This window comes from Fukomys damarensis, unplaced genomic scaffold (assembly GCF_012274545.1).
Source record: "Fukomys damarensis isolate Sample0158 unplaced genomic scaffold, DMR_v1.0_HiC HiC_scaffold_38, whole genome shotgun sequence".
NCBI lineage: Eukaryota > Metazoa > Chordata > Mammalia > Rodentia > Bathyergidae > Fukomys > Fukomys damarensis.
The window spans coordinates 56,877,175-56,949,263 of record NW_022900950.1 but is presented as its reverse complement, the minus strand read 5'-3'; the positions used below and the strand labels follow the sequence as shown (position 1 = coordinate 56,949,263).

Genomic DNA, 72,089 nt, shown 5'->3' with positions numbered 1-72,089 from the left:
TGAAATAGGAAGAAAAGCGCTAAAGGAAATGGGATTTGTAGGGGAAAAGATATAAGGGAAAAGAGAAAACTATTAGAAAATGGAAATAAAACATTTGTAAATAGGGGAGGGAGGAGAGGGTGAAGGGAGGACAGGGACAAGGGGAAAAAATGAGAACCAAGACCTGTCATGTAAAAGTACAAGATCCCACTGGTACAAGAATGTCACTGTACTGTATACCTAAAAAGTACCAATAAACTCAATGAGAACAGAAAGTCTATTGAAAGCATTCACAGCAAAATGAATAAATGTGAAGACAGAATTTCAGATATAGAGTTGGAGTCAAGGACCATGGAGAGAGATCTCTTAAAAAGAGTAAGGGATCAGGAGAAATTGATCCAACAACTCCTAGATGATGTGGAAAAGAATAACATAAGACTGAGAGGAATTCATGAAGTAGCAGGAGAAATGACAAAAGACTTAAAATGTGTTCACAGAATTAATGAAAGAAAACTTCCCAAACACAGTGGAAGAATTTAATATACAGATAAGTGAGGCATATAGGACTCCAATTTGCCATGATCAAAAACAGGCTACACATAGACACATAGTAGTCAAGATCCCAGAAACTCAACAGAAAAACAAAATACTGCAAGCAGTTAGAAAAAAAATTCATATACAAAGGAAAGCCCATCAGAATCACAACAGACTGTTTAACACAAACCCTCAGGTCAAGGAGAGCCTGGAGTGAGATTTTTCAGCCCCCAAAGAAAACAAACTGCAACCTAGACTGATGTATCCTGCAAAACTCTTTTAAAATGAATGGGAAAAAAAGATCCTTCCATGACAAAAACACCTGAGAAGCTTAATGAATATCAACCCACATTACAAACAATTCTAAATAATATCCTAGAGAAAGATAATGAAGGTCACAAAACCATAATGCCCAACAGAACATATCAATTAGGCAAGGAAAAAACTAAAGGGAGAGGAGAAAAAATTACACAGAATCAACAGGACATGACATGACAATGATAAGTCAATGCATATCAGTTATAACCATCAATGAAAATTGCCTCAATTAACCAATCAAAAGAAATAAAGTGGCAAAATGGTTTGATCCAAAAATCAATAATATGTTGTATACAAGAAACACACACAGTTGAAAAATAAACTCATAGACTGAAAATATAAACTGTTCTGCATGCAACAGGAGCTCATAAAAAAGCAGGAGTAGCTATCTTATTCACAAAGTAAATTTCAAACCAAAACTAATTTAGAGAGATGAATAAGGCCACTACACCCTTGTAAAGGAAACAATTCAAGAGGAAGAGATGACAATTATAAATATATATCCACTGAATATTAATTACCCAATTATATAAAATAAATATTAAGGGACATAGAAAAAACAAATAAGCACTAATACAATTGTACTGGGGGACCTAAATACCCACTGTCACAAAGAGACAGATCATCTAGACAAAAAAAATCAACAATGAAATAATAGAATTAAAACAAACTTTTGACCAAATGGACTTAATAGACATGTATAGAGTATTAAACCAAAAAGAAAAAGACAGACTACAAATTATTTTCAGCTCCATGGGTCATTCTCCAAAATGACATGGGATATGATATACTATATAGACAACCCAAAACACTCTGAAAAGAAAAAGACATGTAGACTTAATTGACTCATTCAGCAGAGTAGCTGCATACAAATCCAACACTCAAAATCAATAGCCTTCTTGTACATGAATAACAGACTCACTGAGAGAGAAATTAGGGAAATAATTCCTTTCACAATAACATCCAAAAACAGAAGTATGTAGGTATCAATCTAATGAAGGAAACAAAAGACATCTACACTGAAAATTACAGCACTCTGAAAATATAGATCAAAGAGTACATAAGAAAATGAAAAGATATCCCGTGCTCTTGGGTAGGAAGAATCAACATAGTGAAAATGGCCATACTACCAAAACTGCTATACAGATTCAGTGCAGACGCATTTGAAAGTCCAATGGTTATATACCACAGAACTAGAAAAAAACAATCCAAAACTTAATTTTGGAATCAGAAGAGACCTAGAATAGCAAAAGCTTTTCTAGGCAACAGAGACATGGCAGCGGGTATCACAATCCCCAACTTGAAATTATATACAAAGTCAATGTGATAAAAACAGCATGGTACTGGCAAAGAAAAAGACCTGAAATCAGTGGAATAGATTGGTAGATATTAAAACAACTGCAGATGTACTCAGCTACCTCATCTTTGACAAAGGAGCCACCCATCCTCGATGGAGGCAAGATAGTTTACTTAATAAATGGTGTTGGAAAAAATGGATCTCAACCTGACTAAGATTAAAACTAGACCCTTATCTGTCACCATGCACTAAACTTAAATCCAAGTGGATTCAAGATCTAAATATTATAATAGAAATTCTAAACTTTCTGGAAGATAAATTAGGCAGAACTCTTGAAGACATTGGCATCGAAAAAGGCTTTATGAATAAATCCTCAGTACTACTGGAACTAGCAGAAATAATTGACAATTGGGATCTCATCTTATTAAAAAGCATCTGTGTTGCAAAAGAAACCACCAACAGAGCTAAGAGACAACCTACAATATAGGAAAAATTTTATCAACTGCTCCTCAGACAAAGGACTATTGTCTAAAATATATAATGAACTAAAAAAATAAGGCCTCCCCAATATAAAGACCTGATTCAAAAATGGGCATCTGAAATGAACAACATTTCTCAAAGAAGCAAAAGCAGCAAAAAATCATATGAAAAAAAATGTTCCATATCACTGGTCATTTGAGAGGTGCAGATGAAAATAACACTGAGATTCCACCTCACCCCAGAAAGAATGGCTGCTATGAAGAAATTAACCAATAACACATGATGTCAGGGTTGTGGGGAGAAAGCAACCTTTTTCCATTATTGGTGGGAGTGCAGACTGGTGTAACCACCATGGAAATCATTATGGAGATACCTCAATGAATTAGGATTAGAGGTCACATTTTACATAGCCATCACTCTGCTGTGTATCTTCCCAAAAGAATTAAATGGATCATACCACAGTGGTGTATGTGCACCCATGTTTATAGCACCATGGTTTGTAATAGCTATAACTTGGAAACAGCCTAATTGTCCATCAGTTGGAGACTGGATAAAGATGTGTTTTTTTCTAGAAAAGGAAGTACTACTCAGCCATAAAGCATGAGAAACTAGAGTCATTCATAGGAAAATGGAAGCATATTGAGGCTATACTCAAGTGAAATAAGTAATACATGCACTTGTAAATACTGAATAGTTTCTCTGGTGTTAAAATCTAAAAGTGTAAAAGTGTAAGGAAAGGAAATAAGGGAGAAGAAAAAATATGGGAAGAGGAAAAAATGGAAATAAAGTATTTTTAAATAGGGGAGGGCAGAAATGAGGGGAAAATGAGAACCAAGATCTGTCATGTAAGGATACATGATTCCAGTGATGAATGTAACTGTATTGTATAGTTAAAAAGTACCAATGAACTCAATAAGATTTTAAAAATGGGGCACTCATGCATGAAAAGTAAAATTATTATAGAAAATTGTCAACATCTGCAATCTGAATTCTTTTGTCTTTCTGGAATTATTTCTGAGTCTAACTTTCCAATCCAAACACCTACCCTCACTTCTGCTGATTTCATAAATAAAATGAAGTCTGCCCTGAAATATCTTTTGAAAGGCTGCAATCATGGTGCAGCAGTATTAAAGTAAGTCAAGAAGATTGATACCTTGGCCCTGTCTGACAGCTCTGCTCCCATTAGCAAAGGTTTTAGAGATGGCAAGATAAGGCCCTGGGCAACATGCTATAATGGTCATGGTCATGGCCTACTTCTGTTTTTTCTTTTTAAGTTATCTTGCACTGTTAGTAATTTCTTATCCATCTATGAGATGTCTCCAGGGCACTTCTAAGAGTAGGATTCATATGTAGAGGAGAAAGTGATTATATTTAACATAACAAAATAGAAGAAAACAGGGAAAAACAATTCATGAATAATATAAGCCATGGAATGCATTAAAGTGAATATTTATTGCATGTAGTTATACTGCAAAAGTTACATTTTGATTTATTTATTTCATGGTTCTGAAACATCATTCTAGCTGTTATCACCTGACCAGAGATGTCATGATTTTCTCTGTCGATTAATATAGTTAGTGAAGAAAGGCAATCATTTTTTTACCACTGTCAATTGTCTTTTCTTCCCTTCAATGTAAATTTCTTATACTGTATTTTTGAAAACAAAAAATACTGATTTTTTAAAAACTAGTTTGAATATAACATTAGTAAGATGAATGCTTAAATTTATATAATAACATGATATAAAATACATTTTGGGGTCAAACTTTACATCATAATTTCAAGGAATCTCTATGATTATAAAACATGGTGAATCATACTATAATCAGTTTTTCTGAATAACTCTAAGGTTCAGTGTTTTGCATGTGTTATTTAACTGTTCTGAAATTGTAACCACTTATTTATTCATTCTCCAGAAACTATTATTGCATACCTACTATGTGTATAGCATCTTGTAACATTATGGAAAGTGGTTCAAAATAAGTAAGTGGAATTTATGCTGTAATACCTAGACATTGATATTTAAAGAAAATTTCCATTGAAAATTGGTCATGTATCTGGGGTTGGTATGAGCTGTCACCTTTTCCAAATTGAATTGTCTTCTAATAATGATAAAGTACAGACTAACAAATATTATGACACAGGTATAAAAGTATAGGATTTATATATTCACTGACTCTGGATATAGAACATATCCCCAAATTTCTTTTAAAATATATGATGCTGCTAAAATTATCCATATAAAATTCATTTAGTTTTCTCAAATCATTGTGTTTTTTTCATCAAAAGCCACTTCCAATTTTTTCCTAAACCTTCTTATGATGCAAAAGTATCCAAACAAAACTGAGGCCACTGTATTTAATGCATTTTCCCCATTAGCACATGTGTTTTCTTATTATAATGCAATTACAGAAAAGTGGGGTTTGCTACCACAAAATAGGGTTTATAAATGGGAATAAACAAGCACTGTTTATGCCTCTACTAATCCCTGGACTCTGCTTGTGTAAACTCTGATCACTTCCTTCTACATAATTCTTAATTTTTTCATTGTATCCTTTTCATTTTTTTCCAAACCATAAGTTTATTCCTTGGAGGTCACTGATGTTACACGCTCTATTTTTAAAATATTACAAGTACATATTTTCTTTTCTAGGACAAATACTTTTCTTCTCAACAATGCCTACTGCTTAATGTGCTACATGTGATCTTCAAAATGGCTTAATTGGAGCATGACAAAACCCTACATGAGGATTGTATGAGATTAAGTTCATCCTAACACTCACTCATAAAATTTGTTTGATCAATGGTAAACATTGTAGGTAGGCTGAGAAATTATGTCTGCATTAGAACCTCTCTTAAACCCTTTTCTTACAAGCCTTCCATTTTCACTGTCATTGTCAGTGGCATATGTATGATTCTTTTGATTTACTCAACTTGTTTCAACAAATTGTAATCACTTTTTCATCACAGTTAAATCAGTGATGTTGTATTTTCCTTATTGAAAGGAGGAAAGATGAAAGAGAAAAGAGATGAATAATAAATAAAATGTGCTATATACATGTACCAATTCCCTATGATGAATGCAGTCATGTCCTGATAATGCATACTAATAACTTTTTAATAAAAGCTATTCTGGACATTTCTAAAAGAATTCTTGTAACAAGAAATTCTAGACTAATTTTTAGTAAATTCCGACAGTCACATTTCCATATGTTTTACAAAGAGGACATTATTTTGTATTTATTTTCTGGATCAATTTACAAGCCTATTTTTAATTTATTATTATTATTATTATTATTATTATTATTATTATTATTATTATTATTATTTGGTACCAGGATTGAACTCAGGTCCTTGCACTTGCAAGGCAGACCACTGAACCCCTGAGCTAAATCCCCGGCCCTACAAGCCTATTTTGCACATGGAATCATTCCACATGAATAGGAAAGTAAAGTAAGGTGACGTCAGTGTTACCCTAATGACGAAAGTTATTTTTTTCCTTTTTACCACAAAAGCCATATATTTGTTTAGCAACACTGTTTTTTTCCTCCATTTTCATTTTCATTATGATATATTGTATATAGTCATGTAAACAATGTGTCCATGAATGATACAAATTTACATTTTCCCCCCACACACATTTTTTTCTGTCATTACTTTTGTAGTACTGGAGACTGAATGAAAGGTCTTACACTGAACTAAGTCCTCATCTACTTCCATATTTTATGCATGGTTTCAATAAATTGCAAAGACTGTCTTGGACTTCTGATTTTCCTACCTCAATCTCCCAGAATGCTAAGATAATAGGTGTGCACCACCATGCCTGACTTAAATGTATACACTTTGATTCAAGATTGGTGTATGATTTTTTTTATTTATCTAACTCATTTCATCAAAATGTAATCACTATTTACATAACATTTAAACCAGTGATGTTTCATTTTCCTTTTTTTTTCCTTTTTTCTTTATTGGTACATTTTAGGTATATGATAAAGTTATAGTCATTATTGGGATCTTGAAACTTTACATGATATATCTTGGTTCTTATTTTTCCCCATTCCCCTGCCCTCCCTTCAACCCCTCTACCCTTCCCTATTTACAAAGGTTTATTTTTTTCATTTTTTTTCTTTTCTCTTTTTATTTGTTTCTTTTTCCTTTTAGGCTTTACCCTAACCCTCCCATTTCTCCTACAATTTTAAACATTTTTCCCATTACACAATATCAATTGTACATTTTGGTTCTTATTTACACTTTTAGTTTATCTCATCAGAGAAACTATTCGGTATTTACACATGTGTCTTTTTAACTTCACTTAAGAGTATGTCCTCAAAGTGCATCCACTTAGATATAAAAGTCTCTACCTTCTTAATTTTATGGCTGAGTAGTATTCCATTTTATAATAAAACACACACAAGCACATTCTTTATCCAGTTTCCAGTTGATGGGAAATTAGGCTGTTTTCAAGTTTTAGCTATTAAAAACTGTGGCTGTAAAAATGGGTGAGCATATATCACTGTGGTATGATTCTTTTAATTCTTTTAGGAAGATAACCAGCCGAGGCATAGCTGGGTCAAATAGGACTTCTAATTCTAATTGTGTGAGGTATCTCCAAGATGATTTCCACAGGGGTTGCACCAGTCTCCACTCCCACCAACAATGAAGAAGGGTGCCTTTCTCTCCACAATAGAGCCAACATTTGTTATTGGTTGATTTCTTGATATCAGCCATTATTTCTGGGGTGAGATGAAATCTCAGTGTTGTTTTCATCTGCATCTCTTAAAAGAACAATGATATTGAATATTTTTTCTTGTGTGTATTTGCTGATTTTACTTCTCTGTCTAAGATATGCCTGATCATTTCAAATGCTCAATTTTTAATTGAGTCATTGAATTTGGGAGAGTCTCATTTTTGTAAATTCTTTATATATTCTGGATATAAGATATTTGTCTGTGGAACAGATGACAAAAATTTTTCCCATATTGTAGGTTGGCTTTTAGCCCTGTTGCTGGTTTCTCTTGTAGTACAGAAGGGTTTAAAAATATGAGGTCACAATCATTGATAATTTGCGCTAGTTCCTGACTTAGGATTTTTTTGTAAAGTCTTTTCCTAGGAAAACTCTTCAAGAGTTCTACCTTACTTATCTTCCAGCAAGTTAAGTGTTTCTATTTTAATGTTTATATTTTTACTTCACTTGGATTTTAGTTTGGTGCATGGTGAAAGACAGGGGTCTAGTTTTAATCTTTAACAAATTCAAATCCAAATTTTCCAACTACATTTGTGAAAGAGGCTATTTTTCTTCCATGAACATGGTTGGCTCTTTTGTCAAAGATGAGGTACTGAGTATGTTTGCAGTTGTTTCTGCATCTTCTAATCTATTCCACTGATCCTTGGGCCTGTTTCTTTGCCAGAATCATGCTATTGTTATCACATTGGCTTTGTAGTATTGTTTCAAATTAGGGATTGTGATAAACCCTGCCATATCTTTTGCCTAGAAAGGCTTTTGCTATTCTAGGTCTCTTCTGGTTCCAAGTAATTTTTGGATTATTTTCTCTAGTTTTGTGAAATATTCTGTTGGGATTTCAACTGGGATTGCATTGAACCTGTGTAGCAGTCTTGGAAGTATGGCCATTTTCACTATATTAATTCCACTTATCCAGGATCAAGGGATATCTTTCCAGTTTCATATATTCTCTTTTATATCTTTTTACAAAGTGTTGTAGATCTCATTGTAGAGGTCTTTTTATTTTTTGTTAGATTGATTCCTAGATATTTCATTTTTTTTTGATGCCATGGTGAAAATGATAGTTCCTCTAATTTCTATCTCAGTGATTATGTTTTTTGTGTAAAAGAAGGCTATTGGTTTTTAACTGTTGACCTTGTATCCAGCTACTCTACTGAATATATCAATTAAGTCTAGAAGTCTTTTGGTGGAGACTTTTTTTGGCCTTCTATGTAGAGTATCATATTATCAGAACATAATAATTTAACTTCTACTTTTCTAAATTTATAGCTATCTTTATTATTATCTTTATTTCTTTCTCTTGTCTCATAGCTGTGGCTAATGTTTCTGAAACTATATTAAACAGGAGTGGTGACAGTTGACATGCTTTTCTTGTTCCTGATTTTAGCTTGAAGGTTTTCAGTTTTCTACCATTTAGTATGAGGTTGCCTGTTGCTTTTCCATAGATTGATTGCCTTTATCAAGTTGAGACAAAGAACATCTATACCAATTTTCTGCAGGGTTTCTTATCATGAATGGGTTTTGAATTTTGTTAAATGCTTTATCTTCATCTATTCAGATGATCATACATTTTTGTCTTTGACTTTTTTATTACAGTGTATTACATTTTTTAATTTCCATATGTTAAACCATCCTTGAATCCTTGGGATAAATCTGATTTGGTCAGGGTTTATGATCTTCTTGGTGACACTCTGTATTCTGTTTGTCAGTATCTTATTGAGTATTTTTACATCTATGCTCATTAGGGAGACTGGCCTGTAGTTCTCTTTCTTGGTTGGGTCTTTCCCTGATTTTGGAATCAAAGTAACACATGCTTTCAGGAATGAATTTGGAAGTACTGCTCCCCTTACAACTTTAATGAAAAGTTTCAAAAGCAGTTGCAGTAGTTCTTCTCTAGGTGTTTTGTGGAATTCAGCAGTGAAGCCATCAGGACCTGGCCTTTTCTTTGTTAGTAAATTTTAATTATGGTTTAATTTCACTGATTATACATGGGGTGTTCAGAATATCTATATCTTCCTCATTAAACGTTGGTGATTCATATGTTTTTAGAAATCTGTCTATGTCTTCTGTGTTTTCCATTTTATTAGAGTACATGTTCTTGAAGTATGCATTCTTGATCCTCTGGATTTCTCCTGGATCTGTTGTGACTTCACCATTTTCATTTCTGATTGCATGAATATGAGCATTTTCTTTCCTTTTTTGGTTAAGTTTGGCTAAGGGTTTATTGATTTTATTAATTCTTTCAAAAAACCAAGCCTTTCATTTGTTCATTTTTTGTATCATTATCTTAGTCTCCATTGCATTGAATTCATCTCTGATCTTTATAATTTCCTCCCTTGTGTGAGTTTTAGGTTTATTTTGCTTTTCTTTTTCTAGGATCTTAAGATTCAGCATTAAGTTGTTTATTTGAGCTCACTTTGTTTTCCTAGTATGGACATTCACTGCTATGAATTTCCCACATAGAATTGCTTTGATTGCATCCAAAGATTCCAGTATATCATATTGGCATTATCTTTAAATTGTAAAAACTGTCTAATCTCTTCTTTAATTTCCTCTATGCTTGTTCAGGAGAATATTGTTCAATTTCCATCTGTTTGTGAAGTTCTTGTGGTTTCTTTTCTATTGATCTCCAGTTTAATTGCACTATGGTCTAATAATATACATGGGATAACTTCATCTCCTTTGCATTTACTTGAACATGTTCTATGAGGTAGTTAGTGGTGTATTTTGGAGAATGACATGTGTGCAGCTGTAAAGAATGTATATTCACTTTTTGTGGGGTGGAACACTCTGTAAATGTCTATTTAGTTCATGTATTCAAAAGTTTGGTTGAATTCGAGTATTTTTGTTTTTGATTTTTTTGTCTAGATGATCTGTCTGTTTGTGACAGTGGGGTATTAAGATCCCCCACTACAATTAAGGCCATTAGCATTGATTGTTATAGCTGATATGTATTGACTTATCATTGTCATGCTATTGTCCTATTGGCTTTTTAAAAGTTTTTTCCTCTCTCTCTCTCTCTCTCTCTCTCTCTCTCTCTCTCTCTCTCCCTCGTACTGGGGTTTGAACTCAGGACCTTGTTATTCCAAGGCAGGTGGCAGAATAACTGAGTCATATCCTTGGCCCTGAAGGTTATTTTGTTTTATGTCTTGGAATACATCACTTTAGACTCTCCTTGGCTTGAGGGTTTTTGTTGAAAAATGTGCTGTGATTCTGATCAGACTTCCTTTGTATGTGGTTTGTTTCTTTTCTCTCTTTCCTCCATTTGCTTATAGCAGTTCATTCTTCCATTGAGTTTCTGGGATCTTGATTATTACACGTCTAGGTGTATATTTTTTCTGATCATGGTTAGTTGGAGTCCTATAAACTTCACTTATATGTATGTCAAAATATTTTGCTGTTTGGGATGTTTTCTGTCATTAATTCTGTGAACATTTATTTCATGTCTTTTGTAATTTGTCCTGCTTTTTCATGGACTCCTATCAGTCTTACCATACACATTTCTTTAAACCAGTCTCCAGATACAAACATTAGCTCATAATTATGTCTAACATTTTATAATTATCCTGTGAACTAACAGAAATTCACTAATTCCCTTCCTAGAAGAGAAAGCAAGTTTTCTTTGCTTGATGCTTACTCTTAACATTTCATTACTTGAACAGTATAACAGGCTTAACAATCCTGAAGAACCAGTATTAGGAGAAAAATAGTACAGTATAGTTCTCATTTCTGTACCTGATCATGGAGTCATAGCTAGTATTTAGAAGTATGTGCTCTGAATATTCATTCTATATTTCCTTGTCCTTCAGGTAACACTTCAATTGGTTTTGATTCTTTCCCTGGTTGAACTGACCCATACCTTCATTCCTGAAGTTTCTGGACCATTTGCCAATGTTCCTGGATTAGGTTGTGGTATTTTCCCATTGTTTTTAATAACAGGGAGTGTTAATACTAAGAGGCTCCTGTGTAGTACCAGCCCTGTTTACACTCAAAGCCTGAGAGAGATAAGTGCACCTGAGGACATTTAAGGACGTGACTCTGCTCTCCTGTTATGTACATAACAAGCCACAGTTGTATAGGAGTGACTTGACATATTTAACCATGCATGTGTAGCATGTCCAAGGTCACACAAGAGATGTTTTGTCTTTCCATGTCCCAGTAAGCTGAAAAGGCACTATAACTGCTATAAACTGAAGAATACTGTAGTCTTTTAGTAACTGTTTTGCTGAGGGAATAAAGAAACATGCAGCTGTTAAACTGTGAAACTCTGACTCCAACTCTCCTGCTGTGATGCTGCTCTTTTAAAAGATCTTGTTTCTGCATCTTTTCTTATTTGGGAATTGATAAACTAACACACAAGGGACTATATGAATTAAATAGACCCCTCTTCAGGTTCTCCTTGGGAAGCTCTGCCTTCACAAATGGCAGTCTGGTGGGATATCTGACAATGGCATCACAAACAGGATAGGTGAAAGGATAATGCAATAACATCCCTGACAAGATGGCAGCACAGAATAACATGAAGGCTAACAAAAGCACAGGGGTTATTGGCATGAATACCCAACCCATGGTTACCAATATCAAATTTCTCTGTAGTTTGGAAATGCCACTGAGTGCTGGGATACAGTCCAATTGACTGGAGTAATGATTGGCTGCTGAGGAACATAAAAAGTACCACATTCACCACAGTGATATATGCACACCAATGTTTATAGCGGCACAGTTTGTAATAGATAAAACTTGGAAACAGCCTATTTGCTCATCAGTTGGAGACTGAATAAAGAAGTGGTTTTTCTATAAAATGAAATACTATTCAGCCATAAAGAATGAGAAATAAGATTCATTCATAGAAAAATGGATACATATTGAGGATATGCACCTAAGTGAAATAAATAAGTCACACATGTGTAAATACTGAATAGTTTCTCTGGTGTGAAAAACTATAACAGTACACAAGGTCCTAATTATATAATTGACCATGTGAAATATAAAGAAAGGGGCTAAAGGTGTGGGTAAAATGAGAAGGGTAGGGGGAAAGGTAATAAGGGAAAAGAAAAAAATAGGAGAAATGAAGAAATGGAAATAAAGTGTTTGTAAATGGGGAGGGGAGGAAGGGGTAAAGGAAGGGCAGGGACAAGGGGAAAAATGAGAAACAAGACCTGTCATGTAAAGGTACAAGATCCCAATAATGAACATAATTGTAATGTATACCTAAAATGTACCAATAAACTCAATAAAAGAAAAAAAGCACCACATTCTTCCAATACATATGTCTCCATCCCTAGAAAAGTCTACTGTCTGGGTAAAGTGGTTGGCTTATAGCTATTGTGGCCTAAACCTCCTGAGAAATTTAAAGAAAATTGCTGGAGCTTTGAGAAGAGCAAGACATCATGACTGGGGGTGCTATAGTGGGCCAGAGCAAATGATTTCTGCACAGGGGCAACAATATCAACAAATGGGGCTGAAACAAGCTCCAAGAGCTAAGATCCCAGGAATGGGAATGAGAAACACAAAGAAAGCTAAGGAGGTGGGATGCTGTAAGTGGTGTATTTAAGTCTGGTATGAGGAGCACACTCTAAGGCCTAAAGAAGGGTTTTGGTGGAGCTAAATTTGACTGACTCATTGGGCAGGTCTTGGAACTAGGAGTTCTAGGTGATAACAGAGTCTAGCATGATGAGTAAGCCCAGGCCATGGATGATGACACATCTAGTGTGACACAGCAGCATGACAGGCCCTGAGATGCCTCAGAGTGGCTTTATGACATAGACATAAAGCATTAAGGTAAGACTAAACCAGCATTGCTGGGAAACTGGTGCCCACACAGTGGGGATGAAATCAGAGACACTGAAAACCCACAGGTAATGCCAGGACTTAGAGACAGAAAGCTCTGAACATCAGTACAAAGCCCTGCCGTGTAAGTGCGTAGCTTCTCACCAAGGGTGACCAGCCTCAGATACAGGCTTTCAGTTCACTGAAGGTAAGTTGACACCAAATGTAAACAAACTTTCTGGCTACCAACCGGAAAACCTAACAGTGTTTCTTGAACCTTCACCCTTGACTGATGCTCAGTTTGATACCACACAAAGAAAAATTCCACTTACAAATCATCATTGTTGCCTAGAGGCCATAAAGAGTTAAGACAGACCATTTTGCAGTTGAAAGAAGCTTGGATGATACACCATGCACACAGCCTTTCTAATTTGCCAGTATGGCACATGTGAAAGTGAGATGGGACTTGATAAATGACTGTGGACTACTGGGAACTGATCAAAGTGACTCCTCCATTGCACAAAGGGCAGTCAATAAACTTTGCAGTTGTTGTTACAAGGCTATATGTATAGCACAGCTCTGTGTTACGGCCTGGTGGCCCAGGAACAGGCCACCTGGACCAAGCTATACTCTGTGTCTTTGTTCACTGTATTGATGATATTATGTTAACCTCTGCTTCCCTTAAAGATGTAAAAGCCACTGTATATGGTCTAAAACAAGCCTTGCTGGCCCGGAAATGTGCCCATCAGATGACAGGGTCCAAAAAAACTGGCTTGTATGTTCAACTCATGAGTGTTGTCTGGTAGGGAAAGATAAGCATAATTCCAGATTACCCAAGAAGTAGCAACATGAGACTAAATGGATGCAGTGGAAGCTGTTTTCAGGACTCAAAAATGTGTAGTCACACAAGTGCAAGCCCTCTGAGTCATCGATCCTATCCTGTCTTGTACTCTAACTGCAAATGTGGATGAGATTAAGTTTGGTAGATGTTTGTGATAAAATAAGTGGAGAGGAACACCCTGCTATGATTTGAGTCTAGCTGCCCCCCACCAAAGCCTCATGTGTTCATAGGCTTGATCTAGAGTGTGTGAAGCTGAAATTGATTCATGATGGAATGCTAGGCTCCAAGGTACTAGGATTTAAGGGTGTAAGTGTTACCCACCCGAAGTAGTCTGAATAAGATAAAATGAGGAGGGAAACACTGTTAACTCTCTTGTTACCTTTGCTGCCTTGGGTGTGCCATGTTGTTTTTGTTCTTTGATGCTTGTTTGCCATCACAGCCAGCCAATTATGGACTGAAACCTCTATGAACTGAAAGGCCAAAAATCCCCTTCCTCTCAAACTTTTGGTGTTGGATATTTTGTCTCAGCAAAAAAAAAAAAAAAAAAAAAAAAACTAACAGAAATTTGGTAACAGAGAAGTGTGGTACGAACCCACACAGATAAAGTGGGTACTTGCTGTGATGTTGCCTAAGCTTAAAAGCCTTGGGAATCATTTTGGAAATGTTTTGATACACTGACCAAAGAGGCAGCCCTGGCATGCTCTAAATTATATGGCAGATTCCAGTAAGAGCCCAGACAATCAGTGTACTGCCACTAGAGATGAGACTTGGAAACCTCTGTTGGGGGCTTCATTGACTGATGAATACCAGGTAGTGTGCTTTTATAAGCCATAGGTCTGCATTTTGCTTGTGCTTGGAAAACATTGCTTGGTGGAAATGCTTGGGTGGCAGACAAAAATTCAATGCAGCATATCATTGGGATGGTAGCATGGTTACTTCTGAGAGCTTTTGGCCAGATCTGTGTCAGAAATTAAGAGCAGAGAAACAGCATGGTGATTTGGAGCATTTGACCAAAGGAGAGGTTCCAGTAGAGCTGTGCATTGCAAGGATGCAACAGAGGAGAATGTGGTTGTTGAGAAGAGATAGAACACTGGAAAGTGACTTGAGATATTTTACCTGAAGGGAAGAATGTATTTGGGGTACAGAAGATTCCTTGGGGTGTCTTTTAGTGTTGTCTCACCTCTTGTCAAAATTAATGGGAAACTAGAATTGTGATTTTTAATAGCTTGCTCCTATTCTGAATTTAATGTAGTGTATGTTGATGTATGTAAAACTGATTTTGTGTATATAAGTGGAAACACAAAGAGTTTTAAAATTTGAAGCCATAGTGAAAATGAGTGCAACGATAATTTGTATATGTAATTGTTATATTGATGTAAGTATGAAGAGATCAAGATATGTTAACTTTTCACAGATCTGCCACTAGAGACTATGATTTAAGGAAGTCCATTTTGTTATCCAGTTGATCAGGGGTGGATTGTAGTGGGTTGACTAATGGTCAACTTGTAAACCCAGCTGAAATGAATCAGAGTGGTCCAGGCATGGAGGATGCACCTGATGATTTTTACCAATAGCCATAAAAAGTACCAGAGGGGAAGATCTTGGCCTGTTGATTTTTTTTAGGAGAAGCTTGCTGTGGATGGTTTTCCTGATGCAAACTAAGCTGTTCTCATCAAAGGAGGAGCTTGGGACCTTACTGTCACTGGGAAAATCTGCTGCTTTCATCAGGGGAGCTCTGATCTTTGCCATGAACATTCCTTCATTGCTTCAGTGTGGATCCTTCAGCTTGGTGGCACAAATCCTTTAACTCATGAGCATAGATATTCTGGCTGTAGACCCTCAATATGGACAAGCCTGAGACATTGCTGTGGGCTCTAGGCCACTGGTTGAACCTGAGGAGGACATGACCCTGAACTCTAAACCTTTAGCTGGATTTGTGTGGGAAGCTGCTAGGATCTAGGCCCTCAGCTGAATGCTTTTGGCTTTTACTATGTGGCTAATCTCTTGCACTCCTTTGCATTTAACCCTTTGGGCAATCATCACACAATAACATAATTTATGTGTTATTCATTTAATATTTTCCCTTGCCAAATCCTGCTGAATACAACATACTCCATTGGCTTTATAGCCAAAATTTGGTATTATTATTATTTTTTTTTTGTACCAGGGATTGAACTCAGGACCTTGCACTTGCTAGGCAAGTGGAAGAGCCACTGAGCTAAATCCCTGGCCCAAGTTGGTACTATCTTAATGAGAAACAGTTAGTGGAGATGTACGCTGCTCTGTACACTGACTGGGAAACTGTTAGTGTTGATGAATGTTGCTCTGGTGCCTGTGAAACAATTGCAAGACAATAGACTGTGGAAATACTGATTAGATGCCTGATAGGAGACTAGGTCCTGGGACACATGATGCACAGCATATGATACCTAGCTACTAGACAAAGGGAAAATAGAGTCCTTTGGCTAAGGCCTGATATACTGATGACTATAGCCATGTCACAACTCCACAAATGATGACAGTTGGGCCATGTGTAGCTACTTGTCATGCAAGTTGAGGAACCTCTGTATGTTTGTGCAGACAGTGGGGTATGTGTAACTACTTGTAATGCATGAGAATGAACCTCTGTATGTTTGCACTGGTAATTGGGCCATATACCAAGGGCTGACACTCTCATTACTGGTTTGGATAACCCAAAGGTGACAGATAGAATACTAACCCCAACATAAATGTAACAGTCATTAGATCCCTCTTAAAAGTGAAGCTGATGGGTCTGCATACCTTACTCACAGAACAAGACTTTGAGATAATAAAGGAGCTTTATTTAAGGTAAGGTGACCCTGGCCACAATCCTAGCACAGGATGAGCATGTGTCTTTCATCCTCCCAGAAGGGTGCAATCTCTCCATAATGGAGTCACATGGACAGTGTTGTCTCCTGGGCACACGTATTTGCCCAAGTTGGAGGTGCATTAAACTTGCTTGTGCTGTTACAGAAAATAAACAAATGATATAGATACTAATAGAGGGATATGATTTGAATTCTCTCAACAGTGAAAGCTGTCTCCCAGATGACAATTTTGAAAAATCCAGGAGACAAAAAAACACTCTCATTGAGGTCTGCCTGCTAAAATATTTTGAAGGTTACCTTTAGAAAATGTCTTTGACAGCACTCACAGGGTATTTACATGTTACATGTTACACATTGAAAAACTATTATCACAACTGAGGCTAAGTTGTTTGCCAGGAAATGTACTTATGGATGTTGGAAAGCAAATGGATTTGATGTGCCTTTTTGTGTTTAATGGTAAAAATCCTTAAATTCCATTTGGAGGAGATGGCCACAAGCTGAGATGTGGCAACACTAATGTGATCATGTATACCACCAATATTTGCGGGTCTGGGATCTGGGGTATCACTTCTGATATACTCAAAGCCCAGCAGACACGAGTGTACCTGAGGACATGCAAGGACACAACTCCACTCTCAGGGACAGGCACCAAACAGGCCACAGTTAAATAAGAGTGACTTAGAGAAAACAATCCAAAAATTCATTTGGAGCCAGAAGAGACCTAGAATAGCAAAAGCAATGCTAGGCAACAGACACACAGCAGTGGTTATCACAATCCCCAACTTGAAACTATACTACAAAGCCAGTATGATAAAAACAGCATTCTACTGGCAAAAAATAGACTCAAGAATCAGTGGAATAGACTAGAAGATGCAGAAACAACTCCAGACATACTCAGCTACTTCATCTTTGACAAAGGAGCCAACCATTCTCATTGGAGAAAACATAGCCTCTTTAATAAATGGTGTTGCAAAAACTGGATTTCAACTTGCCAAAGATTAAAACTAGATGCCTATCTTTCACCATGCACTAAAATAAAATGTAAGTGGATTAAACATCTAAATATTAAAACAGAAACTCTAAATTTGGTGAAAGATAAGTTAGGTAGAACTCTTGAAGATCTCAGCATAGAAAAAGACTATATGAAAAAATCCTCAGTAGTTCAAGAACTACCACAAAGAACAATTAGGATCTCATCTTTTTAAAAAAGCTTCGCACTTCTAGAGAAATTATAAGCAGATCTAAGAGACAAGCCAAAATGTGGGGAAAAAATTACCATCTGTGTCTCAAATGTCTACTATCTAGAATATATAAATAACTAAAAAAAAAATCAGACCCCCCCAAATGTAAAGACCCAATTCAAAAATGGGCATCTGAAATGAACAGACATTTCTCTGACAAAGAAGTAAAAGCATCAAAAAAATCATACAAAAAAGTGTTCAACATCACTGGTCATGTGAGAGGTGCAGATTCAAACAACACTGAGATTCCATCTCACCACCTCGAGTATGGCTGCTGTCAAGAAATCAACCAATAACAAATGCCAGCAGGGTTCTGTGGAGATAGGAACCCTTCTCCATTGTTGATGGGAGTGCAGACTGGTGCAACCACTATGGAAATCAATATGGAGATACCTCAAAGAACTAGGATTACAGGTCCCATTTGACCCAGCTATTCCTCTGCTGGGTATCTTCTCAAAATAATTTAAAAGAATCATACCACAGTGATATATGCTCATCCATATTTATAGAGGCAGAATTTTTAATAGCTAAAAGTTGGAAACAACCCAATTGCCCATTGACTGAGACTGGATGAAGAAGATGTGGGTTTTTTTTTAAATAAAATGGAATACTAGTCAGCTATAAAGAACAAGAAACTAGAGAGATTTATAGCTAAGTGGATGCACATTTAGGACATATTCTTAGTGAAATGAATAAGATACTTGTGTAAAAACCAAATAGTTTCTCTGATGTGAAGAAGTAAAAGTATAAACAAGGATTAAAATGTATAATTGATATTGTGTAATAGGAAAAAAATTCTAAAAGATAGAGGAAATTGGAGAAAGGTAAAAAATGTTAGGGAAAAGCTAAAAATGGAAAAGCAAAACTATGTGAAAAGGAAAAACATGGAAACAATGTCTTTGTAAACAGGGAAGGGTGAAGGCTTTGAGGGGAGGGCTGGTGAATGGAGAAAAATAAGAACCTGATAAGTCATGTATAGGTACAAGATCTCAATGATGAATGTAACTGTATTGTATACCTAATATGTACCAATAAATTTAATAAAGATAAAAAGAGTGACATCATACTTAACTATGCATGTGAAGCTTGACCAAGATCACATTCAGGTGTTTTGTCTCTCCTTCCCAATAAATTGATAAAGCGCTATAACTGCTGTGAACTAAAGAGCACTGTAGCCTTTTAGTAGCTGTTTTGCTGAAGGAATAAAGAGACACGTAGTTCTGGTGCTCTAGGACTCTGGCTAGAACACTCCTGCTCTGACTGCTTTTGACAGATCTCATTTTAACATCATTTTCTTATTGAGAAATTAATGAACTTACAAAGGATTGTATGTGCTAAATAAACACCTTACCTTTTCATGTGTCCTTATGGCAGTTTGGCCTTTAGTGCCCTAAGGGATATCCTGAACTCCAAGTATATTATGCCTTTCCTGCATTGTGGAGTAGTAGTTCAATTTCTCCTTGATAGTCTCAGTCATTCACCCAACATTACCTATTGATGAACCTCTCCATACATTCATTTTTATTATTTTCCCTGAGAAGTACCACTATCATTTTACCCTCAACCAGGCTCAGTGCCTGGTTTATTTCACTTAACACAGTGATCTCTAGTTCCATCCAGGGTACGAATGACATGATTCCAATTGTTTCATGTTTGGTAGTATCCTATTTCCAATATGCACCATGTATTATCAATGCACTCAACTGTTGATGGGCACATCACTTGTTTCCACATTGTGAACAGTGCTGCAATAAATGGGAAACTATAACCACGTTGGACATGCTCATTTCATTTCCTTTAGGTATATGAATTTTAGTAGGGGTACCGGATCATATAGCAATTCTATTTTTAATTTCTTCAAGAACAATTTTGTTTCATATGGCTGTACTAAGTACACTCCCATCAATAGTGTGCAGTTGTTCAATGTAGTCTGTTTGTATATTTTCACCCGCATTCTGTTTTTTTGTTGTTGTTTTGTTTTTTGTCTTTCATTTGTTTTTGAACTAGGGTGTTGTTAAATTGCTGAATTTTCCAGACTGAGTTTGAACTTTCAATTCTCCTCCCTCAGTTGGGGGAGTCTGGGATTGTAGACATGACACATCAAGCTCAGATTCTTCTCTTTTTGATATTAACCACTGTTGCTCCAATAAGGCTATATCTCACAGTGGTTTTGACCTTCATTTTCTTCATGGTTAATAATGTTGAGCATTTTTCACACTTGACCAGTTGTTTATCTTTTTAAAGAAATATTTATTTAAGTCTATTGCCCAGTTTTTAGTTGGGTAATATGAGTATATTAGTTGTTTCATATATGAGTATTTCAGTTGTTTTAGTTCCTATTCTATTCTTTGTATCAATGGTTCGACAGATATCTAGTTCATAAATATTTTCTCCAATTTTGCATGTTGTTTTGTCACTGCATTGATTGCTTTCTTTGCTCTACAAAAGCTTTTAGATTATCTTTTGCTTTTGTTTCTTGTGCTTTAAGTGTGTTTCCAGACACCTCTTGAACATTTCAGTACTCTGAATTAGTTCCTCTGTTTTTTAATGATATCATACAGTCAAGTTTTATACTTTCCTTTACTGCATTTTGAGTTTATTTTTTTTTAACTTGTGACAAGTAAGCATCCAAATGTAATTTTCCTGAATGTGGGTGTCCAATTATTGCAGGATTATTTATTGAAAAGTTATTTCTTCAGTATGTGTTCTCAACATCTTGTGGGAAATTGCTTATAATCCAATGTATGGCCCTATTTGTAAAGTCTCTATTCTGTTCCTCTAGCTTATCAATATTTATACCAATACAATAAGTGTTTCAATTATCATAGTATTCTTGTACATTTTGAAATAAGATAGTGCAATTACTCAAGCTTATTTTTGAGGCACTATTATTTTAAGATTCTTTTATCTACATGAAAAGTATCATTGACATTTTGATGGATATTATTTTGAAACTATTGATCCATTTTGTAATATAGAAATAACAAACATTATTTTAGTCCATAAATATAGGCTTTCTGTGTGTGTGTGTACCTATTTCAATTTGTTCCATCAGTGTTTTATAGTTTTTAATGTAGAGATCATTCATCTCCTTGGTTAGATTTATTGTTAGGTATTATTTATTTTATAGCTATAAAAGCATGATGTTTATGTTTAAAATTAAAAATGTAATCAGTGTGATATATCAGATATTCAGAAATGCTTTTCAATGTTCCTCCCAAATAAAAACCTTCATAAAATCTGTGCAGTAACTATTATGGTTAAATGTTCATAAAAAATACTTTGCAATAGTTTAACAGAACAACGGAAATTATCTCCTCCTTTAAGTGGTGATTATCTTGTGTTTTTTCAGCAATGTAAAACCTAAATAATAAAACGAGAACAGAGAAATGGCGTCTTTGCTATGATTGTACCAGACTGTCTGTTATAGAAGCATTTGGAACTGGTTTACCCGAGAAATTTGGAAAGGTTTGAGGATGCAGTCTAGAGGAGGCTTAGAATGTAAACAGAGCCTGGTGCACGACTCTGGTCAGAGATAAGAAGACTAGAATGCGGACATGAATGGGGATAGAAAGACAAGGCTCAGGAGATATCAGTTGGAAACAAGTAGTTCATTTGCAATTGGACTAGGGCCATGTATGTTGTACTCTGACATTTTTTTCCTACATTGTGCCTATGTTATGAGGCTGTGTTGACCAACATAAAAATCAAAGGGACTAATTGATTTGGCAGTGAAATCTTCTAGGCAGTCTCAAGTTGAGGCTGTGGCATGGGTACATCTGGCCACTTTTAGCTAGGTATATAATGAGAACAAAGAGCAAAAAGCAGAACAGAAAAATTTTTACAACTTAATTTTGGCCCAAAAGGAACCATGTGTAAAGTTGAAGCCAATGGAAGGGCAATTATTGAAGAAATTAGAACCACTAAAAAGAAACCAAGTAATTTCCACAGGGACAAGAAGAAAGATGCCTTGAAAGCATCTCAGAAATCAGTAAGATCTCACCCATCACAAATTCAGGAGTGCAAAAGTATAAATCCTGTAGTGGATAAGAGAATCCCTGAGATGCCTGCTCAAGAATAGCCTCCTGTAGAATTTGTTCCCCAGGATTCACTTCACGAAGCTCAGCAAGCCAGGCTCTCTGAGGTCATTGTAGCCATGATGCACAAAGGCCTGGTTACTGTTCCTGCTGGCAGCCAAACCTTTTACTCTGGCCACGATATTTTAGATTTATGTGACTTGTTGAAAACATTTTAACAAAGGCACACATCTTAGAGTTTGCTTTGAGTCTCAGAAGAGACTTTGGCTTGGGCTTTTGAAAAATGTCAGAACTGTTCAGTTTTTGAGGAGAGAATTATTATGTTTCCAATTGTGTACATGATAGTTGTACCATGTTAGGTGAAATTATGAACTTGCTATTGTCCTTATTTGGATATTAGATATGGTTTAAGGAAATGTGTCTGGTTTTCCACTTGGCAAGGGGTGGTTTATCACCATTCATCATATTATGTCAGCTTAATTGGATTAATAAACACCCAGCAGATTATTAGAATACCATTCTTGCTGTGTCTGGGTGAGTTAAAAATGGAATGACATTGTGTGCTACATGTGATCCCTGCCCCATTTTCTCTGGCTCTGTTCTCTTGCTCTACTTTCTGGCTACTGTGAATTAAGTAGCTCTGTTACTTCATTCCAATATGATTTTTCTACCTTAGAGCTAGCCAAATGTGAACATTCTGAAAACATGCACCAAATTAAACTTCTCCTCTTTTATATTACAAGTGAGACACATTTGATTCCAGTAACAAGAAGTTTACGAATATAGTATTTCATTCAAGAATCAGTACTTGCTTCTATTTAACAGAATTAAATATTGAAAATATAGTAGTATGCATAAAAATCTCATTGAAAAAAGCAATATGGCTATACTGTAGCAAAATGAAAACTAAGCAAATATAGGTATTAGTTAAATTTTAATATTTTGTTCCAAACTCTGTTGAAGAAAAATGTTTCACATATCTGGTAAGTAATTGAAAATCAATAAAAAAGTATGTGGATCCTCAAAGATTTAAAAAAACCTGGTATCCAAAATTTTCATTTATACTTTTTTACATTGGTCTGGAATTACTAAACCTGTTGACATGTCATAGTCAACAAAAAAAAGTCTGATGTGAAAGTAAAAGCAAATTGTAGATGTTATGGCAATCTAGTAATTGTAAATTCTGAAAGTTTATATAAAGTAAGTTGTTTGCATTTTCACACTTATCCTCATAAGCATCCCTAGTTTCCTACAAAGCTAAAACTACAGCTGATTATTTGACATTTCTTGACAATTGCTACTGAAAAGACAGTAAAATTATTATTTGATTCTCTTTTAATGTAGAAAATGTAAATGTTCTAAGTAAAATTATATTTGCCCTTGTGCATTGTATTTAATATTTCTCACCTGAAATGTTCCTCTCCTTTCAACATGTTTTACCTAGGCTCTTCTCAAAACATGTGATTCTTCTATAGCTTGTATCATGCTTCCCTTTGAAATCAACTATGTTAAACTCTTATCTTATATATATGGAGTTGTACTGGCCAAATGAGTACCTAGCACATCCCAGCTAAGGTTTTGTTCTGTTTTTAAAAAGTGTTAATTTGTCTTTTTTCATCTGAGATTGTGCACTATTCTACTAACCTTGTTTCTTTAAATTGTCCATACTTGCTTTTACCATCTAGTGTTTATTTACCTGATTTCCTTTCATCTGAAATGGTCTTTTCCTCCTTTCAGCCTGGCTGCCTCCTACACTGTCTTCATTTTTCAGATGAAAGGTTACACTTCCAGGAATTAGTCTCTGATCTTTTATATTTATCTTGTCACCTGCAATATGTGTACCCTAAACTGTTTTCTTTACTATAAAATTTATTAATTTTTTTAAAAACAAAAACTTTGAAAGTGGGAAGGGTAGTAGAAAGGTAATAAGGAAAAGAAACAAAATTTGAGAAAATGAAAAAATGGAAAAGAAGTGTTTGTAAATGGGGAGGGAAGGAGGAGGTGAAGGGATAGCAGGGACAAGGGGAAAAAAATAAGAACTAAGTCCTGTCATGTAAAGGTACAAGATCCCAATAATTAATGTAACTGTACTGTATACCTAAAATGTACCAATAAACTCAATTTAAAAAATACAAACTTAATAATCTACCTTCCTCAGTTTTGTGGAGCCAGAGACTACAAGTTATCATTCAGTGTGTCAAACTTGTCACTAAGTATTATGACTGACAGAGAAATTATTCTAAAGAAATACTAGTTGAACTAATAAATTGATTTTTAATAATTGAATTTCAAAGAAACAAATATGGGGAGGTATTTTCAAATACTTCACTATAAAACCGTCAACTTGCACTATATTAGAGAAGCCATAAAGTTTTTTTGGATTTTTAGATCACACTGACTGACGTCTTCTAACATCTATATATGGATTTTTTTTCACGGCATTATGCTGCCATATGGGTAGATCCAATTTCAGAGTTAAACCGTATTATTTAGCCATGAAAAGGCTACCACAACTGTCATAAACAAATGTCATTTTACAAGTTCTTATTTATTTAGCCATCAGGAATAATGATTCATACTGAGTAAAAGCCATTTTAGAAGTTCTTGTAGAAAGTTGTTGGAGTTTGTTGCATTGCAAAATTTCTTGTGCCCTTATTTCACTAGAATAAGGAAAAAAACATTTAAAAATCTTAGTATTTTACTTTTTCTCCATATGAACACATATGTACAACTTCACACACATACACAGTTAGCAATATCCTTTAGCTTTCAGCCATGCTTAAATTCAGGCAGAAAAATTAAAACAGTAACGTTTAGAAAATTTTTTAATACATAGTAATGCTGTTATAAATGTTTGGATTCTATTAAACTATTGGGGGTAGTAAATTTATCTTTTAAGGGAACTGAAACAGATATAAAATACTTTTCATCAATCATCTAATAAAATTCTCTAAAAGAATTAGTATATATGTATATACATACATATATATATATATGTATATATATATTCAATTGAGTCCTTTAGTTTAAAAGCATGTATTATAAAAATTTTAAAGAATAAAACCACAGAAATTGATGCTTCCATATTAACTAAAATTGTAAACATCTTAAAATTTTAAAACACTGAACTTTTTTGTAGAATCATTGATCAATTTCACATAGCCCTCTGTTATTTTCTGCTTAGGAAGAGCTATAATAAAAATAATGAGAAAACAAATCTGTTTTTTAACTCTAAAAGTTGTTAACATAACTAATTCAATTTCTCATATTTCTAAAACTATAATTAGGGTCATTACCAGTAGTATCCACTTTTCTGCTTAGAAATAAACCCACCAAGCTATTCAGATTAGCATAAACATTATAAATTTACTAAACATCTTCATACAATACATGTTAATTGCAAGACTGAAGAGTTGTATGTAGATTTCTTACATTCATAGATACACAAATAACCTAGGTTTCAAGATATATTTTTTAGTTTGCACTGCAAGATGATAAAATGTAGTTTGTATAAATAATAATTTTATAAACAATATAATTTAGTCCTGCTTAGGACATAGGAGGCTAATGGATTATTTTTATACTGGATGACTCATGATAATTCAAATAAACCTTGGTAGATATCTGTATTGACATTTTGTACTGATTACATTTTCAACCATATGTCTGGGTGCAAAATTATGTCCTATTTGAGTTTGCATATTTGTGTGTTTCTATATGTTAAAGAAATAATGTCACTTTTTCCACAATTCCAAACATCTCCATCATTAATTCATTAAATAGGAGAGAGATGAGATCTCAGCAGGAAGAGGATAGAGTATATTTTTAATAAATGTGTAGTGTAGTTTTTAATCCCTTACTTTCATTTAATGAACCTGTGATATTAAGGTATGTGTAATTAGAGCTGTCAATATTGAATTCCAAATGTGCACTGCACTATGGATTTAATTTAAATCTCTCTATCCCTACTTTTCTCGTCCCATCACCACTGGGAGAAATTGAAGCACTTGACTGCTGCTGTGGTAAATTGGATCCTAATAAGTACGATGCTTTACTGCTTCTTGTTTTTGCTAAGATACAACTGCATTATTTCAGAAGAACTCACCTGGGCATTAACTCAACAAAAAATTGTGGTAGGAGAGTTATATTTTCCACCTTTTGATATTTCAGTAAAGGCCTTGCATATAAAGTGGTCCAGCAGCTGATTCTCACCATGCACTGATGCGCTTATCATTTTGACCTCAGGTGTGGCAGATTCACCTCTAGGGGCATAGAAATAATATTCTTTCCTGCATTTCAAATTATTTGAGATTATAATTTCTAAATCTGAAAATACAACATACTGAAATAGGTAATGTTTAAATATGAAAAGATCAATTTCTGAAGCTACCTAAAAATATAAATAACAATGTAGGTGATGGTAAGTCTTGTTTAAAATTAGAATCATGTTCTGAGAAATCAACATCTGTGCTGTAAGAAACTAAATCTAGTATCCAATCAATAAATCCTCCTTAAAGTTAAACAAAATCTTTCATGAAACAAAGGCTCCTTAAATGGAGACATGTGAAAGTGATATAAAATATACTAACTACTATCAAGCATTGGGACATCTATTAATCTCACGTACTGCTAATAGGCATGTGAATTAGTACAGATATGTTGAGGTGCTTGCAGTGTTTGTTAAACCTAAGTGCATCTAAGATATTGCAAAAGAAATACAAACAAATGTGTTCCTAAAGTCACATGCATGAGTATTCATTACACACTATTCACAATAGGTCAAACATGGAATAACACAAATATCGATGTGCAATGTGCAATAAAATTCTATAACAAACATAAAACAAAATACTATTACACACTATTAATCAACAAACGGACACATAGAATAATGTGAATTAATCCCAGAAACACAATTCTGAATGAAAGAAAGCAGAGGAAAAAGACTCTATGCTGCTTAATTCCATTGTAATGAGTGCAGAAAGAGTAAAATTTAGTGTGAGATATAGAAGTTATATTGATGTTTACATATGAGCAAGATTCGGAATGGAGTTCTATTTCTGGACATTACTATGTGTCATTATAGTAAAAATTTCTCTTTTCAAAGATTCCCTGAGCTGGTCACTTAAATGTCCACTGACTGTGTCACATTTCAACTTAAAATATTTACTTGAAAAGCCTTAGTATAAGTGATAACCCATGAGATATCACCATGAAAAAATAGGGGTTCATTTGTATGCTTTGCTTCTTGGTTTGTTGTTTTTGTGGTACTGGGATTTGAACCATTACCTTTTCACTGAACTTTATTCTCTAGCCTTTCTTTTTAAATTGTGAGACAGTGTCTCATTAAGTTAATAAATAAAAATAGTTTTTCAATTTCCATTTTACTATCCATAACACTTTCCATGTATTTTTTTCCATCACATTATATATTTAATTTTATTACATTATAAAATTATTGTGTTAGAGGCTTTGTATTATTATTATGGTATAAGAAGGGTCTATCAGACAATAGTATTAATGAAAATGATAATTTTGAAAGTCATTATTAGTAGAGTATTAATGTAGTATTAGTGTAGTATTATTGAGTATTAGTTGTTTCAATTTTATTGCAAATTATTTGTGTATTAACTTGGTTTATAAAATTATATGGTTTAGGGCCAGGGATATAGCTCAGTGGTTCTGCCACCTGCCTCACAAATGCAAGAACCCAGGTTTGATCCCCAGAATAAAAAATATATATATACAATTTAGTTAACATTCAGTCCATTATTCAAAACAGTAGACTGAAGCACTTGGTAGTACAATTAATTGCCTAAGACTCAGGGCTACCAAGCAATGAAAATAGGACTGAAATCCAGGCTTTTTGTGTTCATTTTGTAACTGGTATGCTCTAAAGAAGAAAAGATTAGGCATATAACAACACAGACTGGGCACACAATAAATTATGCAATTTATAACATCATGTAAAATAACTATTATTCTCCCTGCTGAATACAGAGAATGGGAACAGATGGATAGGTGCATTTATTCACAGGTAACTCTATGCCCTGGGCACTGAAAATGCAGTGAATTAAAACATAAGATGAAGTCCTAGCCATCAGAAACTACAGTTTTAGTAAAGAAGATAGTATTTAATGAAATTATCACATTGGCTGTAAGTTTTATTAAAAAAATCTGCATAAGAATAGTGGTTTATGCAAGGTGAACTCTAGAAACTAAAGGAAGATGCTGGGACATAACCATGAGGTGCTGTCATCTGCCTCTCAAGTGCAAGGTCCTCAGTTCCAGCCCCAGTCCAAAAACATAAATAAATAAAAGTACAAAAAGTCTTAGGAAATGTGATTACAAGGAATTTGAAATTTGAGGTTGATGTTATATATAAAGAATGACAATGTGATCATCTTGGGTTCAGAAACACTACACATTGAAGAAATAATAAAGTTATTTTAACAAAAAATGATTCTGCAAATAATCAAGGTCATGAAATTAGATGAAAACACAGAGTCACCAAGGTTAAACTTCTCATTCTGTATGATTTGCTTCATCATTGAAAGTTTCTCAGACATATTTGTTTCTAAAATGATAAGGACAGGTCTGGAAATTTCAGTGGCCCAGTCCCTGGCCAGCAAGTGCAAGGTCCTGATTTTGACCAAACAAAGCAAAGCAAAACAAAACAAAAACCGTGGTAATTACAGTGGAATAAATAATCTGGTAGTCTTCTCTTTATAGTGAGTGCAGGATGATAGAATCCAAGCCTTATTTTACTCTACTGTGGTCTTTCAGAAAATCACAGAAGTACAATTTTAGATGACTGTTATTTCCAGTGTCTGAGTCAAAAGTCAGTACGTAGTGCTTGAATAGTGGAAGGACTGGTGCTGTTGGATTCAGAAGGCATCTGTCTCCTTAAAGTGGAACAATGACATTGCCATTAAAACATTTTGACATTTGTCACTTTTTGTCATGTCCCTAAAATGAAATCCCTTATGCGTGGGAACCTGATACATCAACATCCTGTCATCTTTCCAGGATTCACAACAACCATAGTGAATCCAGCATGGCACTGTGTAGCTCAACACTTCTAAACTGAAATTCCTGAAGTGGGAAGCAAAGTTGCAGTGTGAGATGTTGGTTTTGTTTATATGTTGTGAATTACATGTTAATTCAAAACCTTGAGATGTAGGGTTGAATTTTATTAATATACACTGGTCAAACAATGCAAATTTATTTCAAGTTACCCTATCCTCTATCTGTTCTATAGAAGTAAAGCAAGAAGCAATCAGTACATAGGACAAGCAGGCTGACTTTATGAAAGTTTGCTGTAACTGGAGTTGGAATACAGAGCACAGGATTGTGAAGAAGAATATATTGTTGTGCTAAAGCTGATCTAGTAGAGTCGTGAGGACATATGGGAAGGAGGATACAGAGGGAAGCCTTGAAGAGAATGCCTACTTTGAGTAAGAGTCTGGTTATACACTAAAATTGAACTCTTAAGGTTTCAAGTAATGAGAATTGTCACTAATCAACAATCTATGTTGACATTGCTCTATGCAATTTGGAACACTGCCTTACTGAATCCTTTAAAAAACATGAAAGAACTGTTATTACTTCCCTTTTACAAAGAACCACATATTTAAAAGGTCTGGTGATTTTGTGTTAGCTTATCAAATACTCAGCCTCAAAAACAGTTATGTTTATAATTGTATCTAATTGGTGATTCAAAATAGAAGCATATAGACATATTATTTAATTGATTAGATGATCTGGATAATTGGCAAGACTATTCTTAAAACTTTACTCAATATATCTGGAGTGAAATAACTCTAAAACAAACTTTCCATGTTCCATTTGGTTGTGTCTTCTCCCCTCATCTGATTCATTATGTCTTCCTAGATCTTAAGGATTAATTGAAATACAGAGATTTAGTGTATAAAAATGATAGTCTTTGAAGTACCTGAAGCTAAAAAAACATTTGATTGGTAATAGCAAGGTTCAGAAAACCTGCCATTTTCTATTTTGCAAAGTCAAAAGACTACTTCAAATCTCATTTTTAAGTAATTAGCAGAGAAAAAATAACTCTTCTTAAATTAAACTTTTGTGAGGATGAACCTTTTGGTTCTGTCATAATTCATAAATAGAAAGTTATTTGCAGAAATATTGATTCCAAGTTGAGTTTTTCTAATTAACATCGTATCCTAGTATTCTGTTTATTGTTTACTTATTTTGCCTGCATAATATAATACATAAGAAACTGCACTAATTGTATATATATATATATATATATATACACACACACATACATATATTTGTGCATATATATATATGTACATGATATATATATATACACACACACATACATATATTTGTGCATATATATATATGTACATGTTATATATATATGCACACACACACACACACGTGTGTGTGTGTGTGTGTGTGTGAGACAGAGATTAAACTCCAGACCTTGAGCTTGAAAGGCAGGCAGTAGAATCACTGAACTAAATTTCTGGCCCTATACATGTATTTTTGAAAAAAACTAAGGTTTTCAAAAAACAACAATGGTTCACAAATACTAGAAATAGCTGGGCATGGTGGTGCATGCCTGTAATTCCAGCACTCAGGAGGCTGAAGTAGGAAGATTGCCATGAGACCAACCTGGGCCACATAGTGAGTTTAAGGCCAACCTAAACTATGCAATGTGTCCCTGTCTCAAACAACAAACAAAGAAAAAATACTAGTAATAACAACAAGCCTTAGAATTCCCCTCAGCTTTATCAAACTTTAGACATACTTCTGCATAGCACAAGGGTGCTGACTTCATTTTCCTTAGGCAGAATGTACTTTTAAAAATATGGAAATTATGTACTTGATCTTTGGAGTTTTATGTATTTTTTTAAAAACTTCTTGATAATTTTAAACCCTAGGAATGCCCTTCTTATCAATCTGAAGTCATATATCACAAGCAAAATTATCAAGAGAAATAGAAACTATTTCTTATTCTCTTAGAAGGGTAGGAACCTAACATTTTTGTGTCTTTACCCAAGGTATAAAATTACCATCTACCATAAGTTAAATTTCTTTTTCTCTTGGATAAAGCCAATAAGCAAATATAGATCATTTATCTTCTTCCCTATTATCTAAGCTCTTGAAAGTTTGTATTTCCTCCCTTAACTAAGTTAAATTCAATCTCTCTTACAATATCCTGAAACTCTCTGCCTCTTTAAATTTGTCTAGTGTGATCTTTGCTTTGACAATAATCAGCAGCAGCTCCAAGCAGATTTATATGGTCTTATTAACAGATTACTGTGCTTCATTAAGTAAAGTACAAAGACACTAAAGCAGACATCAGTCATATCAGATATATAGAACTGGACAAAAGATGCATAAGCGATCGTGAACAGTACTTGGGACTTTGGAGTTAGGAATCCAGAATTCTAGAATTCTAATTGGCATATGCCCCCAAAAAGGCGGGACTCTTTTGTTTGTGGCTATGAGATAATTTACCACACAAGTGCTGTGTACATTTATCAGAACCTAAGAAAGAATACAAATTATAAAAATACACAATTAAATCACTTGGTGGATTGTGTGTTACTAACAAAAAGAATATCTACAAGTAGTTGCAGAATGTGCCACAATATTTTACCTATTATATTAGATGAGCATACATTTCAGATCCCTTCTTCAGAAGCTAAGTTTCAAACTCCAAATAGTTTGAAAGGCAAGAGCAAATTACTGTTATTTGTTGGCAAATATTTTCATTGAATTATCTACTCTTTAAAGTCTTTTTGCACTCTAAAATTCAATATTATTAAATTAGATAAGTATTTTTGCATCCAGTTAGGAAATGAAAAATATAATAAATCTATTTGAATTTTAGGTACTTTGGCATTAAAATATTTATAAATTAATAAAATTAAAACAGTATACTGTATTAGCTTTGTATTGCTTTGTAACATATTGCCTCTGATTTAGCAGTTTAATACAGTATTTATTATCTGGAAGAATTTTTTGTGGGCTCAGCTCATAGTCTGTTTAAATTCTTACAAAGTACAGATCAATGTTTACTAGAAGACTTTCATTTGGATCTTTGGGGAACAATCCTCTCCCACGTTCATTCATTTTGTTGGCACAATTTATTTTCTTGATATTATAGGAATGAGATTCTTGTTGCTAGATGTCAGCATAGGTTTGCAATCTTCCCCAAGAGACCACCCATTTTCCTTCTCATGTGGATCTTCCATCTTGGAACAGTAAATGTGCACTGAGTTCTCATAATTAGAGTATTTCTCACTTCTGCTATCAGCCAGAGAAAGTTCTTTGCCTTTCAGGATTTATGTGATTATATGTCGACCACCCATATAACTTAAGAAAACCTCCTTACTTTAAAATCAAATGACTCATTTAACATAACAATAAAAAAGTAATAACTAATATATACAGAATAGGTTTTCAGGATAATGGCCACCCAAATTTCAGGAATCATTTTAGAACTTCTTCCTATCACAAATATTTCCTTTATATTTTATTTATATTGAAAAACTATTAACTTTAAATAAAAGCACATTATAACAACTATATATTTTAAATGAGGTAAAAATAATTAGTGAATTATAATTACTGAGGGATAACAGTTTGGTACTATACACATTATTTCAAGTGAGTTATATTATTTATTTCTCACAAAAAAATCTGAAGTGGTGAGCTCTCATTCTCTAATTTACAGATAATAAATTCAAAGTATAGAGATGCTAAAACCTTGTCAAAGTCTCACAATTAGAGATAGTTCAGACTTTCATCAAAATTAATAAAATGTACAACAAAATGGCAGATTTAGTTAAACTTTCTATAGCTCCCTGGTAACTCAGCAATCTCTCACTGTCTTCTATTTTTGCATCATATTATCTAAATTTAATCCAATATTGAAACTATGCATGGTCACAATATATAGAAACATTCTTTTTTTTTCTCTCATTGAGTTTATTGGTACATTTTAGATATACAACACGGTTACATTCATCATTGGGATCTTGTACCCTTACATGATAGGTCTTGGTTATCATTTTCAAATTGAGACAAATTGAGTGGAAAAGTATGTTGCATCTCTAAACATTTCCTTAAACTTAAAAAAATGTAAATTCACAAATAATACAAAGTATAATAATGTGCCTATATTCCTACATTTTCCAGGAATATACACAACTAATTATATCTTCCTCTGGCCTGCCACTTTCAGAAAAAAATAATTTTCTTAATGAAATAATAAATTTTAAAATTAACTTTATTGATAAAATTTTAATATACAAAATGATCAGATTCATCAAAGGAAGCCTGTACCTGTACATAATATAGCTTGATTCCTCTTCCTCTTCCTTTTCTCTTTCCTCCTATCAACCTCTCCTCCCCCTCATTTAAAAAAAACTTTCTTTCTATTTTTTCCACCTTTTACTGATTTTTTTATTTTTATTTTTTTAATCTGGTTGAATTTATTGGCACTTTTTTTTTTTTTTTTTTTTTTTTTTTTTTTTTTTGGTACCGGGGATTGAACTCAGATCCTTGTGCTTGCAAGGCAGGCCGCTGAACTGCTGAGCTAAATCCAAGGCCCCTTGAGTTTATTGGCACTTTTTAAGTACACAGTCCAGTTACATTCATCATTGGATCACGTACCCTTACATGACAGATCTTGATTATCATTTTTCCCCATATCCCTGCCCTTCCTTCACCCCCTCCATCTCCCCTATTTACAAAGACTTTGTTTCCATTTCTCATATTTTTCTTGTCCCTTATTTCTTTGCTCCTACTCTTCCCACTGCCCCTATACCTTTAGCCCTTTTCTTCCTATTTCACATTATCAGTTATACAATTTATATACAGTTAAACAAGTTACACTTTCAGTTTTTCACACCAGAGAAACTATTCAGCATTTACATGTGTCTCTTTTATTTCACTTAAGAAAATGGCATCACTCTGCATCCGTTTTCCTATGAATGATTCTAGTCTCCAATTCTTTATGGCTTAGTATTATTCCATTTTGTATAAAAACCACACCTTCTTTATCCATTCTCCAACTGATGGATATATGAGCTGTTTCCAAGTTTTATCTGTTACAAACTGTTCCGCTATGAACATAGGTGGGCATAAATCACTGTGGCATGATTCTTTGAATTATTTTGGAATGATACACAGCAAAGGGATAGCTGGGTCAGATGGAACCTCTCATCCTACTTCTTTGAGGTATCTCCAAATTGATTTCCATAGTGGTTGCACCAGTCTGCATTCCCAGCAACAAGTGAGAAGAGATCCTTTCTCCCCACATCCCCGCCAACATTTGTTATTGGTTGATTTCTTGATAGCAGCCATTCTTTCTGGAGTGAGTTGGAATTTCAGTGTTGTTTCATCAGCATCTCTCAGATGAGCAGTGATGTGGAACATTGTTTCATATATTTAGTTTCTGCTTTTAAGACCTTGTCTGAAAAAATTCTGTTCATTTCAGATGCCTATTTTTGAATTGGGTTTTTATATTTGGGGTCCTGATTTTTTTGGCATTCTTTATATATTCTCGATAATAGCCCTTTGTCTGAGGAGCAGCTGGTCAAAATTTTTTCCTACATTGTAGATTTTCTCTTAGCTCTATTGGTAGTTTCTTTTGCAGTGCAGAAGTTTTTAAATATGATGAGATCCCAGTTGTTAGTTCTTTGCGCTAGTTCTGTGCTACTCAGGATTTGTTCATAAAGTCTTTTCCTGTCCAAATATCTTTAAGAGTTCTGCCTAACTTAACTTCCAGTGAGTTTTGAGTATCTGTTTTAATATTTATATTTTTAATCCACTTGGACTTTAGTTTAGTGCATGGTGAAAGAAAAGTGTCTAGTTTTAATCTTTGAAAAGTTGAAATCCAATTTTTCCAACACCATTTGTTAAAGAGGCTCTCTTTCCTCCAGTGATGATGGTAGGCTCTTTTGTCAAAGATGAGGTAGCTGAGTATGTCTGGAGTTTTTCTGCATCTTCTAATCTTTTCCACTGATCCTCAGGTCTGTTTATTTGTCAGAATCATGTTGTTTTTATCACAATGGCTTTGTAGTATAGTTTCAAGTTGGGGATCGTGATACCCCCCCACCCAGCCATATCTCTGTTGCCTCAAATTGCTTGAGCCATTCTAGGTCTCTTCTGGTTCCAATGAATTTTTGGATTATTTTCACTAGATCTGTGAGATATACTGTTGGAATTTCAATCAGGATTGCACTGAATCTTTTAGCAGTTTTGATAGTATGGCCATTTTCACTATGTTGATTCTTCCTACCCAGGAGTAGGTGATATATTTACATTTTCTCATATCCTCTTTGAACTCTCTTTTCAGTTCTGCAATTTTCAGTGTAGAGGTCTTTTATTTCCTTTACTAGATTGATTCCTAGACACTTAATTTTTTGGGATGCTATTGTGAAAGGAATTATTTCCCTAATTTCTCTCTCAGTGAGTCTGTTATTTGTGTACAAGAAGGCTATTGATTTTTGAGTGTTGGCCTTGTATCCAGCTACTCTGCTCTAAGTGTCACTTAAGTCTAGAAGTCTTTTTTCAGAGATTTGGAGTCTTCAATGTGAAGTATTATATCATCATCAAATAATGACAGTTTAAATTCTTCCTTCCCTATCTCTATTGTATTAATTTCTTTGTCATGTCTAATTGCTGTGGCTAATGTTTCCAGAACTATAATGAACAGGAGTGGTGATAGTGGACACTCTTTTCTTTTTCCTAATTTTATTGTGAATATTTTCATTTTTTGGCCATTTAATATGAGGCTTTTGGTTGTTTTTTCATAGATAGCCTTTATCAAGTTGAGATAAATCCCATCTATTCAAATTTTCTGCAGGGTTTTTATCATGAATTGGTGTTGAATTTTGTCAATTGCTTTTTCTGCATCTTTTGAGATAATCATATGGTTCATGTCCTTGACTCTGTTAATATAGTGGATTACATTTATTGATTTGTGTATGTTTAACCATCCTTGCATCCCTGGGATAAACTCAACTTGGTTAGGGAGTATGATATTCTTGAGGACTCTGTATTCTGTTTGCCAGTATCTTATTAAGGATTTTTGAATCTATGTTCATTAGGGAGATTGGTCTGTGTTTTCTTTTTTGGTTGGGTCTTTCCCTGATTTTGGAATCAAAGTAACACTTGCTTTCAGGAATGAATTTGGAAGTATTGCTTCCCTTTCAATTTCATTGAAAAGTTTAAAGAGTAGTGGTAGTAGTTCTTCTCTAAATGTCTTGTAGCATTCAGCAGTGAAGCCATGAGGACCTGGCCTTTTCTTTATTGGTAAATTTTTAATTATGTTTTCAATTTCACTGGTTGTAATTGGGGTGTTTAGAATTTTTTAATCTTCTTTGTTCAACTTTGGTAATTCATAAGTATCAAGAAATCTATTTCTTCTTGTTTTCCATTTTATTTGAATACAGTTTCTTGAAGGAGTTATTGATGATCTCGATTTCACTGGATCTATTGTGACTTCACCTTTTTTTTTTTTTTTTTTTTTTGCTTGGTTTTGAGCCTTTTTTTTCTTTTTTTTTTTTTTTTTTTTTTGGTACTAGGGATTGAACTTGGGTCCTTGCGCTTGCAAGGCAGGCCAAATCCCCAGCCCTTCTTCCCTTTTTTGATAAAATTGGCTAGTGCATTAGCAATTTTATTTATTCTTTTGAAAAACCAACTCTTGAATCCATTGAATTTTTTGTATCATTCTCTTACTTTCCATTGTATTGATTTCTGCTCCCCCCTTGCATGAGCTTTGGGGTTTTCTTGCTGTTCTTTTTTTTGGAGCCTAGGATTCATCATTAGGTTGTTTATGTCAGCTCATTCTGCTTTCCTAGTGTGGGCATTTACTGCTATGAATTTCTGATGTAGATCTGCTTTCATTGTGTCCCATACATTCCTGCATGTTGTATTAGCATTATCATTTATTTGTAAAAACTGACTAATTTCTCCTTTAGTTTCATCTGTGACCCATTTATTTCTCAGGAGAGTGTTGTTCAATTTCCATGTGTTTGTGGAGTTCGTACGGTTTCTTATGCTGTTGATCTCCAGCTTAATTGCACTATGGTCTGATAATATACACAGGATAACTTTGATTCCTTTGCAATTATTTAAACATGTTCTGTGAGATACTACATGGTCTATTTTGGAGAATGGTCCCTATACAGCCAAAAAGAAAGTATATTCTGATTTTGTGTGGTGGAACACTCTGCAGATGTCTATTAATTCAATTAGTTCAAATGCTTCGTTCAGTTCTATTATTTCATTGTTGATTTTTTTGTCTAGATGATCTGTCTCTTTGTGACAGTGGGGTATTTAGTTTCCCCAGTACAATTATATGAGTACTTCTTTGGTTTTTCATGTCCCTTAATATTTGTCTCATATAGTTGGGGGCATTAATATTTGGTGCATATATATTTATGATTGTCATCTCTTCCTCTTTAGTTGTTTCCTTTACAGGGATGTGGTAGCCTTATTTGTCTCTCTTAATCTGTTTTGGTTTGAAATTTACTTTGTCTGTGAATAAGATAGCTACCCCTACTTTTTTCTGGGCTCCTGTTGCATGGAAAACTGTTTCCATGGGCCAGGGATTTAGCTCAGTGGTTCGGTGGCCTGCCTTGCAAGCGCAAGGACCCAAGTTCAATCCCCGGTACCAAAACAAAAAAAAAAGAAAGAAAGAAAAGAAAACTTTTTCCTATCTTATACTTCCAGTCTCTGAGTTTCTTTTTCAACTCTGTGTGTTTCTTGTATACAACATATTTTTGAATTTTGCTTCTTAATCCATTTTGCCACTCTATTTATTTTGACTGGTTAATCGAGGCAACTGTCATTGATGGTTATTACTGATATGTATTAACTTATCATTGTCATGTTATTGTCCTGTTCTTGGCTCTTTTTAATTTTTCCCTTTCTCCCTTTAGTTTCTTGCCTTGTCTAATTGATTTGTTCTTTTGGGCCTCATGGTGTTGTGAACTTCATTATATTCTTCTATGATACTATTTAGAATTGTTTGTAGTGTTGGTTTGGTATTTATAATGTTTCTCAAGTTTCTTTGTCATTGAAGTATTTTATTTCCCCATCCATTTTAAAAGAGAGTTTTGCAGGATACATCAGTCTAGATCATAGTTTGTTTTATTTTAGGGTTGAACTACCTTACTCCAGGCTCTCCTTGACCTTAGGTTTGGTGTTGAAAAGTCTGCTGTGATTCATCAAGGCTTTCCTTTGTATGTAATTTGTTTCTTTTCTCTAACTGCTTGCAGTATTTTGTTCTTCTTTTGGGTTTCTGGGATCTTGACTATTACATGTCTATGTGTAGATTATTTTTTTGATCATAGCTAATTGGAGTCCTACATGCCTCACTTATCTGTATGTGAAATTTTTCCCCTCTCTTTGGGAACTTTTCTATCATTAGTTCTGTGAACAGATTTTTATGTCATTTGTACTTTCTCATGCTACTTCATGGATTGCGACCAGTCTTATGTTATTCTTCTTTGTATCATTTAGGAGATATTGGATCAGTTTTTCATGATTCCTTACTGTTTTTAAGATATCTCTCTTTTCATGGTCACTTACTGCACTCCTATCTTCTATATCTAAAATTATATCTTCATATTCATTCCTTCTGCTGTGAATGTTTCAATAGAGTTTTTAGTCTCCTGGATATCTGTTTGAATCTGTTTCACGGATTCCATTTCTTTCCTATGTTGGGCAATAAAGGTTTCCATTTCTTTTGTATCCTGGGCCTTCATGGCTTCTATCATAAACATGAACTCATCTATTTTTTTGTCAGTGTCTATTCTAAAGTCTCTAATCATGTCTTTCATTGTGCTCATCATCTCTGTAGTTACCTGGGAAATAATTTCTGTTTTGAATTTTTTAAAGCATGATTTATTTGTTTTGTTACTTCCCATGCTATGAATTCAGGTTGTCCTGGTGGTTGATTGTCAGAATTTTCCACCTCATTTAATCTTGAATTTGCTGTTGGTGAACTGGAAGTCTGTATTTGTGCCTTGCTTAACTGTTTTCTCATTTTTATTTTTGTTGTTGGGCTGTCTGTGGTTTAATTCCTGGGTTAGTATTTCAATTATCCTGATATAGCTGATATTTAGGTTTTGAGTCTCTAATGATTCAGAGACACTCTCATTTTCATAATATCAGAAAGGACAACTCTTTAAATCAGTCGCAACCCTTTAGCACAATTGATACAATCAGCATTTTCACCTTTAACCATGTGAATTAAATCAAAACTGAGGACTAGCTCAAAATATGTTAATAGTGAATAACTCTTCAATATAGCAACTTTAGCCTCCAGGATGGGGACTTAGAAGTAGTTGGGGGGAGAGGAACAGATAGGTAAAAGAATAGAAGGTTTCAAGTGAAGCCAGAGAGGATGCAGTATGATCACATAAATTATAGGAAACTGTTGAAGGCAAGAGGGAAAGACAGAGTACAAGAGCAAAGACAAGAATAGAACAATTTAACAGAAATAGGGAAGCTTATTTTACTTTGAAACTAATGGCCATTAAGTGAAGAATAGAGAGAGAAGAAAAAGAAAGAAATCCAAATTTGGGCTGGAACAGGAACAAAAAGGGAGATGTAAAATAACTTAGGTGAGCAAGAGACTGAGCATGAAAAAGAAGAAAGAAAAAAGGAAGAATTTACACAATAGTAAAAAATAAAGTTTTAAAAATAAAAAATATAAATGAGAGGAAAAGTTAAAAAATTTGAAGAGACTCTTTTACAGTATATCTCTCCTGTCACAATACACAATGTGGGCAGTAATGTGCAGATCTAAGGCCATTAGTCTCGGCTAGCCAATGTCAGACCCCTGAGATTCAGGCTAAATTCTAGTTGCTAGGCCCAAGTTGGGCTTCCTGACCTCCTGCAGGATTAGACTCTGCAAGGTTCTACTTAGGTTCCAGCTGCTCTTCCTCTGAAGATAGTCCAGGTTCTGCTGGAAGGTGGTGATCCCCCCAACTTACCAACTACAGAGGTCTGATGTGCTTTTATTGCTGCTGTTCACTTCTATTGTGTCTTGTGGAGCTGAGTAATATGGCTTTTATGACCACCTGTGTCTCTGCAGTGTGGATCCAGGTACTGGCACAGCCAGGAGGCCCAAAAGTGGGGAGATGAGTGGATGTTTCAGAGGTTCCCACATGGTTGGGCAGAGGGTGGCTCTCACCAGTATGCTGGGATGTAGGCCTGGGGTTCTGGAGGTGGAGGAGGTAGAGCCACACACTCCTCATTGGACTCACAATAATGTTTTTTCATTTCCCCCTCCTCCTTTCATAGTTTCGCTTTCCTTTTGAACAGTTTCTCCCCATTTGTATTGTCTATTATACATTCTGATTCTTATTTACCCATTCAGTTTTTTACAGTAGCAAGACAATGTGATATTTACACATATGTATTTGATTTATTTCATTTAAATTTATACTCTCAAGTTACATCCATTAGCTATAAATGTCTCAAGTTTATTATTTTTATGGCCGAATAATACTCCATTGTATTAAAAAATCTTTTTATCCATTCATTGATTGATGGGCATTTCATTTGTGTCCAATATTTAATTATCACAAACTGTATTGATATAAACATGTGTGTAAATCATCGTGGTATGATGCTTTTAATTCTTTTGGGAAGATACCCAGCATCAGGATAGCTATGTTAAATGTGAGATCTAATCCTTTTTGAGAAGTCTCCACACTGATTTCCACAATGGTTGCACCATTCTGCACTCCCAGCAAAAGTGGAGAAAGGTTCCCTTTTACCAAAGCCCTCATCAGTATTTGTTGTTGGTTTTTTTATAATAGCCATTCTTTCTAGAGTGAGATGAAATCTAGATGTAGAATTTTTTCCCTTTTTTTTTTTTTTTGCCATTTTTACATCATCGGAAACATATGTATGCATTTCAGATGCCCATTTTTGGATTGGGCATTTTTGGATTGGGTTTTTAAGTTGGGGGAGTCTGATATATTTCACTTCTTTGTATGTACTCTCTCTATATATCTATATCTATATCTATCTATCTATATATATACACACATGCACGCACACACACACACACACACACACACACATATATATATTTATATTTGGTACTGGGAATTGAACTCAGGACTTTGCACTTGGCAGGCATCAGAACCACTGAGCTAAATCCCTGGCCCACCTTATTAGTCTTTTATCTGAAAAGCTACTGGCTAATTATTTTCTCACTCTGATGGTCATTTATTTTGTGGTGCAAAAGCTTTTTAATAACATGCAATCCCAGTTATTGATTCTTTGCACTATTTTCTTTGCAGTTTGGCTTTTGTTCATGAAGTTGCTGCCTATCCTTCCGACCTCTATTTCCTCAAGAGCTTTACCTATACTCTCTTCCAGCAGATGTAGTGCTTTTGCTTTAATATTTAGAACTTTGATTTATTCGTACTTTGGTTTAATGCATAGTGGGAGACATGGGTCTAGTTTTAATCTTAGGCATGTAGAAAACTAGATTTTCCAGCACCACTTATTAAAGAAGCTATTCTTCTTCCACTGAACAAATTTGGCCTCTTTGCTAAAGATGAGATGGCTGAGTTTGTCTGGTGTTGTTTTTGAATCTTGTAGTCTGTTTCATTGATCCACAGGTCCCTCCCTCTCTCTCTCTCTCTCTCTCTCTCTCCTCTCTCTCTCTTCCTCCCTCCCTCCCTCTCTTTTTACCAGTACTATGTTGTTTATAATCACAGTGTCTGTAATATAATTTCAAGTTAGGGATTTGGATGCCCTCTGTCTTACCTTTGTTGCTCAGAATTGTTTTTGTCATTCTAGGTTTCTTCTAGTTCCAAATCAATTTTAAGAATATTTTCTCTACTTCTGTGGGGTATACTAATGGTAATTTTATTGGGATTGCATTAAATCTTACAACAGTTTTGGAAGTGGGGGCATTTTCACCATGTTGGTTCTTCCTATCCAACAATAGGCAATACCTTTTCACCTCCTGAAATCAGCTTCAATTTTATTCTTAAAAGTACTGTAATTTTCTATATATAGGTCCTTTTTTGTTGTTGTTGTATTGATTCTGAAGTATTTCACTTTTTGTTGCTATTATTAAAGTTATTGTTTCCCTAATTTATTTTTTGTTATTTGTGTATAGAAATGCTATTAATTTTTGAGTGTTGACTTTATATCCAGCTACACTATGATTTGTTTATTAAATATAGAAAAATTTTGGTAGAAATTTGGGGGTTTTTATGTAGAGAATCATCTCATCTGTAAATAATGATAATTTAACTTTTTCCTTTCCTATCTATTATTTGTTTTTATTTCTTCCATTTTATTTCTTTTTCTTCTCTAATTACTCTAGCTAATGTTTACAGAAGTATGTTGCATAGGACTGGTGATCATGGATATCTTTGTTTTGTTCCTGATTTCATGATAAAAGCTTTCAATTTTTGATCATTTAGTATTATTTTGGACGTTGGTTTGTCATAAATGGCTTTTATCAGATTAAGATCAAGATCATCTATTCCTATTTTCTGTAGGGTTTTTATTATGAATGGGTGTTGGACTCTTTCAAATGCTTTTTCTGCATCTATTAAGATGATCATGTTAGTTTTGTCTTTGGATCTATTGACATGTATTGTATTTATTGATTTGTATATGTTAAACTATCCCTGCATCCCTGAGATGAATCCTATTTATTCATGGTGTATAATCCTCTTGATGGATTGCTACATTCTATTTAACAGTATCTTATTAAGGATGTTTGTTTCAGTGTTCATTAGGAAGATTGGCCTGTACTTCTCTTTTTAGATTGGGTCCTTCTCTGGTTTTGGTATCAGGGTAACACTTGCATCCAGGAATGATTTTAGGAGTGTTGCCCCTCTTTCCATTTCATTGAAGAGTTTGAAGAGAATTGGCAATAGATCTCTAAATTTCTTGTAGAATTCAGCAGTGAGTCTATCAGTACCTGGGCTTTTCTTTGTTTCTAAGTTTTTAATTATATTTTTTTATTTCATTCATAATGGGTGGCTTAGAATTTTTGTATCCTCTTGATTCAGTTTAGGTAATTCATATGTATCTATAAAGCTGTGCATTTCTTCTGTATTTTCTATCTTGTTAGAGTACAGGATCTCAAAGTAGATATTAATGATCGGCTGAATTCCCCACGATCTCTTGTGATTCCACCCATGTCATTTCTAATTGTATTAATTTAATTTGACTTTTTTCTTTCCTTTTTTGATAAGGTTCTCTAAGGGTTTATCAATTTTAGTGATATTTTGAAGAACCAACTCTGATTCATTGATTTTTTTTTTGTACTTATCTCAATCGGGGTTGACTTGTTCAGTTTTTTAGAGTTTCAGGTTCAGCATTAGGCTATAAACAGCCTAATGAGTTGACTCTGTTTTCTTGATGTGAGAATTCACCACAATACATTTCCCTCTTAGGACTGTTTTTATTGCATCCCATAAGTTGAAATAAGTTGTGTTGTCATTGTCATTCAATCATAGATATTATTTACTTTCTTCTTTAATTTCACCTGTGACCCATTGATTTTTCAGGAGGGTGGTATTTAATTTGTATGTGTTTATGGAGTGTTTGTGGTTTCTTTTGCCATTGACTTCCATTTTAATTGCAGTATTGTCAGATAATATATATGGGATCATTTTGCATTTGCTTAAGTGTATTCTATAGGCTAATCTGTGTTCTCTTTTGGAGACTATCCCATGTGTCACTGAGAGGAATGTGTACCCTGATACTATGGGATAAAATATTCTGTAGACTTCTAATAAGTCCATTTGTTCACAATTTTGGTTCAGTTCTGACATTTCATTGATTTTTTTAATCCAGATAATCCATCTATTTGTAACAATGGAATGTTAGGATTCCTCAATACAATTGTGTCCATGCTTATTAGAACTGTCATGTCTGTTAATGTTTGCTTTATATAGTTGGGTGCAGTGATATTTGGTGCATATGTATTTATATTTGCTATATCTTGTTGGTTTGTTTTTCCTTCAACAAAGAAGTTACTCTTTTGCCTTTTTATCAGTCTTGGCATGAAGTTCACATTCTGTAAATAGGATAGCTACCCCTGCTTTTTTCTCGGTTCCTGTCAATGGAAAATTGTTTTCCATCAAATTGTCTTGACTTTCATTCTATGAATTTCTTTTTGAGTTAAATGTGTTCCTTTTATTCAGAATAATTTTGATCTTGTTTCTTGATCTAGTCTGCAAATCTGTTTCTTTTGATTGGTGAATTAATATAATTTATATTGATGACAATAACTGATATGTATCAATTTATCCCTTTCATATTATTTTCCTGCTGTTGGTTTCTTATCTTTCCTCTGTTAATTGCTTGTCCTGTCTAGTGGTTTATTTCTATTTGTGTTCTTGGGATTGTGATTTCCATTTTCTCTTTTTAAAATGCATTTCAGAACATTTCATAGAGCTCATTTGTTGGTCATAAATTTCTTCAGTTATTCATTGTCATGGAAGTATCTTATTCACTGATTTTGAAAGATAATTTTGTGGGGTACATAAATGTACACTAGAAGTTGTTTTCTCTTAGGGCTTGGAATATTTCACTCCATACTCTCCTTGCCTTAATAGTTTGTGTTGAGAAGTCTGCTGTGATTCTGAGATTTATTTTTTTTTACTCTGATAGCTTTTAATATTCTGTTCTTGTGCTGAATTTCTGGGATTTTTATTATTACATGCCTTGGGGAAGATTTATTTTGGTCATGAGTATTTGGAGTTCTGCATGTCTCACTTATTTGTATATCCAATTCTTTTTTAATGTTTGGGAAGTTTTTTGTCATTGCTTCTGTGAAAAGTTTTTTTTAATGACAATTATGCTTTCTCCTGCTCTTTCATAGACTCCAATATCATTTTCCTCTGCATCATCTTGCAATTGTTGGATTGATTTTTTATGGCTTCTTGTTGTTTTTAGCATATCTTTCTTTTTGTGATCAATAAAATCAATCATGTCTTCTAGATCTGAAATTCTGTCTTCACTCTGGTTTAAACAATTGCATTTGCATTCAGTGCAGTTTTTAATCTCCTAGATATTTGTTTGAATCTGTTTCATGTATTCACTTCTTTCCTGTGTTTGGTGTTCAGAATTTCCATCATTTTTCTCAGCTCCTCTATTTTTTAACCTGTTTCAACTCCAGTTTCATTGATCATATTCTTCATTTTGGTTGTCATTTAATTTTACATGGAGGATTATTTTTTCTAATACTTTTTTTATTTGTTTGTTTACTTCTACAGTTATCATTTCAGGTAGGTTGTTCCAATTTCCTATATCTCATTGTCCCATGTACTTGTCTTGGGTGGGGTGAACATCTGGGATTGTGTTTTGCATCTATTTCTTGTCATTTTATACTTTTCTTTTGTTTTCTGAGTTGTTCCTTGTAGATTTCTTATGGTGGAAAGCTTTATCGCTATTATCAGGGCTTGTCTAGTAAGTCTTGAAATGCCCAGTTCTCAGAGATATCTTCTAAGTGTAGGTGGTTGTTGGTCTTTGTGTTTATCCCAAATCCTAACTTCTCAATCTATTGAGGATGAGAAGTTGCTGTATATTTAGATTAGTGCCCAGCTTTTTTGTACTGGACAATGGTAATGGTTGTGATCCTAGACACTCAAAATTTTGTTACAGACTGGAGAACAATTAATTATAACAGGTATGATGTCCTGGCTAACATATAATTAGCAGTATCAATATCAACTAACACAGTCTAGCAACTGACCAATTGTGGTCTCTCTTAGTTTGACACCTGTAGCCATAAGGGCAGACTTTACAGTTGTATTGCAAGATCCACTTTAAATTAGGTGCTTGTATTTTGCAATTTTCCTTTTAATAGAGTGATTTTTACTCTGTGGGAGGAAATTTTAAGAGAGAAATGGGTGGAACAGAGAGATGAGTGAAGAGAAATAAAATAGTTGCAAGGCTGGAGGGCAAAGCCTGAACAGCCAAGTTTTGGTATATTGGTGGGCAAGAAGGAGAGAAAGCATGAAGGAGGAAGCAAAGGAATACTGAAGTGAACCAGAAAGGTAAGAAGATTTCACTCACATGAAATTTTCATAAAATCAAGAAAGAAGGAAAGAAAGATGAATAGAACAGGAAAAGTATAAATGTGTAAAATCTACACAACCACCACAGGAAAAAAATTAAAAATCACAACCTAACCAGACCAAAGCAGGAAATGAATCAAGCAAACAAAGAAAAATAAATGTAATAAAAATACTAAAATTCCTCTAGTGTCCACAATTCTGTGTTAGTGTCCAAAACAGAGCCTGCAAATGCATTGTGCAGCCCCCTCAGGTCTGTAGTAGGGTCAGTGTTGGACATAAGAAAGTTTCTGATTTCTGGAATTGAGAGCTGGGCCCTTCCCCAGTCAGCAGTCTTCCCAATGGCCATTGCCCAAGTTTCTCCTCTGTGATCCTGTTGAGACAATTCTCAGCCACTGTCGCACCCTTTATGTCCACTGTGCCAATGCAAGGGGGGCTGAGGGTCCCCTTCCTGTCATCACCCAAGGCTCCTTGCCTGCCTGCATCTCTGAAGAGCAAAAGGGGTTTCTCTGGCTCTTTGTTTTGGAGGCCAATTTTAGTGGCCTAGGTAGACCTGGGAGCAAAGTTTGCCTGTACCAGTCTCCACTTCTCAACACAAATTCCCTCAATCTGTTAACCAACTGACTGCAGTCCACCATGCATGAAGGGCTCTTCTCTTGTTTGCCTCAGGGCAGCAAAGCAACCCAAATTTTTTTTTCCTCCAGGGTGGACCTTCACAGGAATACTGTCTTGCATTTTTGCTGCTATCTCCAGATGCATAAGACTCACTGGATTCAAATGCCCTCTGTGTTTCTCAGTGAACAGCTGAGTTGTTTCCAAGGATCCCTGTTGGGGTGGTACTTTGCCAATCTGGTGGCCAAGTGTAGTAATTTTTCTATCAAGTTATCTCCAGTTATTTAACTAAAAAGAGTTGTGTATTTAGAATTCAAACAAAATAAAGTCAAGGCCTAAATATCTTTTGACTGTAGAATGTAACAAATTATTAGCACTTCTGTATTGATTTTCTTGTTGGTTCAATAATGATAATAATCCACTTAAAATGTAGTCATGAGTGGAAAATGGCTAATAAACATTGAAAACTACTTCAGAGTTATTGGGTGCTCTAACTATTAACACAGTAATGATAGTAATAATAATTTTCATCTACCAGTGAGAAAAGTATATTTCTCATGGATTTATCTGCTTATCTCTTGGGCCATAATCTTTTAGATATTATATTCAGGAGGAATTTTGACATCATTGGCTTTACATAATCACTTTATTCAAGTGATTTTTGTATTTCTAATTCCATTATTTTCTTAAAATTACTAAGTTCCATAATAATTTTTATAATTGTTTATAAAATAAATTATCCAGACACCTTAGTCAAGGAAATTCCTTAAAAATATAATAATATAGAGTGAATGTTGCTAAATGTTTTATTAGTCTTATCACTATTATTGTTATTACTTATTATTGTATTATTTTGCTTTTAGTGTAAGGCATTCATCAGTATTCAAGCTTCCATGTTGCCTGCAATATATGAAATATTTAGAAGGATTATAGAATCTTAAAATCAAAAGCAAAATAAGATATAGGATTCAGCTGCTCTTTCTTAAAAATAAAAATGAATAAATGCATACATCTGTGAAAGAATCTATGCCAACATCCATACTAATGCATTTTAATTCATTTACTACTTGAATCACTTAGACAAAAAAAAGGAAAATAAACTCTGTAGAGATATCTCCCTAGACACATTATTTGATATCTAACAAAGTTTTCAAAAAACATAATGACAAGAAAGATAACCTGTTCAACAAGTGCTGCTGGCAAAAGTTGTTATCCATTTGTATATGTGCTGCTGAAGTGAGCACTATACATTTGTAGAAGAATGAAACTGGAACCTTGTCCCTCACCATAAACTAACGAAATCAAAATGTATTAAAAATCTAAACAGTAAAATGGAAATGTTAGACCTTATAGAAGACAAAATAGGCAAAACATTTGAAGACAAGAGGAAAAGGACTTTATAAACAGAACCTTAATTGCTCAGGACACAGCAGCAAAAATCAATGAATGACTGATTATATCAGACTAAAGAGCTTCTATACAGCAAGAGATTCAATCATAGAGTGAAGACACAACCTACCAAATAGGAAAAGACACTTATTAGCTGTTCTTCAGAGAACTCATATCTACAATATACAAAGAATGCAAAAAAAAAAAAAAAAACATCTAAAATTAAAGAACCAGCCAAGAAATGGGCTAGAGAAATGAACAAACACTTCACAAAGGAGGAAATCCAAATGACCAATGAACATATTAAAAAAAATGTTCAACATCTCTGGACATTACAGAATTGCCAATTAGAACAACATTAAGATTATATCTTATTCAGGAAAGAATGGCAATCTTTAGGAAATCAAACAATGAAAAATGCTGGTGTGGCTGTGGTAAGAAAGGTACTCTTGGGCCAGACATTTAGCTCAGTGTTTCTGCTGCTTGCCTCACAAGTGCATGATCCTGAGTTTGACCCCTGGTACCAAAACAAAACAAAACAAAAGGTACTCTCTTACATTGTTGACAGTGATACAACTATATAACCATTATGGAAATAAGTATAGAGATTTCTCAAAGGATTACAACTAGGAATTCTATAAAACCCCACTATCCCTCTGCTGGATATCTTTTCCAAATAGCTTAAGTCATCATACTACAGACATACTTGCATACAAATGTTTATAGCAGCACAATTAGTAATAGCTAAATCCTGGAAGCAGCCTGTATAACCATCAACAGATAATTAGATAAACAAAATGTGATATCTATATATGCTAGAATACTACTCAGCTATAAAGAAGGTCACATTTAAGGAATTTGTAGGAAAATAGATGCATCTGTAAAACAATGTTGATTGAAATACATCAGACACACAAGCTTGAATACCATAGGATGTCGTAGGGATCCCTAATTTGAGTGAGGCAAAATGGAAACAAAGAAAATGGTAAAAGATGGAGAGAAAGTGTCCAGTAGACAGATCTAATCCAATAGGAAAGGGTCCAAGGGAACAAGGAAAGTGATATAGCAGGGAGGGGGAATAAGAGGAATAAAAATATGCCAAATACAGGAACCTAACAACCAAAATCAATGTATTTATTATAAGCCATAACTTAGGCTAAAAAAATAGTATGACAAGTATGCAAAAAGTGATCAGTGAACTAGAGGAACCTATAATAAATACATAATAATAATATAATTTAATAAGTACAAGTAATCATTCCCCAAGATGACTGTAATGTGCAGAAATTTTTAAAATGTACTAATAAAATATTTTAAATGGATGTGCAAACATATCTTTATCTTATTATATATTTCAGTTATCATTCTTTAAAATACCATGTAGTTAGATATACATGATATTCTGAAATATGAATATATCATGTAAGAGCCATAGTAAACTAATATAGGCATTACCTGTTATATTTATCAGTTTCATAAATATTTTGTTTTGATTTTGGTTTTGGTTTTGGCACCATGAATCAAAATTGGGACCTTGAGCTTGTGAGGCAGGCAGTGGTATCACTGAGCCAAACCCCTGGCTGCCTTATAAATATTTTGATACTGAATTTGAGGAGTTTACATGAGAACATATAAAATCTACTCAGACATTGTAAAGAACACAATTTATCTAGCTATTAATTATAGCCACTATCTTGTGCAATAGAGCTCATAAACATGTCTATTTAACTGAGTTTTGTACACTTTGATCAGTATATCTCCAATCTCCTTCCCACCCACTTCCTCTGATCCTATGAGAGTCATTATTCTACTCACTGTTTTTATGAATTAAATTATTGTAGGCTCCACATTATAAGTGAGATTATGTAGTGTTTGTCTTTCTGTGCCTGCCTTATTTCACTTAAGATGGTGCTTTCTGGATCATCTATGTTGTTGCAAATAAAGAGATTTGTTTTATTTTTAAAGCTAATACATATTCCAGTGTATAAATATACTGTATATTCTTTATCCATTCATTTATTGATGTACATCGAGGAGAACTCCATGTCTTGGCTATTGTGAATACAGTTGTCATGAACATGAGTAAAGATATATCTTCAACATAGTAATACTAATTGTACTGTATATATACCCAAATAGTAGCATTACTAAATCTAATGGTGCTTCTATTTTCATTATTTGAAGAATGTCTACACTGTTTTCTATAATAGCTGTGCCAATTTACACTTCTATGAACAGTGGGAAAGAGTTTCTTTTTCATCACATCCTTGCTAACATTTGTTAAATATATTATATCTTTTAGATAATAGCTATTGTAACACTTGTGAAGTAATATTTCATTTGTTAAATTTTTTTAAGGATTATGATATTAAATATTTTTCATATACTTCTTGGCCATTTTTATATTCTTTTTTCCCATTGTTTACTGATACTTTTAAAGCAAACTATACAGTTACATTTATCATTGGCATTTGTACCTTTACATGATATATCTTGTTTCTTGTTTTTTCCTCATAGCCTTGCTCTCCTTTCACCTACTTCATCCATCCCTATTTACAAAATTTTGTTTCCATTTTTTCTTTTTTCACATTTTTTCTTTTCCTTTATTTACTTTCCCCTTCCCTTCCCACTTCCCCTTTAACCATTTCTTCCTATTTCTCACTATCAATTATACCATTTGAACTTTATTTACACTTTTAGTTTTTCAAAACAGAGAAACTATTCAGTATTTACATATTTTCTTTTGATAAATGCATATTCAGAACATTTGTCTATTTGTTTACATTTTGTAAATATTTTATTCAAACTTAAAACTAATAAAAATATTTTATCTTATTTAACATTTGACCTAGAACCAAGATTTTTCTTACAGTATGGATCCATAAATTGAGTTCTGTGAAATCTATATCTATTTGATTGTTAATAATTCAAATTCTTTTTTTGTGTGTACTTTATTACATTTTGTAGTAGTTTGTTTAAATTTTTAGTTTATTAAATTCTTTTGTTGTAATAATTTCCTTCACTTATTTTTAACTGGGTGCTTTTTTATTGAGTCACTTCAGTGCCTTATTTATATATTTCAGACTTGAATTCCTTAGCAGATATATTTCAAACTATTTTTTCATATTTATCGGGCTATTTCTTCACTATGTTCACTGCTTCTTTTGCTTGCAAAAGCTCTTTATTTTGATATAATTACATTTGTTCATTTTTGGTTTTGTTGTTTGCATTTTTGAGGCTACATCTAAAAATCATTTCCTAGATCAGTGATATGGAGATTTTTCCCTGTTTTCTTCTAATAGCTTTGCAGTGTCACATCTTACATTTCTGTTTTTAATATACTTTGAGGGTTATTTTTTTTGTACATGATGTGAGAAAAATGGGCTGATTTCAGCCTTCCTCAGTGTTGCTATCCACTCATCTCAATATCATTTTTGAAGGGACTGTTCTTTCCTTGTTGTGTGTATGTTTTGACCCCCTTGTCAAAAATCAACTGACTATAAATATTGGCTCTGTATTTTCTTCTCATAGTCTATGTCCCTTTTTTCTGCCAGTATGTTGATGTATATTTTGATACTTTTGAAAGTTAGAATTGTATAAATTCATTTCCAAGTTGACCTTAAAAACACACAAAAGATCTTTCCATGGATTAACTATGTGTTGTTATTATGGCTCTGGTCTGCATGAACCATACAAATGCATTCACTTATCTTGTTAAAAAAGTGTAAGTTTCTTGACATTTAATAAATTTGGCTCAACATAATTTATTTTTCATTGCCAGAAATATATTCTTCTAGTTTCCCTTCTCTAAAGTTTATTTACTTTTGTTATATATTACATATATCTTTTTATACATTTGTAATATGAACACACAATAGTCATTAAAACTACAGTTTAGATTTCAATAGAGAAATTTAAAATATATAGCAAAATCATAATAAAAAGCCGTAAGGTTTCAAACTTACAATATTTGGATGTTTAATTTCAACATATATATTATACCCAGTACATAAGTTATGCTATTTCAAAACAAGAAATGAACTTTTACTTTTGGAAAATATTCTTGCTTTTTTAAAACACATTTCTGAGTCAGGTAATCTGAAATACAGCCCTGTCTTCTGCTAACCATTTGGATAATACATTCCATCTCTAAATTTATTATCTAAAATGTATCAATTATTTTTCTTTGTTATATTTTCTTCCTTTTTACTCATGTAGAAGTATGACTTCACTATATTTTTGAAGATTATTTAGTGCATCATACAAGGAATCCCTGAGGAGCCATTTGCAAATAGAAGGCTTGCTGATGTTCTAAAGAAATGTTTGTCATGTTGTCATCTATCTGAGTGACATACCTGATCTTAAATTGCTTTAAAGTATGAAATAATCATCTAAGGGAAGTAGATACTTGCAAACAAAATGATGTGCATATGGAAAAATATATTAAATCTACAACACCAGACTCCATAATACCATGACAGATTTGACAAAATAAAACAGTATCTAAAAACATTGATTTTCAGAAGAGAGACATTTTGTAATACTTAACAACACTGTTTTGTAGGAAAAGCAAAAAGTCCTTTGAGATTTAAAATATCCAATTCAAATACTCAAATGAGAATTTTCTTTAAAAGTTTTGAAATCTCAATGTTTCTAACAGATAGATCTTAGCAAAAATTCAGTGAAAGATTTCAGTTCTTTTTAGTAATTTAAATGAATAAATCATATGAAGTTCACCATTACCCAAAATATTTTAATCAATAACCAAAATATATAATAATATGGCTCTTCCAGGTAACAATTAGAGTAATATTTTTTTATAAAGTGATTGCTATATGAAAGAAATTTTTGAAAGTCTTAATGGACAATTATATAGATAAATAGATGGATAGATATGAAAATACATATAGGTGCCCTCTCCTGCCAGCGGCTTTCCACCATCTTCAGCACCAGAAGGCCTGCTCAGCCAGGCCCTCCCCTGCCTGCACCGCTGCCATCATCTTCAGCACCAGAAAGGTAGCCGCACAGGCACCTGAAGCGCCCCCCAACCTCACCCCTCGCACTTTTAGACCTCCTGATTGTGCTAGTCTTTGGAACTACTCTGTAGAGGCAGAGGTGGCCATAAAGAGTATTTTCCAATGCTTCCAATTTTGAACATCTTTAAAGACAGGGTGGGGGAAATTTACAGTAGAACTGAGTAGAGTTCAACCCTTCAAGCAGTCAGGGAACTCAGTCTGGGCCTTGCAGCCCAAGGTCAGTCTGCGTCGTGGGGTTCTGTCACCAGCTGGCTGAGATCAGGGGACTTGGCTCTGCACATGGCAGTGCATATTGTATATTATGACAGCAGTGATATAGTCTGAAAGAGGCCCTTTAAATTCATTTTTGTTTGTTTCTTTTTTTTATTCCATTCTCCAAATTCTTTTCTTTTCTGTTCTCTTCCTCCAACTCAGTCTCTTGCTCCACCATATCATCCCTCATCTCCCTTTCTGTTTCTGCTCTTGTCCTAACTCAGATTTCTTCTTTTATTATTTTTTTCTCTTTTTTTAATGTTCATTTCTTACATCATTCTACCTCACTCAAGGGTTATTATACTTTTATTTTGTTTGTTCCTTTTGAATTGAACAGTTTCCTGATGTTTGTCTGGTCATTCTATGTCTTCGGGCTTCACATGAAACCTTCTCTAATTCTTTTATTTATCTACTCCTCTTGTCTTAATTCTTTCTTAAGCCCAAATTCTAAATGGTAAATATCTTTATTGAAAAATTTATTCACTGTAATCATATTCTGGATTGCTTCTTGATTTAAATTTAATATTCATGGTTTGAAGGTGATAGACTGATGACTACCGTAAGTGATCAATTTGCAAATTGTGCTTCATTATATTGTGGTGCTGATTGTATCAATTAGGATAAAGGATTGTGATTGATTCAATGAGCTGTTTTCTTTGGTATTGTGAAAATGAGAATGTCTATGAGTCATTAGAGACCTATGGGCTGCAGCCCAACTATATAAGGAAGATTTAACTAATAACCTAAAGGTTAAACTAAGGACAACCCAACAACAATAGTAAAAATGAGAAAACACTTAAGCAAGATACAGGGACAGACTTCCAGTTCACCGATGGCACAGTGAGGCAAATAAGGATGAAAAGTCTGACAGTGAATCATTAGGACACCTGAACTCAAAGCACAGGAAGTAACAAAACAGATAGATCAGGCTCTAGAGAAATTTAAAAAAAGTAATTTCCCAGATAATCATAGAGATGACAAGCAAAATGAAAGTTATAATTCATGACTCTAGAACAGAAACTGAGAGGAAAATAGATGAGCTCAGGACCATGATAGAAGCCATGAATGCCCAGAATAAGCAAGAATTGGAAACAATAAATGCCCAATACAAGAAAGAAATGGAATCCATAGGAGAGATTCAAAGAAATATCCAGGAGATCAAATCTCCATTGAGAGTGCTCACAAAAGAATAAGAGTCCAAAGATAGAATCTCAGATATAGAAGATAAAATTTCAGTCAGTGATTGTGAAAAGAGAGGTCTTTTAAAAACAGTAGGGGTTCATGAGAAATTGGTACAACAACTCTTAGATGATACAAAGAAGAATAACATAAGACTGATAGGAATTCAAGAAGTAGCAGGAGAAAATGCAAATGACTTAAAAAAGCTGTTCACAGAATTAATTATAGAAAACTTCCCAAACAGAGGGGAAGGATTTGACATACAGATAATGAGGCATATAGGACTCTAACAAGCCATGATCAGAAAAAAAATCTACATCTAGACATATAATAATCAAGATCCTGGAAATCCAACAGAAGAACAAAATACTACAAACAGTAAGATACAAGAAACAAATTACATGCAAAGGAAAGTCCATCAGAATCACAGCAGACTTTTCAATATAAACCCTTAGGTTAAGGAGAGCATGGAATGAGACCTTTCAAGTACTAAAAGAAAACAACCTCCAACCTAGACTGATGTATCTTCAAAACTTTCTCTTTTTTTTCAGCTTTAATTGAGTTTATTGGTACATTTTAGGGGTACAGTACAGTTACATTCATTGTTGGGATCTTGTACCTTTACATGCCAGGTCTTGGTTCTCATTTTTCCCCTGTCCCCACCCTCCCTTCACCCCCTCCTCCCCACTCAACCTTCATACAATTTAATTCCATTTTTACATTTTCTCATATTTGTTCCTTTTCCCTTATTCCCCTTTCCCTATCCTTCTCACTGTCCCTACACCTTTGGTCCTTTTCTTCCTATTTCACATTGCTAATTGTCCCATTAGGATCTTCAGTACTATTTTAGTTTTTCACACCTGAGAAACTATTCAGTATTTGCATATGTGTGACTTATTTGTTTCTCTTAGGAGTATATTCTCAAAATGTACCCATTTAACTATGAATGAATCTACTCTCTCATTCTTTATGGCTGAGTAGTATTCCATTTTATAGAAAAACCACATCTTCTTTATCCAGTTTCCAACTGATGGGAAGATGGGCTGTTTCCAAGTTTTAGCTATTACAAACTGTGCCTCTATAAACATGGGTGTGCATATGTCACTGTGGCATGATTCTTTTAATTATTTTGGAAAGATACCCAACAGGGATGGCGGGGTCAAATGGAAACTCTAATCCTAGTTCTTTGAGGTTTCTCCATATTGACTTCCATAGTGGTTGCAGTAGTCTGCGCTCCCACCAACAATGGAGAAGTCTTCCTTTCTCCCCACAACTGCGCCAACATTTGTTATTGATTGATTTCTTGATAGCAGCCATTCTTTGTAAAATGGGCATCTGAAATGAACAAACATTTCTCAGACAAAGGAATAAAAGCAGCAAGTAAATATATGAAAACATGCTCCACATCACTGGTCATTCGAGAGATGCAGATCAAAAATATTATATGATAAGAAAATGAGAAAGAACATAATGTTTGAAGATCATATCAAACTAATAGTGTATTATGTTTACTAGTCTGTGTTACATAAATTTTTGTTTATTTCATATCCTTTTTTGCTGTCATATATATGTATATTTGAAATTTTTATTTAATATCCTCATTTCTCATTGTATGTTTGCAATCGTTAATAAAATAAATAAATAAATAAAAACATATAGATGTATGTGTATGTGTTGGATTTAATTCTCATTTAACCCTATATGACTGAAAGAAGAAAGGCAGTGCAAAAGAGAAAAAACTTTTTTTTTATTTTTCCAGATTAGTATGAAGAGAAATAGCTCATTTAGTAATAGAATCAAATATACATACATGAATAATATTTTTTTTCTGATTGAGTTTATTGGTACATTTTAGGTATACAGTACAATTGCATTCATTATTGGGATCTTGTACCTTTACAGGATGAGTCTTGGTTCTCATTTTGTCCCCTTATCTCTGCCCTCCCTTCAGCCCCTCCTCCCTTTCCTATTTACAAATACTTTATTTCCATTATTTCATTTTCTCATATCTTTTTCTTTCCCCTTATTTCCTTTCCACTACCCTTCGGACTTCCCCTATACCCTTAGTCCTTTTCTTCCTATTTCACTTTGCCAATTATATAATTAGGAGCTAATATGAAAAAATGTTCCACATCACTGGTCATTCAAGAGATGCAGATGAAAACAATACTGAGATTCCACCTCACCCCTCAAAGAATGGCTGCTATCAAGAAATCAACCAATAACAAATTTTGGCGGGGTTGTGAGGAGAAAGGAACCCTTCTCCATTGTTGGTGGGAGTGCAGACTGGTGCAACCACTATGGAAATCAATACGGAGACACCTTAAAGAGCTGGGATTAGAGGTTCCATTTAACCCAGCCATCTCTCTGCTGGATATCTTTCCAAAAGAATTAAAAGAATCATACCACAGTGATACATGCACACCTGTGTTTATAGTGGCACAGTTTGTAATACATGAATAATCTTTAAAGCACTGCCAAACTCATACACCTTAAACATCTTTGACAGCATCATTTCAAATTGGCTTTACAGTAGTTCATTATCATGTTCATGCATTTTTAAGTTCTAATCTATAATCTTCACATTTTATTATTAAAAGAAACTTCAAATAAACTTTGCTTTAAAACTTTTAAAGGAGGAAACAGGTATATAGAGAAAAGCCACACAACGAAAAATTAAAATTTGAAGCTATAACTGCTAATTCTCTGTTCAACATTTTTAAACTCATTGTGACTCAATTCTCTATGTTGCACTGTGCATGTTGTTGCATGTGACAGTGATAAAAACAGGAATTCATCCTCTTCTTCAGATGCTGAAAGTGAGAAAAGATTAAGAGACAAGTATACATCATATTGAAGTATGATTTTTTGCAAACAAAACAGCAAATAATTGCAGAATTCCAGGTATTAGGAATATTAGAATTGGTTCATTCATAATGGATTTTGAATTTTGACAAATTTCTTTTCAGTTCCTTTGAAGATGGCTATAGATTATATATAAAGAATTTTACGAATTTACTAACAACAGATTTACAGTTGTGGATTATCCATTACTGTGCTACTTTATTCTTGAATGTGCTTTTAGGTAGTTTACTAATTTTATCTCAGACTTCTACATCATTATTTAAAAGTTAATAAGAGTTTATTTTATTTCCTTTATGTGTATAGTCTTCATCATTCTTTTGTAACAATGCTTCATTTGATTTTCAAAAATCATTTATGATGTCTTCTACTTTTACATGGTCCACGGCAATGAATTAAAGTTAAAACTATTTATACTAATCTTCTGAAATTCTGTATGAAAGTTTCTAATCATAATGAAATAGAGGGAGCTTTGTTTTAACTTATTTTAATCATTTAATATAACAAATGGTTACAAAAATTTTTTATTGAAATTCATTTATTTCTCTAGAATTAAAAAATTATGTGTATAATAATCATACTTTTATGATTCCTTTTTCTATGTATTGTTTTTTCATATTTATTTTTTATTTTATTAATTTTTTCTTGCAAATCCTACTTACAGTGACTTTTACTTATTTTCAATGAATGTTTTTTTTTCTAGTTTTATATTTCTGCCTGTATTAAATTATTTCTACTCTTTTCCTTTGGTTTATATTATAATTTCTTTGGCCTTTTAAGTTATTTGCTATATTTCATTTTATTTATAATTTATTGTTACAGGTTTTTCTTTGAAAATATTTTTATGTTATTTCTATGGGATTTAATATATATTGTTTTCATATCATTTATAGACATTTTGCCAAATATTTGTTTTAATAACACATATGTGTTGGTAATTCATTTAGTAGTATTACAAGTAGATTTTAGTTTTATAATATTTATCTAAAATACTTTTAGACATAGGCCTTAGGAAAATTCATTAATTTTTGGCTTCAGTTGTCCTTAGGCAGGAAAATAATTTTTCTTTAGACTCTGTAGATGTTATTTGGGGTAAAGTTCAAATGAAATATATTTACTACTTCTGTATCATCATGTGGTCTAGACAGTTACTAATTTTTCTGCACCTCAGTTTTCTCAAATCCTAAGCAGAAATAATCATAGGAACTATGAGCAATGGTTCAAATATATATTGTTTTGCTAGGTACAATACTAAAGCAATTAAATTTAGTGACAATGTATGCCTTTACAATGACTAGATACAATTTAGATGAATTCCAGCCTCCATATTGGCAATAGCACTTTTACTTACCAATAAAAGGTAAGGGTACTTTCATGAAGTGATGAATAAGATTTTATCAAATAAATTTTCAATAGATTTCTGCATGAAAATAATGGCCAACTTAGATCCACAGTTATTTTTCTCAGAACTCATATTCATTTCAAGAATTTGTATGGCACCAGAGTGTGAGAATGTATCAGTGTATTGAAATTTCAAAAATGAAGGAAAATTTTTAAAAGGTATATCATGAAATTTGAAGCAACTATTGCTACAGAGATATACTGTATCTCTGTATAACAGAGTATAACTGTTTCTCAGCAAAAAAGGTTATGTATTTATATATAACTGATAACTGTTTTTAAATTACATTCAATTTTTGCTTTGTTTGTAGCCATGTCCACTGAGACTTAACTTTTCTAATGATAGAAACAATGTATAGTGAATAGAATTTAGCCAGATCTTGTTTTACTAATTAAATAGAATTTTTAAAATACAAACAAAACAAAACAAAGGTAATGATAAGTATTTGTCTAACATTAGAAAGTATTTTAATGGTGGTACATGAAATTATTCATCCACAAATTTTTTTTCTCATTGAGTTTATTGGTACTTTTTAGGTATACAGTACAGTTACATTCATCATTGGGATCTTGTACCTTTACATTATCAGTCTTGGTTCTCATTTTTTCCCCTTATCCCTGAACTCCCTTCACCCCCTCCTCCCTTCCCTATTTACAAATACTTTATTTCCATTTTTTCATCTTCTCATGTTTTTTTTTCCTTTTCCCTTATTACCACTCCCCTTACCCTTCCCACTTCGCCTACACTTTTAACGCTTTTCTTCCTATTTCACATTGTCAATTATATCATTAGGATCTTATGTACCATTATGGTTTTCACACCAGGTAAACTATTCAGTATTTACACGTGTGTGACTTATTTATTTCACTTATGAGTATATCCTCAATATATATCCATTTTCCTATGAATGAATCTAATTTCTCATTCTTTATGGCTGAGTAGTATTTCATTTCATAGAAAAAGCACATCTTCTTTATCTAGTCTCCAACTGATGGGCAAATGGGTGGTTTCCAAGTTTTAGCTATTACAAACTATGCTGCTATAAAAATAGGTGTGCATATATCACTGTGATGTTATTCTTTTAATTATTTTGGAAAGCTACCCAGTAGAGGGATGGCTGGGTCAAATGGAATCACTAATCCCAGCTCTTTGAGGTATCTCCATATTGATTTCCATAGTGGTTGCACCAGTCTGCACTCCCTCCAACAATGGAGAAGGGTTCCTTTCTCCCCACAACCCAGCCAACACTTGTTATTAGTTGATTTCTTGTTAGCAGTCATTCTTTGTGAGGTGAGGTGGAATCTCAGTATTGTTTGCATCTGTATCTCTTGAATGATTGGTGATGTGGAACATTTTTCATATATTTACTTGCTGCTTTTACTTCCTTGTCTGACAAATGTCTGTTCATTTCAGATGCCATTTTTGAATCAGGTCTTTATATTTGGAGGGGCTGTTTTTTTTTGAGGTCTTTATATATTCTAGATATTCATCCTTTGTCCAAGTCAGATTTATTCCAGGGATTCAAGGATGGTTCAACATACTCAAGTCAATAAATGTAATACAGTGTATTAACAGAGTAAAGGACAAAAAAACATATGATTTCTCGATAGATGCAGGAAAAGCATTTGACAAAATTCAACACCCATTCATGATAAAAACTGCAAAAAATTGGAATAGATGGTCTATATCTCAAATTAGTAAAGGCTATCTATGAAAAACCCACAGCCATATTAAGGGGCCAAAAACTGAAAACATTCACATTAAAAGCAGGAACAAACAGGATGCCCACTATAACCACTCCTCTTCAATATAGTTCTGGAAACATTAGCCCAGGAGTTACACAAGAGAAAGAAATTAAAGCAGTAAAGACAGGAAAGGAAGAGTTAAACTGTCATTATTGGCTGATGATATGATACTCTACATTGAAGACCTAAAAAATTCCACGGATAGACTTCTAGACTTAACTGACACTTCTAGAAGAGTAGCTGGATACAACTTCAGCCCTCAAAAATCAATAGCCTTCTTGTACACAAATAACAGACTCACTGAGAGAGAAATTGGGGAAACAATCCCTTTCACTATACCATCATCCACAAATATTTACTCCTTTCACAGTTTAATAATGAGACTATTGTGCTCAATTACATGGTTTCTTTTGGCCTAATGGTGAGTAAAATATGTTTCTGCATGCTGAATTTTAGTTCCAAAAGTGTAACTTGGTAAATAAGAGCTATAAGATTTATTTTGTTTTATTTTTTTTTTATTTTTGGGGTACCGGGGATAGAACTCAGGTCCTTGCACTTGCGAGCCAGGCAGCCGAACCACTGAGCTAAATTCTTAGCTCTGAGGTATAACATTTTAAGAGAGTCTGAGGATGTAACGTAGTGATAGATTGTTTGTCCAGTATGCAAAGCCATGGGTTCTATTCTGATGCACCTGCATGCATGGGATAGGGAACGCGCTCAAACAAACACACACACACACACACACACACACACACACACAACATGACTTGTTTTGGGCAATTAGGCTAAACTTTTATGTCTCTGCCACTGCAAAGCAAGAACACTCCTTGGTTGTTGCTGCTATTTAAAATGGTATTTTTTCCTTCCTTTGCTTTGTGTGGAACATGCCTATTTTAGCTTGCTGGTTTCAGTCCAAGAAGGGTCAGCGACATGTGAAGCAGACTAGATACAACATGCAATTTGGAGGCAAGCCCAGTCAAGCCCAAACTAAATCAGCAGAATTCCAGCTGATCCACAGATCTATGAACAAAAATAAATGAAATTTTAGTGGATTTTATAATACAGTGATTACTAATAGAGTAAGACATAACCAGTAATTTTCAAAAATAAATAGAATAAAACAGAACAGAACAGAAATATAAGAATAATTAATGCACAGTAGGAATAATAACTTAATTGTTCAACTTAATTGAATTTAAGTATACATGAATACTTAAATTTACAAATAGTATTTTAGGTCATAATATAAAATTCATATCATGTCTCATGATTATTCTTTCAAAGTTGTAATTCAGTGACCTGAATGAAATCCCTGGTGTATCTCATAGTTCTTTGCCATTAGCTGTATTTTCAACCTTTTTAGCCCCTGAAGTAAGATATAAGATGAATGAATGCTCATGGCATTTTTTTATCAAAGAAATTGTGAGAAGAATAATTTGGATAAAATATTCAGCATCATAATATATCTTGTTTTTGGTTTGTTTGTTTTTTGAGACAGGGTCTCACTATGTAGTTGAGACTGACCTGGAACTCACTACGTAGCCCAGGCTGGTCTTGAACTCACAGCTACCTTCTGAGTGCTGGGATTACAGACATGCGCCACCATGCCAGGCTACCATATCTTCTTTTTTGATACCTAAAAAAGAGAATTAGCTACCAGCAAACTGAGTATAGCTTGATGCAGTATGAACATTAAAGTATGTGTCACAAAATGCATCAAGAGGAAAGCATATTTGACATAAGAGGCATAATCAAACTCCATTCTGTCTGCAAGCACGTCATCCTTGAAATATATTCAATTCGGTACAGTGAAATATTTGCTTTAAAATTTGTACCTAACACTAAAAGAGTTTGGTTGCAGATATAATTAGTAAGGCAATGATGTGAAAGATGTCATATGTAGTTAGAGGAGTCTTGCTCATAGTAGAAGAAACTCACAGGGACAAGTGTGTAAAGATGACTATGTGGAAGGCAGACAAGACTTCTTTTGTATGACAGTACAGTAGCATGATATAGTTTGCATAGCACAAGTTTTAATTCTGTGGCTAAGAGTAGATGTAATAGGGTGTTAAATCAAAACAAAAATATATTAGTAGGGAATCATCAACATTTACTCAATTTGATGGAGACACATTCTTTGCATGATGTGATTTCAGAAGTTTTTTTTTTTTTTTATTGAGTTTATTGGTACATTTAGTGATACAGTACAGTTACATTCATTGTTGGGATCATGTACCTTTACATGGCAAGTCTTGATTCTCATTTTTTCCCCTTACCTCTGCCCTCCCTAGTTACATTCATTGTTGGGATCATGTACCTTTACATGGCAAGTCTTGATTCTCATTTTTTCCCCTTACCTCTGCCCTCCCTTCACCCCCTCCTCCCCTCCCCATCTACAAACACTTTATTTTCATCTTTTCATTCTCTCACATTTTTTTCTTTTCCCTTTTTGTTCTTCCCCTACGTATCACACCTTCCCTACACCTTTAGCTCCTTTCCTCCCATTTCTAAATGTCAGTAATCTTATTAGAATCTTATGCATTGTTGCAGAAGTTATTTTAATTACTATCTAAGAAGAATATTAAACTGTAGGAAAGATAGACTAGCAAAACTTTAGATGGAAAGAGTAGTACATTTACTGATAAAAAAGAGTAAGTTAACTAGAATATGGAAAAGGGAAGGCTTTGAGAAGTAAATATTAACACCTCTGAGGAAAACTTAGTGACGAGAACAGATTCTTATACAAGAATAAATGGCAAGGGACTCTATGAAGAGACAGAATGGGTATCCACACTGGATAGCGGCAAAGCAGGCCCGAGATGGAAGCCTACATAAGAAGACTGAAAAAAGTCAGAATACTAAAAGGCACTGAGAAGGTTCTGGTGTTCTATTGTGCAGTGTGGTGACTATAGGTAATAATGTCATGTATTGTTTTAGAGACAAAATATACAGATTTTGAGTGTTTTCATCATAAATAAATGAAAAATGAGAAGACACATACATTTGTCCTGATTTGACCATTGTACAATGCATACACATATAAAAACATAACATAGCACATTGTAATTATAATTCCATTTAATTTTGAAGTACCAGTTAAGATATTTTAAAAACTTTAAAATTTAGATAGTTTAGCTTATTTTTCAAATAATTTTTATTAATGTGTATAGTTTAAAATATAAATTTCTTAGACCTGTTTTCAGGCTTAGCATTTACAATATCTGTCATTTTAGGGCACCTCGTGTCCTTTTAATGAGGGCACTATACATTTAAAATGGCCTAGGATCATTTTTTATTACTTATCTAATAAATTATTTTGAATAGCGACTGTCTTGCTGGGAAATTTTGAGGAACATAATGGAAGATGCTATATTTGTTTTATTCATCCTTCTCAAATGCTTCGTAAGAATCACTGAACATTCGGGAGTCATGGCAGGCCTGGGAGATCTTGCTGTAACTGTCTTCCTAAATCAGAAGCCATCTAAACTCCTCAGTGCTGCTCTTCCTTCCCCTGCTGGAATAGCATCAGTCACTTGACTTTAATTAGTTTACAGTGTTAATTAGTGTGCAATAATTGTACTGATGAGACTAGTTCTTTAATTTTTAAAATATTATTTTAAAGCAATTTGCATATTTTTATTAAATCAATCTGCTAGATCAGTAAAATACATCCCAAGTTAAGAATAAAATCAATACACTCAACTGAAAACTAAAAATTAGAATTTAGTTTGGTTAGTTTGGCAATGAACTATATCCACTTTGCCCTTTAAAAGAAGTAATCATCACCTGTTTTTATAGCACCTTTTTCTTTTGCAAAAATGCATAAACATGTACAGGTCTGCAGCTCATCTCCATTTAGCTTGTCATTCTGAATGTATTATATTCCTAAAGGAAATTTCTTGAATCTCTATCCTTATAACAAGACTTATTCTATCAAAACTGCAGTTCTCAATCTTTACCTGCTTTTAGTTGTTAAAAATTTAATTCTATAATTTGAAAAATATTGAATCTGTGCACATTTATCTCAGGAAAAAATCCATAAAATTATGATTTGCATAAACTATCAGTAGAATGGCAAGTTGAATAAATCTGTTTGTGAACTTGGAGTTAAGAGTTTGCCTTGGATGTGCATGGAGTTGAAAGAGTCTCATTATATCTATTTAGAGAAGTTTAATCTCTCTCTGCACTGACCCATTTCCAATTGCTCTCTTTAGTTCATCCCCTCATTCATCTGAATTTATGCTTTCAAGATAGCATGGTATCAAAATGAAGATTTAAGAAGGGTCAATATCATTACTGAGTATAGATAGCTTTAACATAAAGTTGGGCATGTAAGAAAGATTCTCTTTTTTCCTAATGTGGAAAGTTGAAAAATCTATATGGAGTAACATTAAAGGAAAAGTGAACTATTATCCAGACCTAAACAAAGACTCCTACCTTACATTCTGGTCAGTTATTACAAAACTGCTCACAGATCTGAATACAGGCCATTTTTTTTTCTTTAAAGAAAATATAAAAGAAGAATAAAATAGCAAAAATTTGGTAGAAATAAAATCAATTAAAAATGCAATTAAGTATAGCCATTTTGCTCTTTAAAAGAAACAATCATCAATTATCTTTACAGACTTTTTCTTTTGCAGAAAAGATGTAAACAGGTTGAGATCTGCAGCTCCTCTCATTTCTTTAAGAAGAATGTGGTGAAGTGCTAGTCTGTTTTGATTTGTTGTTTTTGTATAAAGTTCCCACATCTTAAAGAGTTGAGGGGTTGAAACAGTTGATTTTTTTCTCTGTATTCTTGTTTTCTTTGTCTTGTTTTGCTTTTGGAATGCTGTAGGCAAAGACAAGGGAAAGAGAGTAAAAGAAAAGTACTGAGAAACATAATGCACAAATAAAGAGAAATGGTTTATAAGTTTAAGAAAAATACAAGGCAAGAACTTAATTTTAAGTTGTTTTGCTATTGTAATGTGAACTTTCCAAAGCTTGTTATAAATAGCAGTTTAGAAAATCAAGAGCAAAGAATGTAGAAATTTATCTGCATTAACAGGGCCTAGAAACATAGGCAATAGTTCTGAGGAATATTGAGGAAACTTTGTGGACATTGGATCTCGGTCACCAAAATGATCACGAAAAGGTCAACACAGGAAAATGTGAAAAATTTTTAGAAAGAACAGGATTAGCATGTCATACCAACAACCAGGTTATTTACATATAAAAATGTATGTCTGATATTAGTTAATCATTGAAAACTATTCAATTTTCTAAAGTGATTAAACGAGCATCCCAGTTTCAAAAAAATTGAAAAATTCATTTTTCTTATTAAAATATAAGCTATCCATCATGAAAATTTTTCTATGTGAATCAGGCAATAGTTATAAAAATAAATTCTTCTTTAGACTTCATCAACAAAGTTAGGAACCATCACTCAAAAAACATTTTCAGTCTATTCAAAATGTCTAACTACTATTTCCCAACAGAAAAAGTAAATGCCTTGTATATAACACATTCTCTGTTCGGATTTTAAAAAATAAAGACGTTTATTTATGGATATATCTTAATATATTAAATCAGTTTTACATACATGATATCATTTATCATATATAAAATTTCCAGAAAACTAAAATTCAATGAATCAGAAAGTAGCTTACCAAAATGAGGAATGATTTTCAATGTATATGTGACATCTTTTTCAAGTGATGAACATTTTTTTAGAAAGACAGTAACAATGGCTGTATGACTCCATGAATCTTTTAAAATCATTGAATGATATACTTTAAAGGAAAATTTTAGTGTATAAATTATGTTCTTATATATACCAAATTATATATCAAATTATATATTAAAATGTGAGTACACAGAGAGACATCAAAGGCAGATAAAATCTTACCACCCACTAATTTTGGACACCTCATAGAAACTGAATGTATCCACAAATATTCCTGATTACAAATGTATAATATATGTTCATCATCAGTGAAATGTTTTAACATCCATATCCTAAACTTAAGTGCAAGTAGAGTGAAAATATATTTGTGATAACAGAAAATGGAAAATATGATTGATATTTCTAATGGTATGGTTACCAGTCTTCAGGGTTAAACCTTGATAATTGTCTAAAGTGTATTTTCTTTGAAACACAGGTAACACATGCAATCCTCAGAGCTAAGCTTGAAACTTAACTATTTAACAAGTTTTAAATGTGTGACCCGGGCATGGCAGCACACATCTGTAATCCCAGCACTCTGAGGTTGAGACAGAAGGACCACTGAGTTCAAGGCCAGCCCAAATGATACAAGGAGACCCTGTCTCAAAAACAAGGAAACAAATGTGTGAACCTCTAGCACTGTGATTGTTAGGTATGTATTATACAAGATAGTTAAAATGTATACAGTGTGACCCCAGGATGGCCTTTCCAAATGGCTAGAAATTTAAACTCTATATATTAGATAGATATAGTCTCAGGCTTATTATCTTCTACAAAATTATGATTTAAGGATTAACATTCTTCTGTTCTTATTTTTTAATGAGGAAAGTATGTTAATCATTGGATGTATAATATTTTCCTTCAGTCTGTTTCTCCATCTGTGTCTTCTTTGTACAGTGTGTATTGATGCTGGCGGAGAAAAGAATGAAAAACAGAAATATCTTCTGTGTCAGTTCATCTATCACAGAATCTTGAAGAATTCTGAAATAGTGGTTAAATTGGAATGAATTCCAGAGAGGCAAGATGGAATTTGCCTCTCTTTCTAAATATCACTCTTTGAGTATACTTCCTTCAGAAGTTTAACAGAATGAGCAAATGGATAGGAGAAGAGACTGATGTTCTCTTTAGCATTACATAGGCATTTAAAAAGGTTATTTCCTGTTTGTCAAGTCCTTGGCCTTTCCTTTTTTTTTTTTACCTGTGAGAAGTATAAAGTTTATATAAGGCACCACGCAGTTTTAGAAGGCTATTGGTAATACACTTTCTTTTTCCCTTATTTGGCCAGTGATAAAGCAAATCAGCCAGTGTCCCCTGTGGTGGACCATTCCGAAATGAAAAATTGAAAAGGGATAAAATGTGGAATATCTTCCAAATTCTCGTGGTCAGAAAGAAGGAATTGTGACTTCAAGATATATTAGGTGAGTGTTAGATCTCACACCCAACTCACCATAATGTGCAATCCTTTTGTACAGGATCTGTAGTACTATTAAAATACATTAAAAATCAGATATTAACTATATGAAATTATTACATATACAACACAAGTATTCCCAAATCACTGACCTTTATTTTTGCTCTTGGAGTTGTAAAAATTAAATCTTATTTAGAAATTATGACTTTCCTTAACACTGAAAGCCATACATACACACACAAACACCTCTCTAGGCACATAGAGGCATGAAGGTATGAACACGTACACACAAATGCATTCATGCACATATAGAGTTGCACATATAAGTGAACACAGGCAAGATGCTTTCTTTAGTTAATTTTCCTGTCCCTGAGACACAATACTTGACAATTTCAAAGTAAAGTAGGAAATATTTACGTTAACTCACATTTATAGCATTATTTCAGTACATGGTCAGCAGGCTAATAGGAAAAAAAAAACTCTTGGCAGAAGGGCATAATAGGGGAAAATTGCTTAGTTTGCAGCAGATGGAAGGCAAAGAGGGGGAAAGTGTCACAGCAGAGAAGGTGAGGAGCCAGACAGAGGCCCAAGGGCACCCATATGTGAACGATGAGAAACACCTGGATATGTGCTCCATCAGTCACTGGGGCAGATCCCAAAGCAATCAAATTTAAACTCCACTTACCTGCCACACACCCAACCCTTTCCAAATTGCTCCCCAAATACATCTCCTTAAATCATATTTAATCTCAAAATAAAACAACAGTAAATTCATAACTCAGCCTAACACATCTATTCAGAATATAATTGATAATTTAATAATCTCTTCCCCAAAGTTTCAACAGTTTCAGCATTTTTCAGAAGTTCAAGTACAAGACTCTTCCAAGAACCAAGAAAAGCTGTTCCCTGTGAATCTCTATTAAAAAACAAACTTTAAAAAAAGTTACATCACTCCAAGGGACAATGACACAAGGTAAACATTCGAATTCCAAAGAGAAGACAGTGATATAGAAAAAAATGGACCACAGCAAGACTAAAATCTATTAAGTATTATAACTCTGCATTTGGCATTCAGGATATATGTTATTAAAAGGTGAGTTCCAAAGGCAATCCCACCCCTATGGTCTTGCTTGTTGCAGTTCATACAACCTCTCACTTGAGCTGGCTCTGCATACAATCTGCAACTCTCCCCAACTGATTCCACAATATCTGGGGATCTTGACTATCTTTTTTTTTCCATTATTCCCATAGCTTCATTTTAAACAATTGGTGTCAATAAACTTAGTAGCCTATATGTACCACCACAGAGAAATGATGACTCAAGAAATCCTCTTGTGTAATCATTAATGTCAGCATAATAGAGCTGGTTAAAGTTAAAGGTATCTTACCATTTACACTAGTTATACACAGGACAGTGGCTACAAACCATGAATATACTACACTACATATATTATAAACTACATCAATCATATTTTCTCAGTATTCTCAATGAGGTTATCACCTACTCATATATTAAATGCTATCATAGGTTTAAATATAAATTAAGAAGCATTGGTTTGCTCCAGATTTCAAGTCCCTTGAGGACTGTTATATGCTTTGTTTCGTATTATAAGACTGTATGTATGTGCAGTTTTTACATAGTCTTTTATCTTTAAGTAAAGCCCAGCTTTTTTCTATGAATAAAATACTAGTAAGTTAAACAGCTTTCTAATCTCAATTTTCTGCACTATTTGGTAAATCTACTTGGTGTTTATCTGTGGGATGTTGCAATTAGAGAGCACCTGTGCAAACTATGTTTTCTATTTAGAAATTCCTATAGACTTCATGAAGTGGGAAGTGATTTTCCTATCATTTTGTCCTTGTACTTTCCATGCCAACATCCTATAACATTGTTCCTGAGAAAATGAAAAAAATGAAAATAAAGAGTTTGTAAATGGGGAGGGGAGGAGGGAGTGTGAAGGGAGGGCAGGGACAAGGGGAAAAAATGAGAACCAAGACCTGTCATGTGAAGGTACAGGATCCCACTAATGAATGTAACTGTATTGTAGACCTAGATTGTACCAATAAACTCAATAAAAAGGAAAAAAAGATTGTTATTAAACTACCTTAGCTCCCTTTGGGAGGATAACTTTTTTTTAAAAAATTGAAAATTTTATTGGTACATTTTAGGTATACAATTTGATGATATTCATCCTTGGAAATTTGTACCTATACATGATATATCTTGGTTCTTATTTTTCCCCATTGCCTTGCCCTACCTTCAACTCCTCCACAAATCAGTGTATAATCTGTTTTATTTTTGTGACTTATCATGATGCTGAATTATATTACATTCCATTTTATATTATAAAGTATATGTTATATTACATTTCATTTCTAAAGATAATAACATATATGTATTCGGAATCCACAACTATACTTGAGTTTTAATACACTGAAAACTTATGTAGGTACTCTCAGTCATCATTGTGACACTGTTTGACTTTTTTCCTTTGCTATAACAAATGTAGTTTATTATTCGTATTTTTGTGCCTGGTATCCCAGCATAAAATAAGAATTGTTTTGCAAGCAATGAGAGGAGGTGAGTGATGCTAGATAGGTATAAACTAAACACAAATAAGTAAGTAATATTTAAGACAGCATTCAAATCAACATGTCAGGTAGAGAATCGTTTTTAAGAATCTAGAAATATCCATGGTACTTATTATGTGGCCCATAACCCGACATTGATTTCCTTTGCTCAATATTCTTTTGCTTAATTCTACTCTGCCTTCTCTCAAGCTTTAAGGTGGTTGTTAGCGAGACAAGAAGCATATTCCATTCATAGAAAGATGTTTGATTCAATTTGCAATCAAGATTTTGTCCTTAACACTAGCAATAGCACCAGCTCCATCGATTATAGGCAGCTTCCCAGTTATTTTCGTTTGGGTGAAGAGTCCAGAGGAAGCTAAGGCCCATATTCTTGGCTGACTTCTCTGTTAGAATTATTTTGTTACTTTTTAAACTGTTTTTTACCAACCATGAATCCGTTACCTTTTCCCCATAATAATTCTTGCCATCAGTCTTGCGCTATTTGTACAAATTCACTCCAAGGCGTGGCTAGGAAGACATCTTCAGTAAAATATTTCCAAACTCTCCTTTCTTCATCTTTTTCCAATGCAAAACCTTGGCTATAATTTAAATTATAGAGTCACACAGTAGCTAAATGATTTTGGTCATAGTATCAACTGAAACAATTACAGAGTTGGATATTTTTAGGACTCAAATACTCCACAAAGTGCACTCCTGGAGGACTTTAAGGAAGGAAAATAGTTCATTTAACAGTGAAAAGAAGATGAAGACAATGATCAGACTGATTCAAGACTTCCAGCCATATGTCCTTGGCCATTTTATCTACAGAGAACTCAATTTGTCATTAAGCTTTGAACTAGCATGAATTGTGCCAATTATTTTAGACTCAGAAGAATTCCTGGATCTGTTTACTGAGATATCTATTATAAACCAATGATCACACAGTAAAACTTAAGCCATGAGTTGTACAAACTAGGTGCAAATCAATATTTTCAACATCCATAAGAAAATATAGATAATATCCTACTGATTGCCCCAGAAGAGTTTTAATCTTTAAACAGTATGACACAAATAACTAAGCAGCACGTCTCATTTTCTTTGTGTCCAGTTGTCAGTACATGACTGGCAGGAATCACTGAAAAGAGTTAGTCCCAATCCTGCTGTACTGTAAACCTATTCTTATACTACTTCTCACTTACATTAGCAGATAAATCAACGCTTTTGCTACACTGGTATGGCAGATAGATTTAAAGTATCCCAGTGATTTCTATTTTCTGGTATACTCATCACTGTCCAACCTTGTATTAGTTTTCTCTAGAGGAACAGAATCAATATTAAGCATATGTATAATTATATAAATGTTTTTATCTGTAGGCTTATAGCATCAAAGGTAGAAAAGTCATAACAGCTGTCTATAGGGTGCAAGGTGGAAGACTCCAATGGCTGTCTGTGCACTCCACAGTCAGAAGATCCAATGGGAGACAACTGTCAAAGGCCTGAAAGCTCTCTGTTGAGTCTTTTGTGTGAGTCTGCCTTGGAAAATTGAAGAGTCTGTTTTGGAAGGTTGAAGAACCTGGACACAAATGACCAAAGGCAAGGAGCTCTTTCAGAAAAGTAACTCCCTCTCTCTCTCTCTCTCTCTCTCTCTCTCTCTCTCTCTCTCTGTTTCTCCCTTCCTCCCTCCCTTCTGTCTCTGATTTAATTACCTCTTTTCTGATTAAATCAGGAATATCCAGGTGAGCATTTTTTAGAGTATCTGAAATGTT

The 72,089-nt window shown here is 33.8% G+C and overlaps 1 long non-coding RNA gene across 1 annotated transcript; it reads left to right on the top strand.

Annotated features, from left to right (window-relative positions):
* The first annotated feature begins 13,161 nt into the window (after window positions 1-13,161).
* On the top strand, window positions 13,162-66,912 carry LOC104871124. Its single transcript, XR_782755.1, has 3 exons — window positions 13,162-13,326; window positions 29,348-29,543; window positions 66,778-66,912. It is a non-coding gene; the product is annotated as an uncharacterized LOC104871124 (long non-coding RNA).
* Window positions 66,913-72,089: the final 5,177 nt, after the last annotated feature.